General features: G+C 47.7%; 4 protein-coding genes across 6 annotated transcripts; all 4 read right to left on the reverse strand.

Annotated features, from left to right (window-relative positions):
* Window positions 1–358: 358 nt before the first annotated feature.
* On the reverse strand, window positions 359–14,642 carry IL2RB (interleukin 2 receptor subunit beta). The gene is made up of 10 exons (XM_009568390.2): window positions 14,362–14,642; window positions 13,017–13,114; window positions 12,585–12,711; window positions 10,938–11,043; window positions 9,788–9,896; window positions 8,665–8,813; window positions 8,065–8,236; window positions 6,210–6,306; window positions 4,304–4,388; window positions 359–3,211 (listed from the first exon to the last, which is right to left on the reverse strand). The coding sequence occupies exons 2-10, from the start codon at window positions 13,096–13,098 to the stop codon at window positions 2,384–2,386; spliced, it is 1,755 nt and encodes a 584-aa protein (XP_009566685.2). The 5' UTR covers window positions 13,099–13,114; window positions 14,362–14,642; the 3' UTR covers window positions 359–2,383.
* Window positions 14,643–27,597: 12,955 nt separating this feature from the next.
* C1QTNF6 (C1q and TNF related 6) lies at window positions 27,598–36,466 on the reverse strand. 3 transcript variants are annotated; one of them, XM_054056829.1, is made up of 3 exons: window positions 36,343–36,466; window positions 32,206–32,443; window positions 27,598–30,614 (listed from the first exon to the last, which is right to left on the reverse strand). In XM_054056829.1, the coding sequence occupies exons 2-3, from the start codon at window positions 32,435–32,437 to the stop codon at window positions 30,067–30,069; spliced, it is 780 nt and encodes a 259-aa protein (XP_053912804.1). In that variant the 5' UTR covers window positions 32,438–32,443; window positions 36,343–36,466; the 3' UTR covers window positions 27,598–30,066. The 3 variants fall into 3 exon arrangements, with proteins under 3 accessions (XP_053912804.1, XP_009566686.1, XP_053912805.1); XM_009568391.2 differs by lacking the exon at window positions 36,343–36,466 and adding an exon at window positions 33,333–33,467; XM_054056830.1 differs by lacking the exon at window positions 36,343–36,466 and adding an exon at window positions 33,099–33,298.
* Window positions 36,467–43,468: 7,002 nt separating this feature from the next.
* On the reverse strand, window positions 43,469–51,758 carry SSTR3 (somatostatin receptor 3). The gene is made up of 2 exons (XM_009568392.2): window positions 48,702–51,758; window positions 43,469–45,693 (listed from the first exon to the last, which is right to left on the reverse strand). Exon 2 carries the CDS (start codon window positions 45,636–45,638, stop codon window positions 44,433–44,435), a length of 1,206 nt encoding a protein of 401 aa, XP_009566687.2. The 5' UTR covers window positions 45,639–45,693; window positions 48,702–51,758; the 3' UTR covers window positions 43,469–44,432.
* Window positions 51,759–51,998: 240 nt separating this feature from the next.
* On the reverse strand, window positions 51,999–62,614 carry RAC2 (Rac family small GTPase 2). Its single transcript, XM_009568393.2, has 7 exons — window positions 62,441–62,614; window positions 59,361–59,432; window positions 56,890–57,007; window positions 55,448–55,510; window positions 54,582–54,741; window positions 53,192–53,326; window positions 51,999–52,182 (listed from the first exon to the last, which is right to left on the reverse strand). The coding sequence occupies exons 1-6, from the start codon at window positions 62,473–62,475 to the stop codon at window positions 53,196–53,198; spliced, it is 579 nt and encodes a 192-aa protein (XP_009566688.1). The 5' UTR covers window positions 62,476–62,614; the 3' UTR covers window positions 51,999–52,182; window positions 53,192–53,195.
* Between the last annotated feature and the right edge of the window lie 5,036 nt (window positions 62,615–67,650).

A 67,650-nucleotide genomic window follows, 5' to 3' on the forward strand; every position in this document is an offset into this window, starting at 1 on the left:
GCAGTGTGTCACACATTCACACCCAGCATGGCTGCGATTGCAGTGCTAACAGCTCGCCAGTTCAAAAGCTATCAGCATTTTCACAAGGGTGTGGGCTGGGGTAGGAGGGAAATACCAAGCCAGCAGGATAGTCCTCAGAGGCCTGAAGCAGGATCACTTCTAACTCTGCCTTCCATTTTAGGAGGCTGAGACCCTTCTTAGTGAAGGCACTAAGAGGAAGGGCTAAAGGTATACTGGTCCAGGCAAAGCTTTGCCTAGTACCCTATTTAGAAAAGCTATTAATCCTTTCGCCCACCTCTAAGGACAGAAGAACACAGTAGATTCCTTAATAATTCTTTTATTTACAGAGAGGCAACATTTTTAGTTTGTACTTAGCAGCAAGAATAGTTGAGAAGCTTATGAAGACCTACATTGGGACAGGATAACCATCAGTACCATTAGGATCCTTGGGCCATGTAAGATAGCAAATTGACCATCAGTGATAAGGAATTCAGTGTCTTTGAAGTCTATCTGAAAAGATTTTCAAAGTACACCAAACAGCTGGACAAGCCTTGTGCTTCCTTATCTGGGAAGCTGTGGGGTCCTCTTCACCTATTGTCTTCTGGAGACAACAGAGTGGTCCATGTCTTGATGGAGGTGGTGAAGAAACTGATGAGAGGAGAGGTATAACTCTCCCAGCCCTCTCATCTGCAGATAGGCTCCACTCCTTTGAGCGGCTCTTTTGAGGTGAAAGCAAATCCAGCGGGTGACTCCATAGTTGGGACTCTTAATAACATTCAGGCTGCACAATCCAAGGTTGAGTAACAGTGTGGGACCAACAAAGGGGAATCTCAACACTCGTACAGAGGTAGGGAAGAGTTAGTTCTCGATGACACTCATAGGGGTGACAGAAATACCAATAAGTTTGATATCCTTGACACTTTTGATACATAAACTCTTAGAAAAATGATCTTTACAGCAGGTTTGGGGTTTTTTTCCCACTGATGAACAGAAAAAGAAAATGGGCAGATGGTACAGATGAATGCAGGGATGGATGCAACCAAACCAGCTTGGCTTCCTTTGCCTTGCCACTTTTCTTCTGTTTTTTCTCAACCCAGAGAGGAAAAAAATAGTCTTTTTTATCCCCTTTCTCTGTGAGTGGATTGAAGTTTTTTTTCATCAAAGGTGCTGATTTGTGGATTAGTTTTCTGGGCTCATTCACCACATCTTTGCCACTAATTAGGCAGTGGTTTCCCTTAAGCAATGGAAGGAATGGGTACTACTGCTGAGATGATTTCCACTAATACAGGATGTGGGATGAACTATTCTGCAATCAGCTTATCGTAGTCAAATAACTGTATTTTACCAGCAGGGCAGAAAGGCTTTCGATTTCATTAAAAATATTGCAGCAAGAATGGGAAATTGTGTGTGTTCTTTTTACTGCCATCATCAGACCTGAGGGAAAGAAAGGTGGGGAGGAGGGGAATTCCCCACTATTTTTAACCCAATAATGAGTATTTCTTTCACACTGCACTGCTTATACAGTTGACACAGTCGTGTCTCTGAGCTGACCTTAGATAATCAAGTCTTAGGCTGGACCGAGTAACTCAGAATGTAATTTCTGATTAAAACCTGAAGTGGAAACATGACAGAAAAAAATATACCTTTGGTCAGTCAGGAGGACATATCTTCATCCTTTTCCTCATCCACCTCAGCACTGACTGTAGTGCTGCTGTCCCCTGTAAAATCTCGTCCACCTCTTCCAGCATTTCTCCTTTCCATTAGAGGATTTTAGGCTTATATGAGGCAAATGGGCCATGTCCCTGCTCACCCTCATTGCTGTGTGCTATTGTACACTAAGATGCAGAACATGGAAGAGCTGGCACAGCCTCCTATTGGGAGCTGAGATGGAAAAAACAAACTGGTGAGGTTCAGAATAGCACTTGAGCAGTGTGGGAAGGGGTTTCTATTCCATTGGATACAGTAACAGCAGAGAAAAAGGTTCAGTTACAAAGGTGAGTCCTTGTTGGCCTATATTGCCTAAGAACCAGGCTCTTAAGTCTGTGTAGGCACTGAACAGGTTTAATGTGCTTTTATCACTCTCCAAGTACTGCTTTACTGTCCACTAGTCCAGTTGTCCAAGCAAAATGTCCTCTCATTTCACACTTTACCTTGGGAACAAGTGCTACTCTTGTAAGCCATCTATGAATTTACATCTTGTCCATCCTATCCATTTTCTGATCTTGCAACCCTCTAGAGTAATTATGTTCTCCAGCCTCATTAAAGAATAGTCCCATTGGGTTTGATGCTGAAGTCATGTTCATGTCCTGAACAGAAGAACAGTTCATCTAGCTTTCTCTGCAGAGAATGCCTTTCCCACCTGTGCATTTCCTCCAGGCAGATCCTAGACAGAGCGATGGCTGTACTGGCTTTGGAGGTCCTTCAGAGAAAGGTAGGCACCAGTATTTGGAACCTGGTTGGAGAAGGCTGTTCCGCATGGGTCCTCATTCTGGGTTTGCCTTAGAGGTGGAGTCTGAGAGAAAGAAGAGGTAGCATGTGCTGCTGGTGTATAGGGGACAACTGCAGGACCTGTCTTCATGCCCCCTTCTGTTATATCAATAACATCACCGTCATGCAGGTCTGGTGGGTCAGGAAAGTCAGAGTCTAGCTGGCACAGGGCCTCAGCAGGTTGTAAATCTGCTTTGTCTGTCACGTTCTTATCCTGTTTGAGAACTGGTCTTGGTGAGGTGCCTTCACTTGACTGGAGAGCCCCAGAAATAGCTGTGTCCCATTTGGCTTCACCTTCTGTCTCTTCCACAAAGAAGCTGTTTTGGAAGCCCTGGGTCACCCTGTTACATTGAAGGAAGTTGTAGGACAACACGGGCATGTCCTCTGCCACTGTGCAGAGGTCGGGGGAGGGGAGGGTATGGTAAGGCTTGCCATCCTCACTGCCACAGCCCTCCTGGGTGAAAGGCTCATAGGTGAAATAGACCTGACAGGGCTCAATCTCAAAGGAGTTGGGAAGGTCGAAGAAGAAGTAGCCTTGGTTGGTGAAGCAGCTGGATACAGAATGGCCACTGGTTTCTAAAGGTGGCTCGGGCATCAGTGTTCCCTTGGAAAGTAGAAACTGTGATTCCTGGTCATTCTTCTGCATCACCTCAAGCATAGAGATCTCCGGGGTTGTGCTGTTCACACAGTAGGAAGATGTGGAGAATGGGGAGGAGAGCCATTTCTGATGGGGAAGGAACAGAGTATAGAGACTGTTAGCACCCAAAGTATAACACTCAGAGATCAACGAAGGGTTTCTTCTCCTTTGTGCCCACAGCAATCAAGTGACCTTTTCCCTGTCCAAGCAAGAGTTGCCAGAGGTGGTGGGGAGGGCAATTCACATATGTGATGTGTCATTTGTAGGATTTTCAGAAAAAGTATATCTTTCTGTCTCTTTGAAATCAAGAACAGATTTTGCAAGCCTACATTTTGAGAAGGGAGGGAATAGAGGATGGAGGATTAAATTGAGAGGAAGGAAAAAAATTACAAGACCATGAGATGAAGTGAAGGTGAAAACATGAAAAGCAGTACTGAGATGCATCTCATGCAATCTATTCCTGGGTCCTGAGCCAGCTTCTGATACATCTACATGGGCCTATGCAGGTTTCTTGTCCAAAGTGTTCTTTCCAGGCTCCTTGTGCCTAGATTTCCATGCTCACCATAGTGACACTGCAGTACATCATTATCATTAAAAATAAACTGGTTTTGATACCATCCAACTTCATTGCCTTTATGGCCAGTAAAGACAATTTTTCTAGTTCTTTCTCCACTGAGAAACTGTCTTCAGTGCCTGCTGCACCCTCCCACCCTGACAGGTCCCCACTCTTCCCCTGTAGTTTAAGCTTTCTAAGGAGCAGAGGAAAGGTTCACAGCCAGGAGGGGAGGACCACAGCAGGAAATGTGGGGAAAAGCTGGGCAGCCTAGGGCAGGCAGGGACGCTTTGAAATCAGGTGCAAAAGGATTTGAGAGGTCAAGCTCCCTCCCATGGGTCCCTTCTTTTGTCTCAGGCTCCCCTTTAGTAGCGCAGGGTGCTGAGGTTTGTGTGGTTTGCCATTTCTCAGTTCTGTAATTAGAGGTACCTCAGCTGAGAGTCAGGTTTTAGAAGGTGAGAAAAAAAAACCTCGAGTTGAGAACCCTTCAGCTGGTGCTACAGGCACGTGTTGTGTGTGCACATGTAGGTCTGGCAACCAGCTCTCTGTCCTGAGTGTGTGTAGCCAGACCCTCATTTCCCTTCTTTCTCCTTCATAATCCTGTGGCACCATCCCCAGTCCCATACCTGAATGTCACCTCCGTGGACAGAAACAAGTGGGGGAAAGAATTTCTCGGGGTCTGGGATGTGAATCTTCAAGATCTTCTTAAACCTTGAGAGAAGAGAATGAGAAGAAAGAATGAAGCAGGTCATGATCCTGACCAGTCTGGCACTGTGGTGGGCATAAGAGAGAGCATTGCAGCTCATGGGCATTATCCAGGCATGGAGGAGAGGTAAAATAAGAACAAGCCTGAGGGATCTCCTTGCTCTTGTGTGTCTTGAAATGTAGAAGTTCGGGGATGAGAGGTGTAGAGTTGAAGCTGTTAAACCTGGCATTGTACAGTATTCTCTGCTCGTTCTTTTCCCTAGAGAAGCGCAACCTGCAGTTCACTGGTTTCTTCCCTGTCTTGGCTGGTCATCTCAACCTCTCCGCTTGCCTCCTTAGTTCCCCCTGTCCTGATGATAAGCTGCGCGAGTTGCCTTTGTTTCCAAGTTCTAGCTCTTGTGAGTTGCTCACAATTTGCTTTGCTGCCACCACGGTGGCTCAGACGACATGGCCTGAATGGGGCCATAGCTATCGAAGCTGTGCCACAACGTTTGTCTCATTATCAGGACACTGGATGGCATAGCTAGGACACACTGGTCATGCAAGCCATCTGAGCATTCCTCACACCAGCCCAGTGGCCTCTACTTTACTGGATTCAGTGTTATCCTGAGGCACCATGAAGTGATCTAATCTGCTTCTCAGTCCCTCAGACACAATGGCTGATCCTGTCAGCTCTTTGCTGAAGTTTTAGCGAGCGGTGCTCTGAGGAAAAACCCTCCTGACCTCTGGAGGCAATCAGTGTACTCTCTGAAGCATCAGAATTTGCTAATTCTTGCATATAAACTACCTTACACCACTGCAGATGCTATTTTCATTCATGCATGTCTAATCCTTCCTTGGATCTTACCTCAGCATTATCCTCCATCCAGTTCCCCCAAGTTAATTATACTCTGTGGAGAAAGGAGCCTTTTTTATCTCTCTCTATGCTGTATAGTTAACACTTCCTCACCCTTGTGTTATGACTCAAGGTGAAACACAATGACCAGTGACTTTCTCAGCATTCATCTTCCTCCAGTATGCATCTCCTTCTTTTCTCAGAGAGAAGCCAACCCAGCCTCTGCTGCCTCACCCTTGAGAACATTTGTCCCTGCTCTGTGCCATGAAACAAAGCCCCTTCTTTGCCTGTGATGAAAAAAAGCGGAGGCCATTTCTAACCTTGCCATGCTGACATGTCACTCTTCATATTATTGCATAAAGTAAACTTGTGAGACACTTTCAGTCCTGAATAAAAACAGTGCCTAGGTAGAAGCTCTGGCAAAGAGATCTTTAAAGTGTCATGTAGACGTCTACTAGCATGGGATGAGACACTTCAGGACTCACAGACCAGGGAAAGGAAGAATTTTACTCCTTGTTTTGACTACGGACCAAATATCAGCATGTCCTGACAGAGCTCTTGCTGGAGCGTTCAACTAAGTGAGAAGGCAGCAGTACATAGGCTTGCTTTGTCCTTTCTACCGAGGGAGCGCTCAGCCCAGTGGCCAGCTTTTTAAGAGGCCGTTAGTGTGCGTCCCTGCCAGGGAACACCACTCTAACCCATGGGCAGCAGAACTGCTGAAGCAACAGTTTTGAATTCAGCCAGGGCATGTCGCCAGGTCATGTCACCGCGTCACAGGAGCATGGTACAATATGCTGATGGTGGTGAAAACACATCGTCTTTGGTGGTGTTATATCTCCCTAGACAAATGTCACCCTCAGAAGGCTGGGCTATAAACCATAGTATTAAGTCACTCTCTCTCCTGGTAATGCCAAGTGAAAAATAACACCAGTTTTGAGAAGACACACAAGATACAGGAGAGGAACAGAAAGGAAAACTTGATTCTCATTTACCATTTCAGGTTCCGTAAGTTAATAAGGAAGGCAGTCCCAATGATCACAAAGATGCAAGTGCTCACTATGAGAGCTGGCAGGAACGGCTGGGATGTTTCTGCAAGGTGAGAGAGAATGAGGGAGTTGCTGTGAAAATTTAGCCAGGATTCTGCAAGTAGGAACTGCAGCCCTCCCATGTCAGTTCAGGCTGATCAGTGATATAAAATTATAGTTTACAGGTCAGAGGAATGAGTTCTGCTGTGTTGTGTAGGATGCCTTCAAGAGAGATGAATTTCAAACTCTACTTGGCATCACTCAATAGCTAATTTGTGTTGAACTGCTTGAACTCCCCATCCATAACAATACCACAGCTGGGGGACTGCCACAGGTGAGGTGGCACAGTCTACTGGTTGAAGTGTCCATCAGCCTGCCTCTTTCAATGCAAAAGAAAGCAGGGAGTCCTAAAGTCAGCTTAAGTGGGACTGGAGACTTGAAACAGTGGGAGAGGCAAAGTCATGGAGTTCATGGGTCTTTGAGAGGGCAGGAGGACCAAGGATGGAGAAGTTTAGGGGTCAAAGAACTGGCTTGTCTCTTTGAAGAGGTGTGGGAAAGCTTTAGGAAGTTATAAAGGTTACGGCTTTCCACCACATGATGATTTTGGTACTTGGATTGCAGGGTTACCAGAAAGAAACTCAGCTCCTGCATTGCCAGCACTGCCAGTCCTGCTTATGCTTGTCTGGCATTATCTCAAACTTTTCTTTATCTGGCTCTTCCACACAAATCTCCACAGTGCAATTTTGCTTCACCTTGCTATTCTGGTGCCTGACTCTCCTGCCTGCCACCCCCAAGTATCCCTTGGTCTGGGCCTGCAGAGCTCCTCTGGAGTAGTTGTGAGGGAGTAGATTGAAATAAAAGAAGGAGGGACGTTTTTAGGACATTCTTTCTTTGCCTGTCCTTGAGATGCTACTAAGATCACTTTGTCTCCTCTGCCTCTGGTACTCTGGTTATCTTTGGGTCTTGGTTGCTATGACAACTGGTTGCGGCTGTATCCTATTCATTGACATCACACACTGTCAAAATTTGATCACCACAGCAACGCAGTGCCCTTTCTAAACATAGCTCTTCTGTTTATACCAACACAGGGCACAACAGGGAGGGGCTGAGCAGGGGCAGAGTTGGCGTGACATGAGAAGGAATAACCTCCATCTGCTTATTTTTTGGAAAAGAAATGACAGAGACCACAGCCAGTGATTAAATGAAGATATTTGCTCAGGGCACTGTCTTTCAAGGCTGGAGGTGTCCTCCATGATGTCGTTAATGGTAATGATTGATGCAAGTCTCAGCAGACATTTTTGGAAGGGGCTTAAGTGCATATCAGTCTCTTTCACTCTCTGTGAGACTTTGCTTCCTGGGCTCAGCTCTCTTTTGGTTCAAGAGCTGAGTGCTGTGTTTAACTGCATTTCGCTGATCAATGGTTCCAATTAACTGGCCAGTTTTGGAAAGCTGGATTTATGTTCCTGGGTCAGAGGAGCCTGGGAAAATTCCAATCCTGGGCACTGCTTCTGCAGGTGAGACATCTGGCCTTACTCCTCTGGGGAAGCAGTGTCTGATTTAGATCTTATGAATTTTGCCTGGCTTTTGGAAGTCAGAGGGGCTCTTTTGGGGTTAGGGAGTTTTTTCCCTTAAGTCTTTTTGAGCCAGTCTGACCTAACAGATAAGGAGGGACACAAAATTTCTAACATTTCTATTGCTCTTCAAGTAACGCAATCCTCCCTACCCATCTTCCTCCAGCTTCTCATCCTGCTTGGCCCTTCTACCTTGTTTTCCCTGAGTTCCCCCTTTCCCCTCCCAGCCAGGCTGCCTGACATATCCTTACGATTGGCAGGTGTCCTCCACAGTATCGTCTCACTCCAGTCGCTCCACACGCCTTTGTGAGTACTTGAGGCACCTGGTCTTGCACGGACAGCTGCCTCATATTTTAAGTCAGGAGAGAGGCTCTCAAACACCACCCACATCTGGTCCTGCACAATCGTGAAGTTCCTGGCCTCCTGGAAGAAGGACAAAATTAGAGCATTTTCATCACTCTGCCATGGCTTACAATGTCACATACTACCCGTATCTTCCAAGACCTTCAAAGAGGACCTGTCTCAGATCTCTACACCATGTGCACTGCTTGTTCTCCCTGAAGGACAAGTCTTCTTTGCTTTGTTTTTTAAATCCCTTTCAGGTCTGTCCTGGAATTATCTGGATTTCTTTGTGAGAGCACTAAGTAGAATAGGATTCCCATCTTCCTCCATGTGGTCACCAAACACTGGCAGCAGGTGACACAGATAAAAGGATGGCGGGGGTGTCATCTGCTTTTCAGCTGCACAACAGTTTTTGTTTTGAGGGGGAGGCCCAGAAACAAGTCTTAGGTGACATAAAGAATACCAGAATTTATATAATGACAGGTACCAGTGCTCCACTCTGTACTCACCTCCCAGGACTGACTCGTGGTTCGGTACCGCACTTGATATTCGCGCTCCCCATCCAAATAGTGAGAGGAAATATTCAGGCTCCATGTTAAGTTGTAGGTGTTTTCAGTTTTTCTAGCCAGCTGAAGATTTCCTGGAGGCCTCAGCTTTACTGGAATGAGAGAAGGAGCAGGGCTGATACCTTCGCACTGTCTGTCCATAACAGGGCTCCACTGCAAACCTCATTGCAACAGGGTTTGTGTCTTGACTGTGCTCATAGACTCCAGCCAGCCACGGCCACACGAGATGGTTAGTGAATTTCCCCTCTCTGTTCCTCCTTCTTCCCCACTATCACTGAAGGCAAAAGGCTGTTGTCTCTGGACTACGTTAGTCAGCTGCTCCTGTGAGCCTAGGGGACTGCTCCCTGCAGTCAGTGCAATCAATCCCATAAGATCATGCATCATTTCTTGTACAGATCATCCACAAGGCAATTGTATGAACAGGAACGGAGCATGGCTAGGGAGACAGCTGCTTCCCAGCTGCTCTTTCAGAGAGCTGCAGCCACAGGGGACGGAGTTACACAGGCTATCTAGGCTAATTCTTCCCAATCCCTAACTGTAACCATGCCATCTAACATGTCACCTTGCAGCAGCTCTGTTGGACATCTCCTTGAGTCAGATAAACTCACACATCCAGAGGAAAATGACCCAAACAGATGGTTTTCTGCTGGATTAGTGAGTTGAGTCCTTTCAACAAAGACTGATGCATGTGAAAGCTGAGTTAAAGGAAGGTGGAAGCACACATCTAGTAAGAGAAGTAGGGGAGAAGCTGCACCCATTTTTCATATCAGCTGAGCTGTTGTTGCCTGTTTGAAGCCAGAACTCCTAGTACAAAGCATTCCCATTTAACAGTGTCCTAGGACACGTAGGAGAGGACAGGATAGAAAGTGCCTGGCATGACACGGCATGTTAGAGGTGCAAGTGGCAGAAGTCAACGTGGTCTACCTGTGCAAGCAGTAGCAGGGGACAAGGAAAAGACCTAAGTCTAAAATCAGCTATGAGAGTTGAATAGGAGTGGATGGGCAAGAGAAATTAGCTATCATTTTGTGGTAAAACTTCGGACACTGTAGGACAGATAAGTACTCACTATTTGCAAGTGGACTGAAATCTTCTATTTGCACGGGTATTGTCTTTTTGTCTCCAATTTGACAATGGACAGACATCTTCAGGCGATCTGCAGTGGTGAAGCATTGAGTCTGCAAGGAAAATCTACCATTGGTGACACTGAAGCCTCATCAAGGGGCATTCATATCTCTAAGCATTTCCTATGTATAAGAGGTTTAGGAACACTTGGCAACAAATATGGACTATATTTGTGGCTGAAAGGCATAAACATTAACAGTGAATGAGGAACCAAAGATTTATACTTGATGTGGTTGAATTTTTTTTTTGATTCATTGGCAAGAAGGGCACAAAAATATTGTGATATGCTAGTTTGCTGGGATTGCTGAATGTACTGACTGAGCAGGAAAAAAGTACTTTCTCTGAGAAACATCTATTGAGAAAGAATATTTTTACTAAAATATTTTGTGTTAATTGGCAAGATTGAGATGACATTAGTATTAAATATTACTCTTCAAATGCAACGATTCTAAGAAAGCAATAGCAAAATTAGCTTGATTAGAAAGAAAAGGTTTTAGAGTGTATATCAACTCTACAATTTGTCTTCCCACATGATGTGCAAATATAAGAAAGCTTGTCCACTGTTTGAACTGGCTGTGACTTTATTAAAAAAGACTGCTTTAAATAAAGAATAACAGCTACAGGATTTGCATCACCATTAGCTCCAGTTGTGTGTTGGTGTTGCATCTTGCATTTGACAGTTGTTAATAATCTGGAAAATGGTACTGATATCTTCAAGGACAATGAAGTCAAGAGGTGACCTCAGAGCTGGTGGTGATGTCCATCTCTCCTCAGAGGAAGGAATTAGGGCCAAACCCAGGTAACTGAGACATGGGACACTGCATGTGATTGATCTATCCTGCACCTCTTCAGCACATGTCGGGACAGCATGGCCCAACTCACAATGAAGCCAGTCTTCCCAGCAGAGGAAACCACATGGGCAATGCATTATAAACAACATACAGCTTCAAGCTCCACTCCAGAACTGGAGTTAAGGATTGGATTTGGGATTTTTATACTGCTCTTGTGTGTCACACTGTTTATACATCAAAAAATTCACAAAATACACCTTTCCACCTTGTCATTAGTTGCAAAATAGCAGATGAATTACTCACATTACTGTTTTTGCTGAAGGTCTTGATGCATCTCCTCAATCCTGTCATGTGTTCTGCCTTGGGTAATTCACAGTGCTCCTTGAATTTTTCAGGTAAGGGAAATAACCTGGATTTTAAGCAGGAGAACTCCAATGAGCTGGGCAGGCTGTTTTCTATTTAGCCAAATATTATGTAACACTATAGGCCTTTCAAAGCATTTTGCACCCTACCATGTTAGCTGAACAAGTTACAGCAAGGATGTAACCCCACTTTCTCTCCCTACTGCCTCATTCAGATAAATTTTATGTGCTGGAACGTGGAGGCTTAGTGCATCTCAGTTATTTCAGGCCAAACATAACAGGAGGTTTCCAGTTTCCAAGTCTTCACAAACCCCCCTTGCTACCTTCTCTAGTATCTGTTGATCACAGAGGGCGTGCAGAGCCCAGACATACCTGCTGCCCACAATCGTGCCAATCCAGCCCTGGGAGACAGATGCCTGTTTCAGCCCCTCTAGGGCTTACAGGTCTACTCCAAGCCACTGACAGTCCTGTAGCATTTCAGATATGGAGTGAGATGTATCTTCTGAACGAGGTCACACCCCAGTCAGACAGAACCTTGACAGCACTACACCATGACCTCTCTTCTGCTCTGGCAAGTGTGGCTGGGCAGCCGTAGCTGAGCTATAGCACAGGGGGTGACAAACAGGAGAACAGTGGTGGTGTTGCAGCTGAAGGGTTATCAGGCTGAGCTGGCTGCTGCAGCCGTAATGTCAGACCAAGCCTGGGGCTTGCTGATGGTGGGGAGAGGTGCAGTCTTAGAGCCTTGTTCAAGCAATGGCACAATTCCAAATCCAGCCCAAATTCCAGCCCCAGTCTCTGTGATTCATACTCATGGAGCAACATAAAAGTTTTGGCTTTCTAGGTCCGTGAACCTGGCCTCGTTATATATTTGTTATTCTCATCCTCTATGAGACGTCTCTATGACAGTCATGAGCAACCCACCCACTGCCAAAATCACACTGAGCCTCTCCTTATCTCAGAGACCTAGGAAAGCCCTAGGGGAGGCTGATAAGTTTCTTGGATGTATATGTCATATTTGGAGACCACAGAGACTCAACTAGCCCTGAATGTGGTACTGATCATGCAACTATTCCTCTGCTGGAAGACGTGTGGGAGAGGAAAACATCATGAACTGAGTGATACGAAAGGACCAAGGAGATAAGGAGAATAATATTTTCCTTCATTGATTGTCACTCAGGATTCAACATTCCAGTTCATTCCGGCAGTGGGTAAATGGCCCTGTATAACTTTAATTCCACCTTGTCCACCCCCATCTCTATATATTCTCCTTTTCCATTGAAAATACCTTTCAGTCCTTTGAGTCGCTGTAAGGGAAAAGGTATTTTTTTGGGAAAAAGAAGCACAGGTAGGATCACGGAGCCGGAAGATGGGCTGTGCTAGACAGTTTGGAATCGTCAGATCACAAACACTGTTTAAGCAGCGGCGAGCATCTCAGCCCAGTGGTTTAGGGACAGAGTTCTAGACAAAGCCCCTCGGCTCTGTGACTCCACTTCAACTGACATATGGAGGGGAAGCCTACATTTATGTTAAGCACTAAAATTTCCAGGACACTTTTCAATCAAAGCATTGTCTTTCCTCAGTCACCCACCTGTCACAAAGAGCTAAATTTGATAAAATCTCCAGATGGCATGGTGCTTCAACCAGGTCCCTGCTGGGGTTCCAGTCGCAGAAGAGAGTTGCCCGCGAGTCATACCAACAATTTAGGCTGGAGGCACCTGCCAGCAGAGAAGAGAGGGACAGCAGCGTGGTTGAACTAGCAATGGTGTTTGGTATTAACTATCACCCCAGATAATTCTGCCCATCCAAAACTACAGACCAATTCCCCTGCTGGATAACTCTCTCCAAGTAAGAAAGGCAGAGCCACTCTGGAGGTTGACGTTCTCATAAGAGACCTTTAACTACTACAACCTCCTCTGGCTGTATGTTACAACACAAGCACACATCACAGCATGCACACTCCTGCAGCTGAACTCCCTCCCGGCTCACCCACCTGGCACAGGTGAAGGGAATCACTTCTTACCTTGTGCCGAATCTAATGTCCATGAGAGAGGCATGAGGCTGAACAGCCAGATGTGACACAGAAGCAGCAAAGAGGGCTTCATCTGTACTGGTGACACACTGAAAGAGAGAAGACGCCCCCCCTGCTCAGCAATGCAAATTAGCCAGATGTCATCTCACAGGAGGCACCCACTGTTCCAGGGCAGAGCTCAAAGCAAGTGCCAGCCTTCCAGGCTCAGAAGCTCATATTCTTTCCCATCTGGAGTGCGTGCATTTCCCTCTGCACCTCATTGTTTTCCTCCTTGTGTGCTTTGTTCAGCACTGAAACCATTTGCAGTGCAACACAGACAGGCTGTTTGCAGCAGTAATGCCTTCTGGAAACGTGTGTGTGCCTTGTTTCAGGCTGCTTGCTGACTCAGGTAGAGAATACTGCCTTGGTTGTGCATGGCTTGCTGTTTCAAGAGCTTTTTTTTTGGTAAGACTGAAGTAACTAGGTACTTGCTGAGTTAGAGGGGTCTTTGGTTGCAGCTGACAAAAGTTAGTTGCAGAGCTCATGACTTAGGAGCTAGATTTTGAATGGCTCTTTTGGGACACGGGAGGAAATCAGGGAGAAGAAGGAGTTTACCAGGTTCTGGAAAGTCATGGCTTTATCCTATCACAAAATATTACATAGTAACACACAAACCATGCAGCATCCTTGCCAAGTAGACCCTGCACTGCCATGGAAGGAGCCGTGCTTTTAGGTATAGCAGAAAATTTGAGCTTTTCAATAAGGAAATTCTGCAACACTCCTCATCCACTCATGCACCCCGGGGACACTAATCTTACATAGCCTGTACAGCCATGTTCCATATGAGAAATAGAGGGTTTACAGGCTTCTCATCCAAGCCTCTCCCTCTCCTCATCCACCTGGACACCTGTACCTCAAAGTCTGTCTCTGCCCACAGGAGAAAGCATCGCCCTCACCTCTCAGCAGGTCTGGAGCCCAAGCAGGGCTGAGCAAACCAAGACGAGAGTCCTGCTGGTCCCTGCTGGGATTGCCAGGGGTGGGGAAAGAGAGGGTTTATAAAGGGCTGGCATGAGGCATAGCATCAATTCCTATTGTGATAAAAGATTAGGTTCAGAGGAAGAAAAATTTGACAACAACACATGAACAGATAAAGGGGAGAGAAAGAGAGAAAGAAAGCAGTCGACGTGGTTGTGAGATGTGGGGTATGATTTGAGAGGACTGTGGAAAGACAGAGAGATAAACATGTGCTCAGCTCTCCCCAACGGTGAGATTCAGTTTGTCAGACCGAAACTCCTTCCAAGACGCTTTTCAGATCAGCCACCCCCATGTGGGAGAGAGCTGGCATCACCCCTTTTACCTTTCCGCTGCAGGCACCCGATGGTCCAGATGAAGTAAGTCCCCAGGGACCAGGTCACTGGGTTGGATGGAAGCAGGTACTGGCTGTCAACCGTTAGGGGAGCATGGAGTGGGAAAGGGAGAGGGATGGAGGTGGATATCCTAGTTCAATGCATGTCCAGCTGCTAGCCAGTGCTGCTGGAGTGATAGAGATGCCTTCAGCCCAGCAGTTGCACTGCAGAGCTGTTCCTCTCACATGTGCGTGGTCTCTCCGTCTTCTCCCTCTCACCTTTGCACAGGAAGCTGCTGCTTTCTTGCCTTGTCAGACTGAGACGAGGCCCTGAAGTATCGAAAAGGCTAGTGAGGCCAAGAATAAAAAGCCCCAAACCACGTCCTACTTCCTGCTGGTAAAGCAATAGGTGAAGAAACAAGGGTGGAGGAATCAGGTGTTAGCTCGCAGTGCTCAGATATACTGGGACCAGTTTGTAACTATTTCTGGGAAGCAAAAGAGAGAAGAACTTGTCTTCATGGGACACTGGCAAGAGACCCATAGCTTCTTCTTTCAAACACCCAGACAGATCACTCATACCACTCACAGGGTCTTCACACGTGTGCAGGTCAAACTGGGACTAGGAATCTATCTGCAGTAGAAATACTGTGGACCACTTTGTGAAAAACAACCCGAAACATTGACATAAGCAACACCAGAATGAAATCAAGCTCCCCACCAGTGCCCCAGTTTCAGAGGATCCATCCTAGGTCAGAGCAGAAGTGGAACAAGGGCAATGTTGAGTGTGAGCAAGTTTGAGGCACCACCCTCACACTTGCAGATGGTGTGACACCGCAGGAACACCCATCCCGTGGTCTCTCTACCCAGCCATGTACCCTACTTGCTCCACAGAAGGAAGAATCAACCCTCCAACCGAGCCTCGCAGATAGTCCAGATAGGCAACACCACCCTGCAGTACCCGCAGTGCCTGTTTGACATGGCTTGTCCATTCAACAATCCAGAAAGGGATGCAAAAAATATGCCCACGTTCTTCCAAAGCTTCATGTGCCCTCACCTTTGCAGACAGATAACCCCTCACAGGCCCTGCAGGGAACATTTAGTTGTAGAAGACAGACAGAAATCCTCCCCAGCACACACTGCCCTCATCTCTCCATCCAAGACAGATGCGAATCTGCAGCCTAACAGCTGCCCAGTTCAGAGTTAGACATGTGCGTGCTTGTACGTCCCCGCATACCTCTCTTTTTCCATACACAAATATAATTCTCGAAAGTGCTGCACATCATGTTTCCTGTCTGGTTTGGGCTGCATGAAGATGGCCAGTGGTGTGAGGCCAGATTATGAGAATCTCCTTTTACATACAAACACAGTGGTCACTACACTTTGTGCTCCTTGCTCTTTTCTCCTAGAGTAGCTCAAGACCCAAGATCAAGTCTAGTAAGCAGGTTTTGCTGACCTGAAGTTGTCAGAGGCTAGTTTCAAGTTTCCCGGCAGATAATTTTTGAGGCCTATATAAACCTGGAGGTTGGGTCTTTCTTTAGCAACAAAGGTTTCTTGGTTTCATGTAGTGGAAAAAGGAGGGTAGGAGGAGAATGAGTTTTTAGTCACAGACTGTTGAGCCCAGATATTGGATTTCAGAAGATGTCAGACTTTAAAAAGAAAAGGCACAGATGTGAAACGGTGATATGAAGGCATAAGTGGTGCCATTATGAAGCGCTTGCATTAGTGGATCCTCGTGGCCATTTCTGGAGGAGTCATAGAGTCATAGAATCATGGAATAGTTTAGGTTGGAAGGGATTTTGAAAGGTCATCTAGTCCAGCCCTCCTGCAATAAGCAAGGGCATCTGCGAATTGGAAGGTTGCTTAGAGCCCTGTCCAACTTGACCTTGAATGTTTTCAGGGATAGGGCATCTGTCACCACGCTGGGCAACCTGTTCCAGTGTTTCACCACCTTCATTGTAAAAAGATTCCTTCCTTATATGTAGTCTGAATCTACCCTCTTTTAGTTTAAAACCATTACCCCTTGTCCTTTTGCAACAGACCCTACTAAAAGGTCTGCCACCACCTTTCTTACAGGCCCCCATTGAGTACTGAAGGGCCACAACAAGGTCTTCTTGGAGCCTTCTCTTCTCTGGGCTGCACAAGCCCAACTCAGTCTTTCCTCACAGGAGGTGTTGCATTTCTCTGACCATTACTGTGGCGCTTCTCTGGACCCACTCCAACAGGTCCATGTCTTACCTGTGTTGAGGACTCCAGAGCTGGGTGCAGTACTCCAGGTGGGAGTCTCACCAGAAGAGCGCAGAGCAAAGGGGCAGAATCACCTTCCTTGACCTGCTGGCCATGCTTCTTTTGATGCAGCCCAGGATATGGTTAGATTTCTGGGCTGGGCTGTGAGCGCACATTGTTGACTAATGTTCAGCTTTTCATCCACCGGTAACCCCAAGTCTTTCTCCTCAGGGCTGCTCTCAGAACACTGCAGCTCAAATTCCACCCCAGCATTAACCACTCTCAGTCAGCGGTCTGGAATACAATATTTCTTTCCTCACCACACATGACATGGACCAGGGGTCTGAGAGGTGTCACTAGGATGATCTTGCTAGTCATCTGAGGATTTCTTTTATGGCCAACCTTTGTGAGGATAACTGGGGAATCTAACCATCCAGCTTCTGTTGAGCAGAAGCAGAGGAGAGGTTGGGCTGTGTACTTTCCTGCTCTGGTAATCACTGACTGCAGTACTTGCATTTTGGAAGCTTCCTGCAGGATGAAACCGTAATGGCATGTATCATCAGGGCACAGCCTGTCCTTCCCAGGAAATCTTGAAATGAATGCAGCTTCATCTGGCACAGAGGTCCTTGGCTGAAGCAATGAAGTGCTCTGTAACTTCTTGGTATCACCATCTCTGCAGCTGCAATGCAGTATTCATGTTAACCGTCATTTTTCCCGTCTGTTCTTCAGACTGAGAAATTTGCTCCTCTCTTCCAACCAGAGATCACTTTGGGAATGTAGGAGCACAAAGCACCCATTTGTTGTTCAGCTTATCAAGGAAAAAGCCTCCACTGATTCCCTTTTTTAATTATCTATTTATTTATACCCAGTTTTTACATACGTAAGTATCAGATGAGGTTGGTTGTATACTGTGGTATCTGAAATAGTGAAAGAGGAAAACTGAACTTGTAGTTAGTCCCTAGCAAAGATGAGCAGCTGCTACAGTTGAAAACAAGGATTTATTTGGTCAGAGAATTTACTGGAGACTGTTTTTCCTAGATCTGGGTCTCTGCAATAGATTCTTGTGTGGATTTTTTCATATCTGGTGAGGACTGATGTCACATAGAAGAATTTCCCAAGAAGGGTTTTGACAGAGAGCCAGGTACCCTCTGTCCAGCCACCTTTGCTTAACAGTAGTGAGAGATCTACTTCTTTGTCAAGTGTGACTGGAATTGTCTGACTTTTCCAAAACTGTGGAGGGAAAGGGAATAGCGCGATGGATCAGGTAGCAAACAGTCAAACACTGATGCTTGGAGACACAGACCACCTAAGCGTGTTCCATTTCCTTTGGAAACACGGTTTAAAAGGTACTAAAACAACAGCTGTGTGGAGTAAGTATAAAAGGGCTTCCCATGCAGGCATGATACCATGATTGTGTCTAGACTCCATCTGGTACAGATAAATGCACTTGCTGTCAGCATGATTTTCAGACACAATTGCCTAGGATGTTGTCTATGGAGAATTTGGCACTTTTTCTCTTCTTTACACTGATATTTTTAGGAATGGTGTAATTTTTAATGTGAGAAGCCAAACAAAACCACATTGTCAGCAGCACATGTGAAGTTTTCTTGTGATTACCTTCCTGTCCCCATAATGGTGACTGAAACAGGCTAACTCACCAGTCAGCGTTGTTCAGTGTTAAAGAAGCAGGTCAAAGCATGGTATTGGAGGTTTGGTTAAAGGTGTTGTTTGGGCCAGATAGGTGTTTCAGAAGCAATGTGAGCTTTGCAAATCCTCAAGGCTGGGGCAGGTGCTTATATGCAGGCTCATCTTCCCCTCACTCCCCTTGTTTTCATTAGACAGGAGCAATGCTGCTGAAACTTCTCATTTTCAGATGCGTGTCCACTGAGAGTTTCTGCAGAATGGCAGAGGTGAACAGGAGAACAGAGACAGTGAATTGTGAAAGGCAAAAGTATTGCATGCTGTTGAATTATTCCACAATTCAGCAGCTCATTAGCTGCTGTTAGGCTAGGCACATCCATTCCCTTTGTTGGCTGTTAGCTGGGACTGGAGTCCCAAGGCAACTGGGAAGTCTTGCCTGCAGATTACAAACCACCCAGCTCACCAGGGGTGAGCACAGTGGAGAGCTTGGTATATCCACCTTGGTGCGCTATCCCCATGGTGCTCGGGAGTGGAGCAGTGGGAAGGTTGCAGAGCTGGCAGGAGTTGAGGGGATGGTGGCAGAGATGCTCTGATGGCCACCAAAGTTTTCTTCCTGACAGGATACACTGTGAAGATTTCTAGACACTCTGTAGGTTATTTTTGGTACTTTCCAAATAATGTTGTTTTAACTATAACCTTTACATTGAATTTCCTGCCATTCGTATATGCGTGCTTCTCAAAACTATGATGTTGTTCTACATCTGCCGTTATTTTCCCCTTAAATTGTGGTTCTGCTCTGAAAAAAAGTCTGTCAAAATGGCCCCACGGGGAACCACTGTTTAGTGTATCAGTGCGCTCTTTATTGAATTTGTTCATATTACCAGTCTAAGAGAGGCGCTTTTTTTTTGTATCAAAATGGCAACCTTTAGCAGACATCAAAATTCAAGCTGGTTTTTTTTTTCGTTTCTGCTCCATCATCCCTAGGAATATTGCTGCTATAGGATAACTATTACCCTCAGTTTAATTTCCATTACCACGTGTAAATGGAGAGGCATTAAAGCAATGGAGTTCAGATTCTGGGTTTAGGTATCACAATGGGGTAACCATGCCAAGCAGCAAATGTTAAGCCCACCTACACAGCAGATTATATTCCTGCATTTCTTTCCTTCCAGTTTCTGTCCCACAAAAAGTGTCCTGATAGATGAGCCTGATAAAAGCAGAAAACATCAAATATACAGAGAAATACAAAAAAATATTTGAAAATAGGGATTCCCTAGCCCCGCAGGCCGTGGCAGGCCATGGATAAAAGTCGTAGGAAGCTGAGGCATTTGCAGGCACTCTCACTCGTGGCTAGTCTTGGGCCACAGGTGGAAGGGGGTGGAGGAGGCTTTCACTTTCACTCGCTGCCAGTGATGGTCACAGACCTAGAGAAGTGGGGAAACAAGGGTGGGAGGAGAAGCATGCTGCTTTCGAGCAGTTTCACTCTTAGAATAACTGGCTGTGAACACATGCCATAATATGAGTTCATAAATATGAACTCATGAGCACAAGCACGGGACAGTCATGAGATGCTCCCACTCAGGACCTGAGCCTCAGCTCCTTGTTATGTTTACTAGAATTAGACAGCGTCAAGACTTTGGTCTGAAGGGCTGGAAAACATGCAGCAGACTCAAGGCTTAAGAGAGCTCCTAGGTATGGATGCCTGCCCCCTCAACAGGTGCTTGTGGTGCCACAAAGGCTGCTGGGACCCAGAGTCCCTCCTTAGAGACTGTATTGAAGACCTGATCTCTCCCCCTGGCCTTGGAACTCTGTTCCTCAGTACCCTTGAGCTCAGCAACATGAACCTAAGCCAGTACCTATCACAGAATCATAGAACGGGTTGGGTTAGAAGGGACCATCTAACTAGGATCATCCAGTTCCAGCGCCCCTGCCATGGAGAGGGACAACTCCCACTAGACAAGGCTGCTCAAGGCCCCATCCAACCTGGCCTTGAACACTTCCAAGGAGGGGGCATTCTCAACCTATGCCCTTGTCTGAGCTTAAGGACATGGTGTGTGAGGCACAGCAACTGTTTGAGCCAGAGCAGTGTGGCAAGTGGTCTTTGTCAGCCGAATTGTGGTGTCTGTGTATGCAGATGGTCTTAGCCTGGCACACTTCTGATGAAAAACTCACCAGTTTGAACTTGAAGAAAGCCGTGGGACTACTGACATATTTGTACAGCTCTCACATCCTCTCTTTGTCTCCATTTCCACAGCACAGAAAGGGGTGTAAATGATATCCCATCTTCTCCAAGAACTGACATTGCAGACCTGGCACCAGACCCTGCGCGGCACACAGGTTTCCACTGCCCAGGTCTGTAGGAACGATATTGACTTCTAGTACTAAAATATGCCTACATAAGTCCCTGAGGGTTTCCCTGGCATTGAATGATAAAGATGAATTGCCAGAATGCCTGCTCAACAGGTTCACAGATCTGTATTGAAGAGGGAGTGCCTATGCAAGTTATATGATCTACAAGAAGGCAGGGTTGGATTCAGAGACCAGCCTTACACCAAATCTGTGTGCAAGCAAGATAATGAGCTGAACACTGGTTGATTTGCTATTCAGCATCAGCAACTGCTCCTGTCCTTGAAGGAAATTATTACCTTGTTAGCTGGGCAGTTTTGGAAAGATAAAGCCCCACTCTGTGTTGCAGCCTGCCAATGTGTTACACCTCTCTATTTAAAGTTAGAGGGGCTTGTGTGCAAATGCTTGACAAGCCTAATATGAAGCAATGATGGCTTCCAGACCTAATAAATTGAGAAGAATTCATCGATTTATTGTAGATTCAAAATTGCTTGAAGGCAAAACAGGAAGCTTCAAGAAGATTCTTGGGAATAAACCCTCAAGCACTTTGATTAGCAAGGCTTGCTCCCAATTTAATCACATTTCCCTTCCTTCTCTAGCTGAAAAAATCATTACAACAACCACCCCCATTCTGCTCAGAGCTCTTGTTGCTCCTTCTCTGTTTTCTTAATCTCTGAGCCTGAGCAGTTTCTAGAAAGAAAGTTCATTAGACTATTGATTGTGTTTTAAAATATGCTTGATGACATCATGCTTATCCTAAGGCCAACCTCCTGCTCTCCTTTAAGCCTTTCTGGGGGTTGGTGATTTGTGACTATGGCAATTATTATCTTTCATGTCATTAAAATGCCTGAACAGAAATGATTTGTTTGGATGCAGCTGCCAGTCTCCTCACAGCTCTCTACTCTGGAATTGCACTCCTGTTTTTCCCCTGAGATCAATCAGGAGAGCCATTTTTTTTTATGCTGTTCTGTTGTTTCTCAGGTTCAGCCGTGTCCTGTTTGCCTCTCTAACGTCTCTGCTCTTTCTTCCTCAACTTGGGAGGCAGAAGAGATGACAAGAGAGGCAATGGCCACAACCACTGTGCCTGGGTGAAAGGAACAAAAGGGAAGGGTGAAGTCTGAATCCATGACCTGACCCAAGGACTTGAGGGCATTTCACTCCCCCAAATGATGTACCACCCTATGAAACAGGTCAGCTCAGAGAGCTCCTCATCCTGCTTGAGATCCCACATCTGTCAGAATTTCAGCTGTAAGCTTGCTTTTCTGAGGACTTTTCCTTCCAGGGAGCCTTCCTCTGAAGTGAACTGCTTGTAACAGAGCAACTCTGCAGCTGACAAAGTTTTTGGGTATGGTTGCATGCAATTGAAAAAAACATTTTCTGGGGACTGGAGTCGGAAAGGCTATTTGTTACTGGAAACTACTAACTAGGTCCTGGTATACACTGCAAGACCACCACTTGGAGGAAAAACAGGAAGCATAGAAATGACTAATTTCCCTACTGTGGCTTCTGAGGAACCTGAAGATTCTCCTTGAGATGTGCGACACACATCCCTTTATATATGAGGCACTTCAGGTTCGTTGCTATAAACACAGAGGCCAAGCCACATCTGCCCCATTGACTGAACCAGTATTTGCCAAACAGAAGGTAGAGGCCTCAAGAGAAATGAGACTTGGTTCCTTGAGAGAAAGACAGGACTACGGCATCACTTTCCTCCTCTTCTGTTCCCGAGAGCTGCATGCATGCATAGAAGGGGAATGATGTTTTGAATATCATCATTCCCTTTCTCCAGCTCCTCCTGCATAAGAAGCAGGAAAGGGCACAGAGCACTGAAGCAGTTAATAATTTCATTCTCCCTCTCCCTGCAGCTCAAAAGAGCAATTGCAGCCCTTGCAACTGGCATAGGGCTAGGAGAGCTATTTTAGGCAGGGTGCTGTGCCCCACAATTGGGAGCAGGCTGTGGAGAACGTCTGGGGGGTAATGCCCTCTGTCTGCACCTGTGCACACATTCACCCACATAAAAACACACACACAGAGGCACACACGCACACACAGCTGCAGCCAAGTGGGGAAACACAGAGAGGATCAAGCCCTTGGCTCCACTTGAATACTTACCCTGAAAACAAGCCAAGGACAATTCGTGTCCACAGGCACCAGAGTCCTTTCGCTTAGCCACAGTCTACCCAGGTAATACCTTAATTCTTCAAAGGGGAAACTTGCACAGTTGCTTTTATGTTTCAAGGGTGAGGGTGTCAGTACATTTCCCCAGCGCTGACCTTACCTGCACCCTAAGAGGAGGAACTCCCCTTCCACCCCTTACTTCCTACTTTCTCCACCGCATTTGCAGGCAGCAGGTTATTTCATCAGAGATTCTCAGTGTCCAGAGGAAAGCTGGCTGTTTGGAAAGGACTACTCAGGGTTTTTATCTGGCTTTAGTCCTGGAAATCATGGTGGCAGCCTCGTGCTGCACCTCTCCCTCCTTCCCCCATCCCTTGCCTCAACCCCTGGGAGGGGGGAGGAAGAGCGTGGGCGGTGGAAGGAGTTGTGGTCCACAGATGTGTGAATTGTTGCCGAGTAGAAAAAAGCGCACTACGGACAAACAGCAGAACAGCTCAGCTGAGAGCCATGGCTTTGGGCTTGCGTCACTGACCTTTTCTTCTCGCCCATTTCAGTCCCCACCGCTTCCCCTGCACTTTGCCCTCAGAACACTCTGCACAGTGCTTTGCAGTGGTGTGGAGGGCTTGCACAGGAATGCAAAGGAGGGAGAGAATAGGAAAAAAAAGTTCTGCAGCATAAGCGATGCAATGCATGGATCCTCTCTCCATTTCCTCAGAGCTTAGGTTGCCACCCTGCAGGACAAGAGGGTTATAGGCTGAATCAACACGCCACTGCCCCTGCCTGGGCTGGCCTCTGTAATGAAGGCATAGCTGTTCTAATTCCACAGCTGGCAGAACTAGGGATGAGAGAGAAGTAAGCCTATCCTAGGGTCAGGGAAGTGCATCAGACTCGGGCATATCACAAACAAATGGAATTTCAAAAAAGCATTTCAAGTCTTGTGGGACCATGCTTGAAAATCGGTACAACTATAAAAGCCCGCCTAAGTCTTCTAAAGATTCAAACAATGCCACTAGCATTGCACATGGAGAGATGCAGAAGTTGGAGTGAAAAAGGCTTGGGAGTGGCTGCAGGGACAGGGGTTTGTTGCTTGGGAAGTCCTTTCTAGTGATCTTCCCCATTCTACTACTTCAGGGGAAGAACTGAGGACACGTAGTGGGGGAAAAGATATATATGTATGTAGGGGCAAATGGGAGAATGCCGTGAGCCCAGAAAAGCACATGTGGGGCAAACAGGAGAATTCAATGAGCCACAGACACTCCATGGAAGATACTTTGCTCAAATCTTGATTTAGGACATTGTTGTAGTGAACACCTGGAGGGTAGTCAGGACTTCAGAGCAGGGGACTAGAACAGAGAAAATGATGCCTGCAGGATGAATGTCGGTCAGACAGGAGACCTGCTGTCCTCCTTCCTCTGCCTGGGCAAGTTCTTCCCCTGGCTTCTTCGAAGCATTGTAACCGTCCTCAGTAGCAAGGAGGAAGGCTGGACATATCTTCCACCTCAGAAGTACACTACAGTTTGCATTGTCTGGGCTCCCTGGTTGTCAAGGCACCTCAACAGCTTTGAGGCTGATGCAGGTCAGTCTTTCTTCTCAAAGGCATGGATGCAAGCAGGTAAAAACGAATCAAGGAACAATCCAGTCCCCTGCCTTCCACTCACCCAAGGCTGGATTGCCAGCCTTCCCATGTGATGGGGAGCCCCCTACTCATTAGCTTCTTCAACCCAAGAGCTGTGTGTCCTGCTCCCTCACGTTTTAGCCATTGCAGACACTGGGAAAGGTATGAGATTTTGCAATAATTCTGTGGTCATTTGTGAGTTACATGACACAAACTCAAGAGACCAGACCATCCATGGGTTGTGCAACTGTCAGAAGTATTTAATTTAAACCTTCTGCCTGGGCACTCACTGTGGTATAGCTGCGGGGAGAGAGTTCACAGAGAGCTTGTGGGAGAAGCGGGAGGCATATTATGAGGTAAGGGAGTTGTATTTGTAACTAAGAGGCCTGCAGCCTCAGCCCCCTCACCCACCTCCTGATAGAATCTTTAGAGCAAGCTGGCTTGCAAAGGGCAACAGTTTCCGTTGGCAGGAAGGTGAGAGATGTCCATATGGGGCTGGTACCTGCGTGCGTATTTGTGTGTGGGTGTCATAGCAGAGCACACAAAAAGCAGTCTCTGAAGACCAGCATGGCTTGGCAAATGCCTGTTTTCCCACCATCTTCAAAGGAGGTCCATGCCACACAAGGTAGTGGAACAATCCCTGTTGGCAATGCAGCCGTGCCCGATGACCCATGCAGCCATGGACAGGGTCCACATTCAGCCCTTTAGGCCCAATGGCAGTTCCCAGCCAGCAATCGGAAAAGGAAGGTGAGAAAAAGGAGATCTGGGGCAGGCTGAATCCATTGCTGGCATCTGACTGCAATGCACTGGATGGAGGGATGTGGGGGCCCTGCTTGTAGTGCTGGGCGATGCTGGCTAGGGTGTTGCCTCACTCTCTCTCTCTCCCTGGACTCTGGGAGATAAACAAGGATGATGTGAGAGTGAAACATGTTGTCTGGGTGGTTTGGAAGAGGAGCCGTGACAGCAGGCTGGAACGGAGGGGAAACATGCTACAGCATGTACAGTGCAGCAGCAGATTAGTGCACAAATCCCCGACGTGGGGCAGACCTTGCACCATGGCTGGCAGCTGGGAAGAGAATCAAAGGGCTAACAGAGACCTTTCCCATACCTTCCCCACCTGTAACAAAGGTTCAGGGAGATTAAGAGCCAGGTCCTTCTGTCCTGCACCTCTGCTCTCCCTGGTGCTTTGGGTGCAGGCACACTCACCAGTGCCCATCTAAGTGACTCTGGTAGGGTCACAGGTCTCCTTTTATATTCCTTTTCTTGCCCTGCTTCTCTCTTCCTCTTTGCCACAGCTATCACCGGGCAAATGAGCTATTGCAGGGCCTTCAGCTTCTCCTGAGCTGGCCATGACATGTGCTTTCTTTCCCAGAGACAGCATCATATCCCGCCCCTTACCTTTTATCTCCTACTCCCCCTCAGTCCCTGCTTTCATACCTGAAAGACCACAAACCCACAGGAAGCTAGTCTAAAGGTCCAGCCCCTTGGCAAATACCTTAAACAAACTTGAGATGTGGCCGTAGAGCCCTTTGCAGCAGAACTTGGACCTTTGTTTCAGGTGAAGAGAGAAACAGCCTGAAGGGCTGTTGCTGCCCACACCCCAGGGCAGCTTCCGCTAAAAGCTTCTTGCTTGACCTGGGAAAGAGGTACTGGCTGTCACCAACCCCAGGCTCACGTTCCACAGGGCAGCCCTATTGCATGGAAGAGCACCCAGCTCCAGGATGAATCAAGTGAAAGGAGGTCTCATGGCCTTCAGGGCATGGTTGCATCCACTGGCAGGGCAGCAGGGTTGGTCTCACGCAGTCTAGCCCTTGTTCCTTCAGCAGAGTCCCCCTTGTCTGAGCTGAGCCTCACCTGCAGCAGCTCCTGGTTGGGTATCCATGGTGTGATTGGTCGCACTGGCTACAGACCCTGCCTGTCACCATGCATCTTAGCTCCAAGGGATTTGGCTGAAGAGACTCTTCAGATGGCACTTTCCTCTCCAAGTGGACAGGCTGAAGGATTGAACAACAGAAAACTTTTCTACAAGCTCTGGGTACACATTTCCGCTCCTCTCTCACTCCTCACTTTTTGTAAGTGTGACAAAGTCACCTCCAATCTACCAGCATCTCACCTCAAGTGGCCAGGAACATGCACAGGTACAACCCCTGCACTTCCTGAGGACACATTTCTATCTGCTTCCTCAGAAGTAAATAAAAAAATGTGAAGAAGGTTGGGCTTAGACTTTACATTTACTAGGACATATATAGCCCTAGCTCTGGGCTTGACACAGGACCAAAGAGGCCTGTAAGGATGCATATGATTTTTTCCAGTCCTTGCCAAACAAGGCATCTGGTACATGTCAAACCACAGAAGCTATGTGAAGAAGAATAAAACTAAAACCAGAAGGTCCTAACTAGGCATCTCTTCTTGCTTTCTTGACCATTCCTCTACTTCAGCAGAAGTCCCCTCAGTCCAAACCGCTAAGATGCTACACAAAACTCTACTTACCTCTTCAGTTTGCGATGAGACCTCCAAAAGGCTACTCTTTGTCCTTAGGACTCTACCTCTCCGAGATCTTCCATTCAAGCTTTCAAGTCTTCTTTTCTCTTTCATGTCTCCCTGTTTTCCCCAACTTTATGGGCAATCACCACTTGTCTTTCCACCTCTGACCTGAACCTCAAGCCTTTATCAGCACACACAGGTCTTCCCAAAATGTGTGCCTAGCTTAACTCTAGAACTACCACTCACCTTATTGTTAGCAAGTACAAGTGTCTAGTCCGCAGTCTAATGTCTCTCTTACATCTGTACTTCCTGACTTTCACCTCTTGGCACAGAAAAGAGAAACGCCACAGGGATAACAGAAAACACACACTAAGTACTTAATAGAAGGATGTGCAAAAAAAATCACAAGGTAAGGGGGTTGATCCCCTTTATGAGAACTCCAGCATTATCCCAGCCTTCTTCAATATAACTAGTTAAGTATGTGAAGCCTAATTCTACAACCCATTGTATCATCTTGTTGTTTTGGTAATTTCCTTAGAATTCTTCCTTGCATTTTCTTAAAGCTTTCCTAGTAAAGAGGAGAGAATTGCCATAATTAAAAGTGTTCAAGTAGTAAATATTTTTAAGGTAATAGTTATTCATAAAGGAAAAGACAGAAGATTGCTGAGGATTGCCCAGGGAAATTTCAGAGCTGAGTTAGACTTTGTACCTGTCTTTTTCAGGTCAGTGTCTTTTCCATGACACTATTCAGTGATATCCAGAGCTAGAAGGAATGGTTTGACAGGGAAAAGCAGATCTAAGTGCAAAACAACCAGGGAAAAAAGTTTAATATCACTGAAAAAAAATATATATATACAAAAGTTCTCAGGGTTTGGTTTTGTACAATAAAGCACCATTAATTCCACAGTACATTACAACTCAGAATACACCTTCCAGAAAGCACCCAATACTCCTGAAATCTGATTAGCACCAAGGGATTGCCATCTCGTTTAGCACCAAGCAGCTTGTTAAATACACCCTGTGGTCCCCCTGCCCTCCTCTCCAAAGTACATCAGGCACCGTCTGGCTGCTCATGGGTAATACATGAGACCTACCACTGGCATCCAAACACCAAATAGAAAAGGAGAAAGAAGGAAGCTTGTTTCTGGAGACATTCAGTGTTAGAGAGGCTTGCTTCTCTTCAGGGAGACACAAGGCCACTATACACTCTAAATAGACCATATCTGTGTTTGCAGCCTGTTGAGGAAGAGAGAGAGGGATTTGGTCCTGAGCATCACCTCTACCATGCTGTTTCCTCTCTACTGCCTGAAATCCTAACTCTGAGTGATTCCATATGCTTGACCTGCTAAGGGAGGAAAAGAAACCCTCAGCGTCCTTTAGTTCCCACGATCCCATTAACACATCTCCCTGGGAAAAATACAAAACTGCTTTGCCTCAGTGAAACCTTGTTTTGACACCCCTTGCCTCAATGACAGTGATAGGTAGGATCCAGGGCAGAGAGTGCCTGAAACTCATTCCAGTCTATACAGCTTCCTTAGCAAAGCAGGAAGGGTAAGTAAACAGGGCAAGAGAGAAAATGTCCTGCAATTCTCTCAAATTCATTTTAAATATCTAGCCTGGATCCCTGTGCCTTTGTCATCCTGGGCTGAGTGTACCGGACTTAGACTGTATAATGATGCATATCTCCTATGGGAGAGCTCTCGTAGTCCCAGGTGTTAGGCAGAGACTGTGGCTAATTACAAGACTGCAGAAGCTACATAAGTCAGAAGATTTCATTACAAATAATGGGCAGTGGAGAAATACAGTTTCTTCTTCTTGTCCTGTCCTGAGACTCAAGAGACAATTCTTGTCACTGCTGTTTACAGGAGCATCACAACATGTGGAAGAAGGTTTCCCAAAGTGCTGAGTCAGCCTCACCTGCATCCCCCAGGACTGCAACAATCCCAGAAGGATGAGTGAAAGTGTGAGACCAGTGCAAATGGTATTAGAAAATGCTACCACTGGAATTTCTTTCCCCACATGACATCTCCAACCTGACAAGAAGAGTGAGGGTTTGTTTTAGCCCCTTTCTTTTCTCAGTTGCTCTGATGAGATTGCCAGGAAAGGGCACAGAGCATGTGGTAGGGAAGCTTTTAACCCTGGGGCAAGGTGCTGTAGTATCACCTGTATCTCTTTTCCATCACAGAGGCAAAGAGGTGCCAACCTGCCCAGGCTTGGAATTGATTTAACTACAATTGCCTCTACAGCCTCCAGCTCAGGTCCTGAAACAGTGGTCCCCTAAATACCAATGTGGGAGAAAGACCTTCAGGAGGACAATGTAATGGCATGCAAGAGCCAGGGCCTAACTCTTCCTTCACATTAGCAAGCATTAGGGATGTCTGCTGATACCAACGGAAGGGCATGAGTGCACCTCTGATTTGGGTTCACTGTCTGAACTAGATTGCCACAGCTGGGGAACTGAAACCAAGTAGCACCCCAGGGGAGGTTTGGTAGGTTGTCTCTCTTTCTGTCTCTCATTCTGTACTTATGATCCCTAGTGGAAACAGAGCGGTGGGCACCACTGATTGACTGGCAGATGCCTCTGAACAGTCTGGCTGAGTGTCTGGCTCTTCATCTCTTCAAAGGGCACATCTCTTCATCTGGCACAAAGAAGATAATTCCACCAGGTCTAGATTTTACAGCCAGCCTGGACTCTGTGACCCAGAAAGGCATCTAAGGAAAGCCAATGACATACTTCAGAAGGCTAACAGTCCCCTTTTTGGAAAGACAGTATCATCTCTCATCACTCCTACATCTTTCTTGTGCTACATGCTTCCTTGTGCTATCAGACACCAGTCTGCTCTCCAGACTACAGGTGTGAAAGCTGACATTAAGGCCATGTTACGGGCTGCAAAACTGGCATATCTAGTTGGGATAGAGAGGAGCCTGGATGCCCAGGGCAGTGTACAAAGCCCTAAGGATGGACAAATCCTCAGGAGCAGCATTTCAGCTTTCCCCCTGCTCTAGGACCCTAAGTGTCAGACATAGCTTTCTGGCAGATTTAGAAGAAGCCAATAACCTGAGCTGTGGTCATGAGGTGAGGAGGTGAGAGATGGTAGTGTCACTCTAAGTGGACAGATACAGACCTGGCTACAACAGAGTGTGAGGTGGAAGCCCTTGTGGCACATTTCACATACAGTGCCTGAGACTCGCCAGGCCCATTTCCAAGTGATTTGCAGTGGTTGCAGGCAGTAAAGAGAGAGAGAAAGAAAGAAGGAAAAGACCAAAGAGGCTCCAAGGAGGAGGAGAGGCAGTTAGTCAAGGCTTGACTTCACCAAGTACCCACTGAAGGTGATGTACACATCAACATCATCACTGTAAATGGCATTCTCCCTCTCCCGCTTGTAAAGCCTCACCCAGATCTCATCATTTTCCTTAAGCTCCAGCATGAGGCTCTGGCTCTGCATGATGCTGCGGTCACTGGGCTGGGCATACAAGATGACTGCCTCTTCTTCATTGTGCATGATATGCATGTAGGTCTCCTTGAAGTTCCAGGTGTGGACATTAAGGCTGAAATAATAAAGTCCACCTACAGAGCAGTAAAATTTGCCATTGAACATGTCAAAGTGGTTGTAGAGGTTGACAAAGACGGTGTCGAAGATCAGGACTTGGAAGCCTTCACTGCTGTGCAGTGCTTTCCTGCGACCAACGGAGAATGCAGCATACTGATGCTTACAGGGGTCTCCTGCTGCACCCATCTGTCCTTTACTGCCTTTCTGTCCCTGGGCACCCCGTTCGCCTCGTGGTCCTTCTTTGCCCCATTTCCCTGGCATCCCAGGCTCTCCACGGTCTCCTTTCTCTCCTGCAAGAGGAATCAGAGAACATAACTTCTGTGTGATACCAGAGGGAGAGGTGAAAACGGTGGTGAGAAACTCTAATGAGGAGGCAGAGGGTTGCTCAAAGTTGGGGCAATGCCAGAAGAAGGAATGGTCCTGAAGATCACAGTATCATTGTGCTTCTTGGGAAAGGATTCAGCAGAGCTCAGGGTGCAACTAGGGGCTCTTCTGTTATGAACACCATGCTCATGACCTGATATGGTCTTGCTGGAGGTACTAGGATCTGTTCCCAGGAGACTCCAGCCTGAGATGGAGCCCAGCAGTGCAAAGTACCACTAGGGCTCTTGACCTCTTCTTCCTCCACATTCCTTTACCTGCATAACAATCCCCTCCCTCCTACACACTTCTTCCATGACCCTATTATCCATGTATTGTGATTCCTGTTCTTGCTGTAGGCTGGAGGAGAAGTGCAAATGCCTGTAGGAGAATATACCTAGGGAGGGACAATGACGCAGTTGAGAGGGAAAAGATCCAAACTGGATTTGGCAGATGGTGCAGTGCAAGTTAGAGGGCTGGTACTTTGACAATACCAGCATCATTTGGGTATCCTGTAAAATTAATGCTGCAGTTCTACCCTGGTGTTCGTGTGTTGCCTGTCACATTCTTGGGCAGGCATCAGTACAGAGAGGAAGCAACACCAGAATGTACTTTGTATACAGAGAGAAGGTGGTGGTCAGAGCAGACTACAGTACAAGTGACAGCACCCCAGATTTGTGCCTTTCCTCCTGTGTGGTTTTGCAAGATTGCCGGTGCACACGTCTGCAATCTGCAACTATCGGCAGCTCCCTGCCTCTATTTGCCTCCAACACACTTCTGAGCTTTGATGGATTGCAGCTATTTCCATGCTGGGCAGAAATGGGGGAACATCTGCCCAGCTAGTCCAGAGCAACCACAGAGAAGCAATAAGTGGGTGGAGCAGCATCCAGCTGGGAACAGGCTTCTGCCCGCAGCAAAGGCTAAAAGGGGAGCTCTGAAGGGAGGAGCTGATCTAAAATAGGGAGCCTTTCCCCCTTAGCCAAGCCAGCCACAGCAGGGTGGAACGAGCTGGGGGTCACTGCCAGTTAGCCTGGAGTTGCTTGCAAATAGCTGCTACCTCTCCTTGCACTCCTCCCCCACCAAAATGCAGTGACCCATGGAGCCAGAGGTTTCCCGGGTGCTAATGCCTACCCTCCAAGTCTGCTCATTTCGCAGCTGGATAGAGACTGCTCCTTCCATCTGGCACTCCAGGACTCTGGAAGTCTGAGGCAAGAAAGGTGCCCTCCCAGCTTGGCAAGAGGCTCCCATTACTACTCCTGTGCTAGCAAGGAAAAAGAGCTGGTATCAGGTACCATCCTAAGACACTGGGGTCACAGAATGGTATGGAATATGGTAATGCTTCCCTCCCACCGGGCTACTGTTGATCACAGCACAAAACATCCAGACCTTAGGCACACTGTGTGTGGGAACATACCCTTTAGGATGGCATCTGGCAGTCTGTTAGCTTAGCCAGCTTGCCAACAATCCAGCTGTCACCTCTGCTGAAGTGCCACTGGTTCCTGAGCCAAGATGGGCACTTACCCTTCAGTATGGTGATGTTGATATAGGGACGGACCTCTGGCATTGGGTAGGGCAAGTGCTGGTGGCTGGGAGGGAGAGGTTGGGCATCTGTGGAAGAGTCCAGTGGGTCACAACAGCGCTTGCAGGTATCAGGGGCTGGTTCTGTGAGGTTGGGCTCATCAGCGGGTGCCCCAAGCACAAAAAGAGGGAGAAGAAGGAAGGTCAGGAGTGTGCACGAGTAAATTGTGTCCATGGTGACCTGGGAAGATATGAGGAAGAACCAGAATGAGGCATAAAGAAGGGGAGGGTATGAAGGAGGAAACAGAGATCACCACAAAATATCTTTCTGTGGCTGGACCCAGGGTGGGACAAAATTACATTGTCTTGTGGAGGGAATTTACATGCTTGAAATCCGTGGAGGTTCAAGGCTGCAATCTGAGTAGCAACCACATGGCCTAAGAGGGTGCTCCACACCCATCTGCTCAGGCCAATGGAGACTAGGTGCTAACCCTGGAAGAAGGCTTGATCCTCACTAGGCCAAACCACTGGAGCCACCACTGGATTCATTCTCCGGACTGGGGCAGAGGAAGAAGCCCTTGAACAGGGGCTGGGAAGCACAGAGCGGAGCTGCGTACAGGAAGTCCATGTGGCAAACCACAGTCCCTCTAGCAAAAGCATACTCTGGTAGGCTGTTCAGTCTATGGGGAGGGCTGCAAAAAACTTCTCCAGTGCTCCAGTCACTAGATATTAACTCTTTATGGGAGTCTAACAACCCCCCTGTCGCTGATGGAGTCTGATCCACATTCAGCCCCTTGTCCCGTGGGCTGGGCACCTAACCTCAACCCTCTCTAACAAATTCCATCCCTCTCTGTGCCTCAGCCCCCTCGGTTGTATTCTCAGCCAGACCCCAGCACCTTCCCAAATTGATGTCTGGCTCTTCCAAGAGCAGCAGCTAGTGCCAGGTTTTCGCAGACAGATCAGAAGGAGCTGCTCCACTGCAGAGGATGAAGGAAGCAAAGCTTGGAGCAGGCAGGCTGCAGAAAAGTATGCTTACGAAAGACAGACACGCAAACAAGCTGAGAAAGCCCCTCTCCCAGCCTCTGCCTCCCTTCCCTCTGCCTGCAACCCAGTGCAGCGTGGCAGCTCACCCCAGAGGCTGAGGGCTTCCCTCTGTGCTTCCCAGCCCCTGCTCGAGGGTTCCCTTCCGCCTGCAAAGCTGGCCTCCAGGTCCATGGCTTTAAGAAGGCTGGTTCTTGGCACAGGCACTGCTTAATGCTGGCTGGGTGCTGCAAGCTGGGCTTGGACCTGCTCCCTCCCCTCTCCCTCCCTCCCTCCCTTTCCTTCCCTGGCTTTGGGCGCTCTCCTTAGCAAACCGGCTTGGGTTTCGGTGCCTTTTAACTCTTTCCTAGGTAGTGACTTTTCCTTGCATCTGGTGTTTTGTTTTCTCTTTTCTTTTCTTTTTTTTTTTCCTCTACCTTTTCACTTCCAAACAGCCTAGCCCTGGTCAGCAAAATGCAGGCAGCACAGACTACACCCTTTGCAAAGAGTGGGCAGGCAGCAGGGCAGTGTTCCACCCTGAGCACCTCTGGATGGGCAGGGCAAAGCGCATCAGTGCAAGACACAGGCTTTCCTACAGCTAGGGTGGTGCAGGGGTCTTCCCTCACTCCGTTGTATTAGTCCCTTATCCCACGTATTAGTCCTGCTCTTGGCTGGCCATGCTCTCCTCAGCCGTGCCTGTCCCTCTCGTAGTCCCCAGATTTCGTCTTTCATTCCCTCTCACATTCTTTCTTCTGCACGTCACCATGGCCTCTCGCCCCAGGCGTGATATTTCTAGCAGGCTCATCTGGCCTTGCACTCCAGCGCGTGTCATCCCCTGGTCATGTCCTCCAGTCAGGTCCCAGGCCAGTTCACACGGGAGGAGTGTGTCTGGCCTGAAGAAGAAACTCAGTGTGGGGAGCTGCCTGCCAGCAAAGCTGGGGAGCTGGAGCAACCCCGGGCTGTGATCTTTGCCCCTAGCCTGGTGCCGAGCTGACCTGCTGGTGCTGTTGGGGTGAGCACTGCATGGCTGCACCAGAACATGGGAATGAAGGGCATTTTGGAGGAAGAAGAGTCTTGGGGGGGCTGGACAGGAAACTTTTCTTACACTGTAGAATCTGTTGGGAAGATGATGTGGGGGATCCTACCCTACAGCAAAAATGTATTTGGGAACTTATACCCGGGGAAGGTGCACATATGTGCCTTTGGGATATCTTTGGCAGAAGGAAGGATGGGCAATAGCTGTCTTCTGCGGGAGCCAGAACTGCCAAGTCAGCACTGTGCCTCCTGCAGTTTCCAAGAGAAGCTGGAGAAGGCTCCAAGGTTTCTGAGGGGGAAAGGCTTTTGTGCATGTCTACGTGTACTTAGACTCTTTTTTTTTTTTTCTGTTTTCTTTCTCCTATTTGTTTGGTTTGGGAATGGGAGGCCTCACTTCCCAGAGAGTAGCTGGCGTTTGGCAGGATTTCAGCACCACTGGAGAAGTAAGCGGAAAACTCTGGGAAAATATGTGCTGCAAGCTGGGGGGAAGGGAAAAAGGGAGCCTGGAAGGCATGGAGATATTCTGAGGCTGCCTGTCAGCCTGGAGCTCGATGAACATGAAGTGAACACGCCTCCCATCCGGGCCAGGAAGAGGACCAAGGAATTCACTGCTGTGCTGCGAGTTCCTAGCCAGGCTCCAGCAGTGACACGCAATGAGACTCACTCCAAGTATCCCACATCTGCCTGTGCCTCAGCTTCCCCTTTTGGAAAATGAGAGAGAGAAAAGTGAGGGCAACACTTCTTGCTAAAGGAGCCCTGCCAGCTGACAGAAGCTGGTATTTGTGATCAGTTGTGTTGTCTACTCCTGCCCGCTGCTGGTTGGGATTTTGGCAGCTGACAGTACTATTGTTGAAAGCAAATAAATTTTCTGCATGAAAACTCAGAGACTGACAGTGACGGTAGAGATCTTCTCTGTTCCATCAAATCTATTGCAGTGATTCAATCCCTCAGGTTTTCCTGCCTGGCTTATTTCCAAGCATGACATTACTCCCTTTTGCAGCTTTCTGCCTTATGTTTGGCCTTCTCTACCTTTCCAAGGGGAAGAGGTTGCAAGTAAGACCATTGCGTTCACTAGCATCCTGCTTTTCCATCTGTACTCCTGATCTGCTCACAACCAAGCAAACACTCTCCGTGGAGGCCATCATCACCTGGGGCCTTTGCCTTTTTCTCATCTGACTGCAAGAACATCCCACAGTGGGCAGTGAGCAGGACTTTATATTTGATGCCTCGTCTGAATGAATAGGAACCCATGGGAGACCAGCAGAAAAAGCCTTGTACTGGTGGCATTGCCCAGATGGCTGGCAGTTTAGTTTATGCCAGTAAAGACAATTTTTCCAGTGTAATATTGCCCTGCTCCCTGAAGGGTACTGGCCGTACCAGCAACATCTTGCCAGGGCAGCCACATTTGCAGATGGCTTCTGCTTGTAAGCTGAATCTCAAAGACACAGTTTTGAGAATGGTATCCTATGCCAGCCACGCTTTTTAAGTGTAACCCAGGCCTGAGGGCACCTTGGGTGCTCAACAGCCTTCCCTCTCCCTCATCGCACACGCTGCCTTGGAGGCAGCCAGGGAAATTCTGGCCAGATTGGACTGCAACAACCCTTGCTCAAAAGCAGCTGCTTCATCCTCCTTCTACAATTCCTCCCTTCTCCTGCAACACCCCACAGAGTAAAGTAGGGGTATAAAGGCTGTCTCTCTCCCAGTGGCCGCATCCATCCTATTAACCCTCTCTACCACAGGTAGAAAAGGAAGGAAATTCCTTTGATGTTTCCTCCTCTTTCTAATCCCTGTGTGCAGCTCAGCTCACCTGCTGCACATATGGACCCACTGCCCTGCTACACATACTCACATACTTGCATCCACCTACAAGCACCCACAGACACCTTTCAGGGCTTCTCCCTTACCAAAACCTCTGGAGCAAAGATATCACCCACAGCAAGAGGCAGAGAAACAGCTCCTTCTCTTCCCCTTCCTGTCTGCTTCTCCTCCACTGCAACAACCTTCCCTTTGCTCCTTTTACCCACTCCTCTACCCTGACTTTCCAAGAGTATCACAAGCCAGCAGGAGAAGTGGAGCACCTCTTACCTCTGCTCCCTTCTGGAGGGGTCCTGCACTGAGTTATCCGTATCCTCAGCTGCTCCTGGTCAGCAGTGCGAGGAGGGAGGGAGTGCTGGCGGGGCCCAGCTGACTCCAGCCAGATGCTCGCCAAGTGCTCTTATGTAATTACTGTCTTTTCCATCCTGCCTCCAAGGCCTTTGTGAGTGCCTCCCTCCCTGCTCTGGCCCATGTCAGGCTTGGCTCTCCCTTTCTCCCTCCCTACCTCTCTCCTTCCACCCACCCCACACAGCATCACAAATTTGCTCATCTCAACAGCTGATTTCTTCAGGAAGCAAAGTTCAGAGTTTTGGCTACTGCCGTTTCTACCCTTGGAAAGAGACCTCGTACATGTTTCAAGAGCTGGAAAACAATGGGCAGCACTGCTCTGTGTTCACCGGTTCTCCATCATTGTCCAACTGCGGCTGAGTCCCTCCAGCTTTCCCTTCCTGCCTGCAGATGGAGAGGGGGACACCTGACACATGGAAAGGTGGCAGTGTGTTTTTTATGCTTCAGTACTTTATGGTGTCCCCAAGTTACCCTATAACAGCTATGTGCCCTCTGTGACATGGGGATCACTGATCATCTCTGGCTAGGCTGCAGAGGGGTGTTGGCAAGAGAAATATTTTCCAGCCTGTGGACTCCAAGGCTGTACACAAAACTTGTGTAACAGTGAGCCCTTGTTACCCAAGAGTATCAACACAGTATGAAATTACTGGCTTAGAATGTCCTGTATTTCTCTGAGGATGGGCAGGCCTGTTGGATGTCAGCTCTGTGGCTATGTTTCTCTCACAACTTCTGCCCTTGTGGGGACTGGACCAACCAGGAACAATACAGTCCCTGGCTTTGCACAGCCTCCTGCTGAATTTGAGGGCACTTCTGCCAGCAGGAATTTCATCTGTGGACTGCTCAGCAGCCTAGACTCTCTCACATGGAGATCAGGGCATGGCAAAGCTGCTGTGATTTTTTTTGGCGTGCATTGCTGGAACGCCACATGGCTGAGGAGTAGCTGGAAGAATCGTTCACCTGTGCTCATTGCTACAACAAAGCCACTGCTAGACCAGGCATTTTCTGGCACTGACTACGAAAATGTGAGCTTGTCTTCCACTTCCCACTGCCCACACAACTAGTCTGAAACACCTCATGTCTGCCAGACAGAGATGAATGATATATTGGAGGCTGGTTGACAAGCTGTAGCAGTTGGAGACAACTTGCAGCTAACGGTGCATCACTCAGGCTGCCCCTCTCCATGAAGGTAGCTTTTCTAGCTTGAGTGTCCCATCTCTTGCCACTAACTTGTTACCCTGCCTGTAAGACCACTGGGACAAGAAATTGTGTCAGTGTGCACCCCAAAATCTGGCATGTGACTACAAGCGCTAACCCTACTGCAACAAGCAAGACTTCACTGACTTGTGAGCATCTAGCCCCAACAGCTTGGCTGAGCGGGAGATACTAGGTGACATCTTAGTCCGTTTGAACCAGTTCTTAAATATAACCTTCCACCCAGCTTGTCCCTTCTGCTTCTCCACATCTGAATCCCATCCACTCCTATGGAGAGCCAGGAGTTTTTACCCATGTGCTGTCCTCTCCAACACACACACACATACACACATACACACACACATACACTCTTCTAGCCCTGCCCTGAGCAGCTACGAACAGTAGGTCACTGCTAGGGGCATCTCAGCTCTCACAAGGAATGTGGAGAAAGGTGGACAGTGGTCAGGGCAAGAACATTTGTTTCAGAGGTACCCATGAACTTTTTCATCAAAGAAACAAGCACTTTGCAGCAAGAGGGAGGAAGCTGGTGTTTAAAAGCTCACAGAAGATCTTGGATCCATGATGAGTGCTTCCCACTAAGGGAACCACCCTGACACCAGTGGAGTTTGAAACAGAGAGGTTCCACCATTGTTTGATAGCAGTGTTCTGAGTCTGGTCCTAAAACCAGTCAACAGGGCAAGAGTCCTGCCACGTTCTCTGGCCATTTAAACCAGTATGAGCATGTTGATCGCTCTGTCGTTAGGGCACAAGGCATAGGTATTACTTGATACCCATGCGGTAAAGATCTCTGCTGCAACTGTGTGATACATTGCAGTAGCTGCAGTGCCTCTGAGGGTCTAACAGAAGGCTCTGCATGGATCTCCAGGCCCACAGCCTGCATAGAAGCATAGAAATGTAAAGGTTGGAAAAGACCTCTAAAATCAAGTCCAACCACCACCACAACACCACCATGCCTACTAGTGTCCCGAAGCACCACACTTACGTGTTTTTTTAACACCTCCAGGGATGGTGACTCCACCACTTCCCTGGGCAGCCTCTTCCAACACTTCACCACTCTGTTGGTAAAGAGTTTTTTCCTAATATCCTATCTAAACCTCTCCTGGTGCAACTTGAGGCCATTTCCTCTTGTCACACATGATGAATATGTGAGATTTCCAAGAAGATAGTGATGTCAGAGAGGGCTCTGAAAATACCCCTTGTTCTGCAGTCAGCACACAGCGGGGTACACAGGAATGCTTGGACCAGCCATTCGTGCAGCATCCCCACCAGGAACAGCCCTGCCTCAAACGCGAGACACCTCCAGGTGGGAAAAAAGCAGGTGTGAGCTGAGCCGGCTGGGGTGGACCAGCATCCCTGCTCCCCTCCCGGCGGCTGCCGACTGCCCCCTGCAGGACTCGCCACCTCCTCCCCAGGACAATCCGCTTGTCCCACCGACGAGTGGCACCTGTGGCCGAGCACTGGTGGGACTGGCGTGGACTCACGTTCCTCTGTCGTCTCCGCAAACCCCCGCCTGTGGCTTAGAACCTGCTCGGAGTAACGAGCACCGAAGGAAATAGCAATGGGGCACAGTGCGGGCGAGCATGGTTTGTGAGTGTAGGCATTTATATTTCCTTCCCATATGGACCTGTTTGTCGTGCCGCATCGCAAGCGCATGTCGTTGGCTGGCTGCATTGACGTGCTGGGTATGTATGTGCCTGTGCATGATGCGGTAAGTGTGAGATCTGAGTGAGCCAGCTGCGTTGTGCATGGCGTTTGCATATTTTATGCTTGGGAAGGCAAAGAACACCAAGTTTTCATGAGCAAATATTTGCATATTTTCCACTCGTTCAAGCAGATAAAGCATTTCAATTTTCTGTTGAATCCTCAGGAGAGCCAGGAACATCTTTTCAAGGGTGTTTCCCTTTCTTACATCTCCTTGTCTCTTTTATCTACTGTCTGCCCTATTTTAGCGACTGATTAACTGCTTCTTGCCCTCTCCCTATACTGCCTTGCTCTATGTTCCTGTACAATAGCTGAAGCATAATATAACCTGGACAGTTTTGCTATTGCCTAAGCTGAGCTGCTGTGTTTCCCTGCTGATGACAAATACAGCAACTCCCTAACAACAGTTCCAAATGACATTAAGTGTGGGCTGTTTGTAACAGCCTGGAAACACACGCTCACCCATTACCATTCACAGCTCTTCCAGTTTTTCTCTTGAAGATCCACTGCAGAGCAGAAAGCCAACCTGAGTGGGTCTGAAGCTGCCATGCACTACTGTTGGACAGGCAGAAATGTGCTTGGGTATGTATGTATGGTGGGTCTGTGTGTGTGGATGGTCATTTGCAGGGTCAAGTTGTCATCTGCCAGTTTTAGCCTGAGTGGGCTGTGTGCGTTGTGTTCTTGAATTCATGTTTAGGCCAAGAGGTTCAGGCATGTCTACGTATGCATGCCTGTCTAGGTACACATGCACCTGTCTGGATGGCCACATATGGTCTCATGCACACATAGATACACTTGAAGTAATGCACTCACAGATGCAAATATATATATATATATTTATACATATACACACATTCACCTATACCCACACATCACGTTAATGCCCATTTGTATGCAGGTATACACATCACAGATATATGCCTCTCTACATCTTCTCTTCTGCACTCTTGACGTGTGCCTATGAACTCCCTGAGCAGCTGGCAGAATGGGCTCTCCGTGCCTTGTACACCCTGTCTTTGATCAAATGTTTGCTGGGAAGAGGCGTTGCACAACGCTGCTGAAATCATTGCGGCCTTTTCTCGTCTTGCAGCTCTGATCTCTACGTGATGAGAATAAAACCTTTTGTGCAGCACAGGGCTTGATGGAGCCCTTATCTCCATGCCTCTGCACCCAGAATAGAAAAATCCATTTCCACATCTGACTGGAGCAAATCTCCCTGAACGCAGACAGAATTTCACTTAGCCACTGCATATGGTCCCGATGGCCTCTGGGTTGTCTGGAGTCCACCACACCATTGTTAGGAGAGGGGAGAGAGATCACAGGGGTAGTCAGATTAATGCTATTACCACAGAGAAAGCTGGGGATTCACCAGGAGGTAGACAGATCTGAGGACAGCAGCAGGGGTCAGGAGGCAATGAAGTACTGTCTGTCATTCAAAATTTCTGTTCCTATGGAAAACAGCCTTTTAATCAATGCTGCTACTTTGCAGAATTTTATAGTGCTTATTTTCTCCTCATGAATTTCAGACATCTTCAGAATTTTTCCCTCCCCCAGTCTTACATTTGCTTCATCTCCATTTTTTCCCAATTTGTCACTTAAAACCAGGGGGCAGTGTAGTGGGAAGAAGAAAATATAAGACAAAAGAATATGATACTTGTGATCCTTTTCTTTTAAGCTCCTGTTTAAATTAAAGACCTCAATTTTTCTGCAAGTCTCCCTGGAAAACATGTTGTTTTCCCCAGCAGGCTCCCCTGCAGAACTGCTTGTCTAGTGGGCTCAGGCTCCATGTATCAAAATGATGTCTCCTTGGCGGACTTGCTCAGTGCTGTCATTGCAGTGCTTGGGCTTTTCAGAGATGTAGGTATTTTAAGAAGCTAACCAGTTGGTGGAGTTTCTCGAGTGGTGACTTGCAGCAGATGGAGCTGCAAAGATGTGCAAAATGAAGCCTGAGCTAAATTCAGTGGTGAAGGAAAGCATCTCCCTAAAGTGTGTTTGCAACCGCAGGAACTCCCCCATATCCCCAAGGCAGCTGGACAGCCACTCTGCAAAGAAGGAAATCCTTCCTATATCTGCTCCCCCCCAGCCTGATCTGCCTCCTGCAAGGTCCTCATTCACTGTCACATGCCTTCTTCAAGGCCTGGTCACCAGCCACAAACAGCACTATGTGCTACTCTGCTAATACCATTTCTCCTCTGTCCTGCACTGATTGCTCTGCCAGTGTTGCCTAGCATTCACCTTGTCCTGCTCCTCACTCCAAGAGGAGCAACACAGACCCCCACTTAGAGTCCTATTTTTTCATCTAGTTGACTGCTCGGTAGCCACATCTTTTAGTCTTCCTACTGTTTGGTATGTTGAGGCAGGAGTTTTGGCAGTTCATTTTCTTCCTGCTAGGATTTCTTCGCTGTGTTCCATTCAGTGGAGGCTGTGTGAGCTCCCCAAGCCAAAAAAAAAAAAATGTATACTTTTTTAGTCCAGCAGACTGTATACTGCCTGCCCATAAATAGTGTGGTTGCTTTTATTACTGGGGCCCACAGTATGGGCAGCTGGTGCATGGATGGAAGGAGGAGATGTGAACAGGTAGCAGAGGACAGAAACTGGCTACCAAGCACTTTCTTTTCCCAACGAGTTGAGCCAGTGCTCCTGTGCATCTGACTGCCCATGCTCAGAGGTGAAGGCACACTTTGTAAGAGGAGGAAAGCAATAGCTGTATGTTATCGCTGGTAGCTCAGATCCCAGGGCTGAACCTACAGGCACGGATGGCTTGGCACCAGAATCTCAGGCTCAAAGCTGAAACAAGAGGATGGGTGATTCACAGGGACAATTCTTACCTTTGTCGGGGTGGTGACAATTGTACCAGTGGCTGAGAGCACAGCCGAAATGTCTTTTTCTTGGTCATGTTTGTTGTCCCTTTCTGCAGTCCCTTCCTACACTTCCTCTGCTCTCTTGCCTGGTTTCCTCACCTGATACTCTACTATGGTCTTTTCTTGAATTCCTATGTCTTGCACTCCAGTTCCCCTGATGCCTACCAGGCCACACTTCTCGCATCATCTTTGGGTGACCTTGTGTCTTGCTTCCTCTTAAAGAGATTCTTTTCCCATTATCCTCAGCTGCTACAGCTTGTCCTGCTTCCTAGTCCAGGGCTTTTGACTTCTGTCCCAGCACATCTGGCCTCCCATCTTATGTCTTCTCTCAAGTTTTCTGCAAGACACCTTTCCATTAATCAGCTGGTTCTCGTTGCTGACCCTCCATGGACTGCCTCCTCTAATATCTCCTGAACTCAGGAAGGCATGTCTCCTTCTGGTGGATCCCTCCTTCTCATTTGCCAAAATTATTTGTGGAGAAAAGTGCCCACATATAAGCAAGGGGCTCTGGTATGGAAGTTGTCTTGATGACTGTAGCTTAGTAACGGCATTTGTGGAGAAGTTCAAGGTGTGGGGACAGACATTTAGTGGAGTCTGCAGGAACAAAGACAAAGTGGAGGGGGAGACCTTTATCCCACTCACCCCTGTACATGGCTGCTCCTCTAGCCTGCACACTTAGGTGGGCCCACCCACAACTTCCCTCCAACAATTGATACACAGAAGCAAGAACTCACCCACTGCTCACAGCAGCACACACACTTTCACCCTCTTATCCAAGCATTCAGAGGTACACACTCATTTCCATATATACTCGCATGCCCACACAACCGCTACACTTAAACATCTCACAATTATGAAAACACACCACCTCATCTGTGTTTGTATGCGCTTATACACACGCATACACCCTTATGTACATTTGTATGCATTTATACACACCACACTCCCACACGCACATTAGCATTGGTGCCCAACCCGTGCACAACTCCCACCAGCTCCTGGATTTCTGACCCTGTTCAGCCATTCTCATACACATACAGTCCAATGATCAAACTTTTGCATAAAACCAACTTTGTACATATGCAGACACATCACTTCTTCTCTACCCGGAGCCAAATGCTCTACCATTTCTCAAGGAAAAATCAATTCCCAGACTCCTGCAACCATAGCTCTCACACAGTGGTGATTCCCCTACCTCCCTCTGCTCCCTTCCCCTGTCCTGTACTGGTAGAAGACTTGATCTCCTGTACTAGCCAAACATTACTCCACATAGAGGCCAACTGATCTCAAAGATATTGTGTATTCTCAGGGGAGCCAAATTTATAGCAGTCCCCTCCCTTAAACAGACAGAATGGTTCTGCCCACTTGGCCTTTTAAGTCCAAAGGCTTTTTGTTTATTTACAATAAGGCTTAGGGACAGGGAAAGAGAAGGGACATCTCAGCTTCTAAGAAATCTTGTCTCCAACGCATGCCTCATTGTCTTCTTCTTTACCCTTATTACATCTTCTACCAGAGTGCAGAGACACCAGGAATACCCTGAAGAACACAAGGTTCATGAAAGCAATGTCCTATTTGCTCTCCCATGTAAGAGTTTTCAGCCTGCCCAGAGTCCATGAGACTGGAAGGAAAGAAGAGGCTTTGAGCAGTCAAAAGGGATCTCCAGTCACAACCAGCAGGGGCAGAAAAATTATCCCCAAGACTTATTGGAGAGCTAGAGAAGGGTCAGCCATTCGTGCAACTCGCTGGTATGTCTTTGCTGCAGGCATTTTTTCTTTCCTTTTTCTTTTCTTTCAGGGTAAACCACTTCTCATATTTACAAGGAAGATAATCAAGGCACTGAGATGCCTATTTGTTATATATGCCATTTGAGCACTTCCTTGAGGTGCCACAGTCAAATGGCAGCTGATGCCCTTCAGAGCTGGGAGATGTAAGGATGGACCATGCAACTAGGGCTGACCTTGCTCTCTCCATACTGTCAATGCCCACTCAACTCTTCAGCTCTTCTTGGATGTAGTCCTTCCTTTACCTGGTACCACACAAACCTCATGTGTCCCTTCCAAAAGCAAGAACAACGCCTTGCTTTTTCCACAAGTTCATGGAGCCTTCTTCATCTTTAAGCATCTTGGTCTTTAATATTCCCTTGTCTCATTGTCTCCCGTTGCCTTTGAGGTGGAAAAGTACAGAAGGTGAAGGGGATCACATGTCCTAGTGTCTCTTTCCCCTGCACCATCCCTTTCATCATAGATAACTGACATGCAACTTGTTGCTCTTTTCGCATTCCACAGGCTCCTCAGGAAGCTGTTTATGTTCATTCCTTTCTCCTTCCCCACCACTTAGAGGGTGTTCCTGCCTGTCATTACCATTCTCAGTGATCTTGCTGATCTCACCCTCTTCTCCTTCATCATCAGTCTTCTCTGCAGGGCAAGCTGGCACCTCCTGGCTCTGGACTCGGCGAGATGGCCTGAGGATGGCCCTCCGGAAGCCCTGCTTGAAGCGGTAGGAGAGGAAGCCATAGATGATAGGATTGGCACAGCTGTTGGCATATGGCAGCACCACCACAAGGAAGTAGACACCAAAGAGGGATGGCTCCTCTGGCAGTGGGCAGACAACATTGATTATGTTGAGGACATAAAAGGGAAGCCAGCAAAGGATGAAGACAGCCACAACAGCCACCACCATGCGGGTCACTCTGCGCTCTGAGAGCTTGTGCTTGGAGGACAGAGCCCTCACCCGCCTGCCAGAGGAACGAACCTTCACAACAATAAGAAGATAGCAGAGACAAATCACCAGCAGTGGTCCAAAGAAGCCCAGGGTGGCAGTGTAGACGATGAAGCCAGCTCTCCACACCGAGGCAGGCTCTGGCCATTGGATGTGGCATGTGCTCATCCCTAAAGGGACGTCTGAGAAGATAACCACAGGCAGCACCACTATGGAAGACAGCACCCAGACAGTTGCACTCACAGCTTTGGCCACTCGTGCTGTCCGCCATTTGGAGGACTTCCCTGGGTGGACCACAGCGAGGTAGCGATCAACACTCATCACTGTCAGGCAGAAGATGCTGGTGAACTGATTAATGGCATCCACAGCCATCACCAGGCGGCACATGAAAGACCCAAACGGCCAGTAGGACAAGGCATTTTGTGCAGCCAGGAATGGCAGGCCCAGCATGAAGAGCTCATCAGCTAGGGCCAGGTTGAAGATGTAGACGTTGGTCACCGACTCACTCACAGAATGCCGCAGGACCACATAAATGACCAGAGAATTCCCGGCCAGCCCCACCACACAGACAATGAGGTAGACCACAGGGATGAGGACACTGCTGACAATCACACCAGGGGTTTCGGTAGTGGAGCTGTTAGGGGTGGTGAAGCCTGCCCAGCTGCCAGAGGCATTCCCCTCCTCTGACACTGCTGGTGTGGGGAGGCTGAAAGCAGAAGTGTCCATAGCAGAGACAGGGAAGAGGGCAGGGGACAGTGTCCTTGCAGGATCAGTTAGCAATCTGGAGATGAGAGGAGGAGAAAAAAAATATTGATACGGTGCACATAACTGCTGAACAAGCCACAGATAAAATCACTAAATCAATGCTGTGTAGGTGTGGACAGATATGGGAAATCAAGTTGGGTTTGTGGATGCTGGCTGCCACTGGAAGATGTGGGACAATATCAACCCCATCTAAACTTGGGAGGCACATTGAGCATGGAGGGAGAAACAGGGACATGGCTCAACATGCAGCCAATGGATCCTCTCCCCTAGGGAAAGGTCCTCTGGGTAAAGAACCACAGGCTAGGCTCAGGACAGGGAAAGTTCTCATTTTCAGCTAATGGCTCCAATACTAGTAAGTTAGTCACCCAGAGCCCAATTCTCATTTATGAGGGGCAGGTGCCTTACAAACAAAAGAGGGAGGAGTATCCAGCAACAAGTGTCATTCTAATTCTGGCTCTTCCATTCACTGAGTATCTTCCTGCTTGCTGAAGCTCTTTTCGAACTGGCCAGTTTATCATGGAGCTGTTAGCCCCACTGACAGAAATGAAAGGACCCCCACTCTCCATCCAGGCCAAGAAGGTGAGTTCAGCACTTGAGCTGAAGGGTAGCTGGTTTGTCTTATGGTAGTTTGAGAGTAGAGGAAGAACCAGATCATTTTGGGTGTGCCAAGAGGAATCACTCCAGATTTTTCTCTCTTGTCTCTTTCTCTCTTGCTTTTTTTCTCTCTCTCTCTCCTTCTGGACACTGCAACACACTGCTAATGGAAGATGCCTGCCCCAGCTGTTTGCAACACCAAAGCAGTGTCCCAGCCTTCCTAATCTGAGGTTTCCAATTGCCTATCACATCAGAGTTTGGCATGGAAACAGCGCTCGGCTCACTCAGAAACAGCCTTGAACAAACAAGGTCTCCGCTCTCCACCAACTCTCTGCTTCTCTGGGTGAGAAGCTGCAAGGAGAGAAGAGACAGATAAGAGAAAGACATGCTGTTTGTCAGGGTTCTAGATATGTGAATGATAGAGCCCAGCATACACTCTAGACCAGCGTCAATCTGACAAAAATTATGCCAAGGAGATTTGTGATGCTTTCAGGATCACCTGTGCTCTGGCGAAGTTTTCTGGAAGTGTGGACTGGCAGTCACTCTCTTGATGAACCACCTCCTTGGAAGAGAGAATGACTTGGAAGAGAACAGAGACCCTGATGCTCACCTTTACTTATCCCAACAAATATCTTAGGGCTCTGAAGTTCTTTTGTTACTGAAATGAAAATTGTCCCAAATCCCAAAGGAAGGGACTTCCAATATTAACTACTTTCAGGAGGTCAGAAATACTCTAGAGACTTTTCTCCCAGATAGAATTCTCTTTAGCATCACAACTTTGTCTACAAATAATTTGACCTTACAGCTTTTATTCTTCTTTTTTTCTGTAGATGCAATTCCAACTTCTGGAAACCTTAGGGAAGACCTGGGCTTTGGATATATTCCTTGAGTATCAGATAGGCACACCAAACAGACTCCACAGATGTATCAAATCTGATGTTGAAAGAACCTCATCTAACAGGCCCCACAAAACCACAACTGGGCAACTATATCTTAAGGCCATTTCTACAGGCATAAAGATTTCCTGATATGCTTAAATGACCTTTGAAGGACTGGAATTATTTAGACTTCTCTACTTGCAGGTGCCTTGGGCTGTGACAGACCGAAGCCCACCTTTTGAAGTCCTGCAGTACTGGGTTGTCCCACACTTGATAAGTGGCTACAATGAATGGGAAGAGTAGGAATTGGTTTGAAATTCTGTATCTAAGCTCCAGGAAATTTCCTCTGACATTTTTTCCCCCATTCTGTTCCAGTGGTGCAAGTCACTTGTTGGAGGAAAGGGGAGGGCAATGGCTGTTCTGGGAGCAGAGAGCTCTGCAAAGGGTGGCAGAGACCAGAAGAGTATGTTCATAAAAAGATGATCTTCTAAAAGCTGGAGACGTAGTTAGTAATCCTTTTGGGTGTTCCTCCTGCATGCACAGGAATTTCCAAAATAAGTATTTGGAGTTTGATTCCTACAAGTATTAAATATGGATGAGGATACTTGTGCTGGGGCTGAAGAGCATAAGAGTCCAGACCTCAAAGCTGGTTGCTCAGGCTGTGGTTTAGCAATACCATAAACCCAGCTTTAGTGCTCCAAAAGCCCTATAAAAATGTGAAGGCATGCAACATAAAGCACTAGTTCACTATAAACTCATTCTCCTGCTCAGACAGCTACAGTGGAGAAACTTTGTCTTTAAGCAGATATTGTCTGTGCCATTCCAACTTTGTCAAGTACCATCTACGAGCTCAAACACCATATCACATATTCTGTTTAGTTTGACAGAACAACCACTGGATGTCAATGTCTCATCTGGGTTGGGCCCACTCTGGGGGCTGCTTTGGCAGCACCCACACAGGCAGGAATTGATGAAGAACCTTGGCCTCAGACTGAGAGTGTGTTGGCATCTGCTTGGGGTCTATCCCTAGTGATGTCTACTGCACCTGTTGCAAGAAGATTGGGATCCCCTAGCAGGTGCTGCCAGAACATACTCAGCCCATACATCTGGAGAGCAGAGGGAAAACAGGAAGGTAGGAGGAGATGGTAAACAGGTGCCACAGCTTTCTTTAGGAAAACAATAAATATATATATGTACATATTTCTGCATTGAGTGAGACAAGGAGGTGGTTGCTAAAAGCTGTTCCTACACCTCACTACGAAACAGGAATAAAAGCTGGGAAGGACTGCAGAGCCCAGTAACCTGCAACCTTCTTACCACCCTCCCCTCCTGTCTACTTTTCTTCTCACTGTCCTGTTCCAGCTCAGGACTCCCTCCACCTCACCTCGGGGCTGAGGTCCCTGGATGGGACCAGGCTGGGCTGGCAGAGTTGGGGTGTCAGAAGGAAGGGGTCGGCAGGTTTCCTTCTCTGGGACAGCAGAGTTTACTTCTGCATGTACTCGTGCCCACGGAAGACATCTCAGAAGAGCGGGTAGAGCCGCCTGGTACTTACGTGTCGTTGGGATGTACATTTTCCTCTGCTTCACCGGAAGAATCCGTGTCATATTTTTCCCCCTTCCACTTTCTTAAAAGCAATTGAGCCAAGCTGTCCCAAGAGGGAGGAGAGACTCCTGCCAGGCTCTACCGGAGGCGCAAGTCCTTCTCCCTGGACCTGCTCATCATCCGTGACCGGTGCGGGACCGGGGTCCTCCCGGGGATGCGCGGTCCCGCAGCCTCACGCCGGAGGGTCCGTGCCCCGCGATCCCTTTGCCATCTGCGGGAGAAGGGGCTTCTCCGCCGGGCTCGGGCAGGTGGAGCGGAGCCGCGGCCACCCCGGGCACGGATACCGGCAGCCAATGGGCGCCACGCACGGGGACACCGGCAGGAGAAGGAGGGGATGGATGAACGATAGGGCAGGAGGACGGAGAGGAGAGGGGGGAGGCAGCGGGATGGAGAGTGGAAAAGGGGAGAGGGTGGTGCTGGAGAGAGGTGAGGGGAGAGGGACGAGTGCAGGGGGAGGGAGGATGGAGGAATGGGGAGTGCGGGAAAAGGAGATTGAAGGAGATAAGAAGAAAAGGAGAAGGATGCAGAGAGCAGCTGTGTGGTGGGAAAGCCGGCTTGGCAGGAGGGGGTGGTGGGTTCCACTGGGCTCCCCTAGGCAGAGGCAACTGTCTGTGGCAGTGCAAAGTGCCCTGCAGATGCCCACAGCCACACAGGAGAGGGACTCCTTGTTTCAAGGATCCTGCAGACAGGACTAGTGCAGCTCAGAGCTGCAAGGACACGTCAAAGCCTGGCTGGCAAAATGCTTAGAAACCAGGGTGGGTGCTGAGCACACAGACCCTTCTCCCTTCTGTTCTGCCCTACCAGCACCTCCAGATGGACGGAGCTGAGGGCAGATGGGCAAACAGGGGGGCCATCTGTCTCAACTCTCCCCCTCCCCTGGCTCCGTGCACAGCCTCATGTCTTTTGCACCTCATTTATGAAAAAGCTCCAGTTCAACAGCACCAAAGTCTCCTACTTAATTTCTTCTCTGCTGCAAGGCCCTACTGTGGCAAGGCAAGATATCAAGCTTCTTTGTGTTAGTAGTTCTCTCAGGAAGGAAAATAGAATTTCCCCATCCCACTCCTGGCACAAAGTGCTTTACTGTGGTCCTCACCCCTTCCATGCACTTCAGCCAACATTAGTGACTCCTTGTGTTGTGCAGTCACTCAGCTCTTGATATTTAGCACTGCTGTTATGAGTTTCTATGGTCAGTTCCTGCCTTAGCAGAAGTAGGGCTTACCTCTGCAAGCTGAAAACAGCCAGAGTCTAAAACCTGGCCTTCTAAACCTGCTTGAGCAATTTTATTTCCAGCCAGTGCTGCTCAAAGGTGAACAGATGAAGGCAGTACAAGGCTTCGAAGCTTTCAGGATGCCTTAGCCTAGATCATGGCCACAATGCTGTCTGCAGACACACAGGAGATGAAGCCTCACTTGGGAAGGAATGGCATGGGCAGCACCCAGTGGCTATCTTTGTCATGGCAGGGCAGATATCTGCAGCACTGAGCCCCCTAGCTTATGTCTTAGAAGAAACATAGCCATTCAACAGCACAATTTCTACTCAATCCAGCTACACCTCGCAGGACTTCCTGGCAAAAGCACAGTCATAGGGTCATAACTTTCAGGTCTCCAGTTCACTTTCTGAATGCTCAGAGTCCTGCCCCACGCTCTGCCTCAACTCCAAGAGGGTTGTGTAAACTGCTTGAATTTTTTTGGAAGCCTCCAACAGATAGGCAGATACATGAATTTTGTTCCGTGCATATGGTGAGCCTCTCCTCTCTGCATTGCTGCACACGATGGGGGACAGGGCAGACTGAGAAGGTAGAACATAAGGCTTGAAAACCAGAAAGGAAGTAATAATCCACTGGGAATTCATTGGTTTGAGTAATGTACAGGATGTTTAGGGGGGCTATAACCCAGTCTCAAGGAATTATTGTCCCTTGCTCTTCCACGGGTATATGCCCACACCAGACACTTAATTTCTAGTTTTCTAGACAAATTTACATTACCTTTGGATTCGGCTTGGCAATTCATCTGGAAGCCCAGGTGAAACGCAGACATTTGTGGAACTCACTGCCACAGGATGTCCTCCAGGGTTGTTCTGGACATTATCAGCGGATAATGTGTGATGTCACTGAATTAATTGCCTTACTCATATCCTACCATGACCTGAATTTGCAGAAATTTCCCTAGCACAACAGTACCATAGGGGCTTCACTGTGTTTAGTTGTTGCTGACAGTACACATGCACCTCCTCAGTGCAGGAAGCAGCCTTTGAAACTCAGAAGTGGTGCTGCATCAAGAAGTGGTAAGCTGGCTCAACTCCACAGTTTCTCTAAGCCCTCCTAAGACTGCAGGATTTTGCAGTGCCAATCATTGCACCCTGAGCCCTCCTCCCTCCCGCAACCAGTGGCAGCAGCAGCCATCCTGTAACACTTCTTACTCTGAAGTCCCTGCAATGCATCAGGAAGACAGGTGCTCACAGCTGCCAGATCCATAATACCACTGGGACTGCTCTCTTCAGCTTAATTTTAGAGTCTTGGAGGCAATTTATCTGGACTGGTGACTCATTCCTTGCTCTTTTATGTTTTTTTTTTCTTTTGCCCTCCCCCTTACTGTTCTCACTCTGCCTGTGCCTGGCAGCGAGAGAGAGCTGATACTGATATGAGTGCCTGTGACGTGAGCTTAGGAGCGTTAATGCAGAAATGGTTTGGTGCAAGGGCGTCCCCAGCAACCTGCACGGGCAGTCCTCACTGAGAGGAGTCCATAGCCAGGTGTCTCCTCCCAAAGCCTGCATCTCATCCTCTGTGTGATGAGATAGTTGTCTCATCCTCTGTGTGTCTTGGAGAGGAGACAACTATTCCTTTGAACACATGAAGGTTGAGAAGAGGAAGGACAAAAGCCAAGGTGTAATCACCTCACTGCTTTTGGCTGGCACATGATATTTGCACTTTACTGAGGCATGCAGAAGGCTCAGCTGAGGACTTAGCAACTCAATGCATGAGTCATTCCTCATCTCTTCATCCTTTAGTGGCTGAGGGTCCCTGGTACCAAGCTCAGCATGGTGCTGCCTGAGTGGTCACTGCCAAAGGAGGGGCACAGCTGGCAGACGCCTCCACCCCAGCCACCCCGTTGCTCACTGCTTCAGGGCTCTATATCTCTGAGGCGCAACACATCACAGATATGGCAAGAATGTATGGTCTGTTTATTGGGTCTCATTAACTACGATGTAACCTCAGAGGTTGGTGAGGAAGGGAAAGGGCAGCTGGGGGGGGGGGGGGTGAGTGTGGGGAAGTTGTGCAAATGGACAAACCAGTGCTACAGACCCACAACAGTCTTTCAAGCCAGCAGAAGTAAAAAGCACAGTGACTTCCACAAGGTATTGAGCTCCAGGATGCTGGAACCATCACTCTCCTGCGTGCTGGGCAGAGTCTGCCATCAGAATGGGGCTGGGATCTGTAATCGAAAACATGGCAGACCTCATGAAGACAGCTCAGCTATTTTCCTGCTCTCCAACCTCTGTCCTGGTGGTGAAGGGGCAAAGGTCCCAGCCAAAAAGCTCTCACTCCTCTTTCTACTCAGACTCTGGCCAGCTTTGCCTCTTGTCCAGAAGCCCCTCTCCTGCCTTGAGTTGAAGGGGAAGGGCAGGTGGGGACAATAGGAGGAGTAAAGGCATCGTGGGGGGAGAAGCTGGTGTCTGCCAAAGAACAGCAACACAAAAACCCCAATGAGGTAAGCAAGGCCTGGTAAGAGGAAGGCCATTGGGCAACTACCCTGAATAAGGAACAGCTTTTCTTTTTTTTCTTTTTTTTTTTTTTTTTTTCTATAGGCAAAGGCTGTGTCTTCACAGGTCTTGGAGCAGCCTGGGTGTAGTACCCACTGTGGCAGAAGGTGACAAACAGTTGTCTCTGAGGGCAGAGGTGGAAAACCCTGGTCTGCCCTGCACCAGGAAATGGTGGCAAACCTGCCCATGGACAGCAGGGAGGGGAAAGTGGTTTCGGGGTCCAGCTATCACGCCACTCCTAGACATAAGGAGGAAATTCTTCACAATGAGGGTGTGAGACACTGGCACAGGTTGCCCAGGACAGCTGTGTATGTCCCATCCCTAGAGGTGTTCAAGGCCAGGTTGGATTGGGCTTGGAGCAGCCTGATCTAGTGGGAAGTGTCACTGCACGTGGCAGGGGGGTTCGAATTAGATAATCTTTAAGGCCCCTTCCAACTCAAACCATTCTACGATTCTATGATTCTATGATGCTATGATTCTATGATTCTATGATTCTATTATTCCATGTCTTATCCTTTCCCCAAGCAGAGGTGCTGTCTCCCTCTCTGAGCGCGACTCACCACATCAGGCACAGCAGGGCATAAGAACACAGCAGCCCTGACCTTTCAGGCACAGAAAAGGACCTGATTTCAGGCACAGAAAAGGCACGGATATCACTCCTAGGGATCCTTTCAGACTTACTTGCTTAGAGGAGGCTGCATGCTCGTTTCTTTGTCCGAGTGGGCTGTGGACAGAGGACTGCTCGGATGGCCTCATCAAACACCGTCTTGAGGCCACGCTGTGTCAAAGCTGAACATTCGAGGTATTTCACAGAATCTGTCAGGAGGAAAGCAGGTGTTGTAATGGGGAGAAAGGGAACTGGGATAGGCAGCAAGGGTACCCAGGAGTCTGCTATGAAGGGTCCTCAGAAAAGAAACATACAGTAGCAATACTACAGATCACGTCAAGCAGAATGAGATGCATGTGTCTGTATCACCAATACATTTCTCACTCTCGTGACCTCAGAGCCACAGCACCCTCCTCCCTAAGTGCCCATTTTACAGTGTCCTGAGGAACATACACACCACTGAAACAGTCCCTGAGTCTTGTCTTGAGATGAGGTCTCAAGTCTCCTCAGGCCTGGAGTGTCAAGCACCTCTGGTGGCATCTCAAATCACATGACAGCTCCCTTTTGAAACTCTGTACCCCAAAATTCTCAGAACTTGCGCTGAAGCACAAAGCAGCTGGCTCTTGCTTGATTTGAATAAACACAGCTCAGGTGATCAAAGCCTTTAAGCATTGCCAGGACACACTTCACTCACTCAGGCAGCCTTGACTGGGTAAAGCTTGACAGCTGTAGAAGACCAGCATCTGCCTGTTCTCCACCCTTGCAGCCAGAGCACAGCCATCATGTGATGGACATCCTGGATGGATATCCTTTCCTCTGAACTCCTGGTCAAAAACTTCTCCCTCAAGTTATATTTCCTGTCCACTCTATTGCCTTTGTGTGCTGCATCTGAGAAGATAATTTACATGGAACAGGCATTTGTGCTTGTCCCAAAGTAAAGGAGGGAGCTGACACCCCTGAGATGTGTGTTTGGGTAAGACATGTATACTTGGGGTTGCATGTATAAGCCCTGGTAGTCAGAGGAGGGACAGGAAGCTGTAGTTGCAACTCTTCCTGAGAGATGTTAGAAAACTCACTCTTCCGCCTGTTTCAGGATGTGGAGGAGAGGCCTCTGCCCACATAGCAGCTGTGGCTTTCACAGAAAAATATTGGCCCAAATAGAAACATCAGAGTAAAAGGGGAGGGCAATGTGCGAATATGTATTATTTTTGTGTGTAAGTTTAAGATAGTGGCCAGAGAGAGGCAGAAAACAGAGGGTGGTGGGTTGAAGCTTCCTCAAGTAGCAGATCTCCTTCCTGAGCCTCCTGAAGTGCATTTTGTCTGAAGAATATTGATGTATCTCCCTGCATCCCTCAGGGATATCACTGTGAGATACCTCTAAGGAAGCCTCAATAGGCTGAGGGGAATACCTCATCTTATGCCCCTTGCCTTTCATTAGGTCCAAGATGTTGTCCCAACACATACCAATTTCCTTGGCCAAAGCAAGGCCCTGAGGATATGTAATGGGGGCTAGCTTCTTCTCCTTCAGCTTCTCAATGGTGTCCTTGTCATCACGAAGATCCAGCTTTGTGCCCACTAGGATGATGGGCGTGCTAGGGCAGTGGTGCCGCACCTCAGGGAACCACTAGCAAGAGAACAAAATAGCAAGGGTGTGAGAAGAAGTGATATACATGGGTACGCACAGGGAAAATGAAGACACCCCTGAAAAAATGTCAGCAAAATAACTAATACCCTGTCCTTCCTCATATCCCTTCCATGCAGTGTTGGGCACTATTTCCTGGCCTGTACCAGCCCCTGTTTTTGAGTTCACAGCCAAAATCCCTGACATGGAGCTCAGATTCTGTCAAGCAAAAGCACAAACTGCTCTTCATCCTTCATGGCTCCCTGAAACCCAGAGAGTAACCTGAAAATGGTAGGAAGGACATACTATGTTGTTCTCTTTTCCATCCATCCTTCTTCCACCACTTCCCATCCAAAGGCTGTGGACACCTGCTAGTCATACCCTATGGTCTGGTCCTGGCATGTCTGTGCTGTGACAGTCTTGGCTGAAAGATGCCATCAGACCATAAGCTTGCTGTCCCACAGTTCAATATCCCAGCAAGATGGATACTGTCCCTTTAATTGGATTGACCGCCTTCTTTGAGATGACCCAGAAAAGATATCTGAAGGAGGCTGATATTTTAGTTTCTTCTGATTGACACAAAAAAAGATATTACTTCTCTGAATCTAGTTGTCCTATCAGCAGTCTCGACCCACAGTCGCTCTTTTTGCAAGACAGCCACCAGTCTCACCCACCTCATCCCTGATGGATCAGGTTACTTCTGTCTCACCTTAGCACGGACGTTTTCATAAGATGCTGGGCTGACGAGGGAGAAGCAGATCAGGAAGACATCCTGTAGGCATACATCCACAATGCAAGGTTAGGATGAGAGCATAGGGTTGCATGACAGGAGGCAGGGAGGGGAGAGTAAGCTAGATAGGCAGCATTCTCCCTCTTCAGCAGAGGGTCATGATAGGGAAAGCTCTCTCTCACAGTGTAACACAGTCCTGAATGCTGCTAATCACCTCTAGAGGGGAGAAAGATATTTGCTCCCCTGACTCATGGTAACCATAGCCACCATTATCAGAAAAGCCAAATATTTAACTATGAGAATGGGGGGTTTTGTGGTAGGCACACTCATCCTCATGGGAAACGGCTTGACGGCGTCCTGCTCATTTCTCACAGTACAGCAGAGACCAGAATCGTTTTGCTTACTGTTGAGACAGAGCTAGGCTCAGCCCCCAAAGGTGCATATACAGGATGCAAATGAGTCTCAGTTACCTACATAAGCATTTCTCCTGATCATGGTAGAATTCAGACTTCCATTTAAGACCAAACCAAACCAAACCAGCTCTTCAGGGTTATGTGTCTTCCATCCCACTTTACCTAGCTAAAACAAGGGTATCAGTCCCAACCTATCAATTTCTACATACTTGGGATATGTCTCAGGGTGGGTGCAATCATGTTATTGAGAAATATGCCTGCTTGCAGAAGGAGACTAAGCAAGCAACTTACACCAAGTGTCTGAGTTTTAGGTGGCTGAAGCTAGCTGAAACAAATAGCGCGCTCAATTCCTAATCCTTTCAGTGCAATAGCAACCTTCAGACCCGTGTCTGAGGCAACAAGGTTTTTCTGAGCTTGCCAAGTGACTGCTTGGAACAATGTCCTCCAGGGAGAGTGACCTTGAAACCCTGAAATCACTCTGTCAACACGGTGATAAACTGGTGAACACAGCATCTGAGGAAGGGCATCCATTTGTTTTGGTAGAGGCTTGGGCTGAGTTGAAGCATGAGCACATCAAACACATGTGTTCACACACCAGATCTCTTTTAAAAAGGAGAAGCCAGAAGAGTGGGGTTCACAGAAATGTGAAAAGCTCCTGCCTCAGCTCCTAAATTCCCTGAGACTCTTTAGCTTCGCAAGAAGAGTGTTTTTTTTACCAGGGTTGTGTAAGGCCTCTGTCCCACATTTAAAGCAGGGTCTGCTGGATTCGTAAGTATCTTTGAAGATCTCAGTTTTCTTGCTAAGCTATCCCAGTAGTAATTTTTATCTAAAGGCTCCAAAATACCCTTTGATGTCTTTTACTTTTAGGGTTTCAAGGCACTTGCATATCAACAGAGGTATTCCCAGAAAAGTAAAGAGAGATGTGAACGATCCTGTGACTGTGTTACAGCAAATGTTGATTTTGCAGCAGGGTAAGGAGGTGTATTGGAGAAAGGAACAGTGACCCACCGTCTGTGGGTAAGAAAGCGGCCTCAGCCTGTCATAGTCCTCTTGTCCAGCAGTATCCCATAGCCCCAGATTTACAGGCTTGCTGTCAACCATCACGTTGGCAGAATAGTTATCGAACCTGAAATGCAGAGACGTAAGCCATAGCTTAAACAAGAGAGGAAGGAGCCCTTCCAGTAGTGTAAGTGGGTTTCATGAGGTGCACCCAACAGCAAAGGGTAGTGATTCCTTTTCTCAGCATACCTGGGTGATGCTGGCTTCCTAAGAAACTCTGCCTTATGGAATTGCCACTCAGCATCAACCTCCTCCCTATCACCTAGCTGTCCCAGGCAGGTGTCTGGCTGCAGCTCCACCTTCATTTCCTTGTGTGTAGACCCATAAAACCCCTCAGTTTCCCACTTCTTTCTGCAGCATCCTTCCACAGCTGTGTCTTTCTTTTGTGCTCTGAAACTCACCTTTCTTCTTAGAAGTGAAGAAGAAGTACTATATCTCTATAGCTCCCCCAGAGCTCTGCACTTCTATTCTGGTTTGAGCTAAAGTAGAATCATTTCTCTAACTTTTCAGCTAAGCCTCATCTAAGTAACTTCATTTTCTGAAAGTTAACTGCATGTTTTCCAGGCAGTGTTTCTCTTTTAGAAGTGATAACACAAGGCATTGGTGTGCAGAAAGGCTGTTGCCTATACTTATTCCTATAGAAACCAAGGCCATCCTTAAGCTGGTGGAATGCCATTAGTCACAGGGGAGAAAAGGAGTTGAACCTGCAGGAAGGACAGGACAGCACAGGTGACCCAAAACTGACCACCAGAGTATTTCATCCCCTATACATCATATTTGGTATAAAACTGAGGAATCTCAAGGGTCAAGCTCTCTTCTTCAATGGCTGGCATCCGATATGGAATTCATCTGTCTTTTTGCCCTGATCTGGACCTGTATGTTCCTGAATCCAGTTCACAAGACCAGCTCCCTGCCGCTGCTGAGTCCAGACTGAGACCTTTTCCCTGTGCCTGCTCTTCAGCCTCTGTGGTGATGCAGTCATCATCAAGATGAAGGCAATTTCATATCTTTGTACACATTTATTATTATTATTATTATTATTTCATTAAAGCTGTTTTAGTTTTAGTTTCCAACCCACAAATATTTTTCTCTCATTTCCCTTTCCCAGATGGGGGAAGAAAATTTGGATTATAACTGCTTGCATTTGGCTGCCTATCAGGCCATGCTGGGGCTAAACTATGACGACTTCTCAATACTCCTGATGAAACTGAGGCCAATATGCAAGGTATGTCCCCTTACTCTTTGACAACCCAGCATGAAATATTTGACAAGAACATTCAGAACTGTGTGGTTAGGAGCAAATTAAAAAAAAAAAAAAGGATATTAAATCAACGGAGATGTTCTCCCTTCGTCCTAGAAAATGTCCTTTCCTGTTCCTTTGTTATTCGTTTTTCAGACTAAGATGAGGTAAACCAGTGACAGGAAGGAACCGACGCAAAGAGCTTGTGAATGTGCTCACAGCATATGCTGCTGTTGTAAGATAAGCCATGCAGTCCAGGAGCATAAAATGGTCTTCCTTTCACATCTCCATATACAAGCCTTGAACAAGAGGAGAAATGGTGTATAACACAAAATGCACGGTCATTTCACCGCTACATGCTAGGAGGGGATTTTATCCTTCCTCAAACCCATTTCTGAGAAGAGATGGGTTCCTGCTGCCACAGCCATTTTTTGCAAAATCGGTTGCAAATCGGTCTGGAGAAAAAAGTGAGGCTCTGAGGTTTTCCTGTACCTGTCCTTCCCAAGGAATCTGAACTTGAGCTGGGAGTCTGACTGACTGTGCCAGGCTTGTTTTTCCACCTCAGGGAGCATGTAGTCATATTCCATACCTCACTGCTGTGGTATGAGGACACGTGGTGTTCATGTCCAACCATATCCCTTATCCTCTAAGCTTGCTGCTTATTCCAGCAGTCTGCAGGTCTGTCCCAGCCTCACACATCCATCTGGATGGATTGCATAGGTCTTCTACTGTGGCATTGAACTGAATCCTGCACTCTGATCATTAGGGTTATCAGTTCCTGCTCCAATGACAGCGGGTGCTTTGCACGAGGATGGAAGTGGGAACCCCTGTCTGGGCAAGTCTTGTCTTGGGTCTGGCCTAGTTTTTGTAGCCTGATGCCTGTTTATTTTGCCTAGCAGCATCCCATCTACTGCTTGTCAACTTATTAGGCAGATAGACCCTTGGGCTCATTTGTGTCTCCTAAATATTCCACTTATACTAGGGTTTCGTAACGTGTGCTTCTGGTGAAAGGTGGCATCCAAAGTGTAGAGATACCTGCACTGGTTTGGCAGCCCTTCCTTTGCTGGCATGGAGATTGCGACCCTGCCTTTGGAATGCACAACAAGGTGTTTCTGCACCCCTTTGCGTCCTGCCTTCCATGCCTTCCACCAACCCCAGGACCTGCTTATGCATTACTCACACAGTAGGTATGTATTCTCCTGGGAAGGCATTGGTGGTATAGCTGATAAGGAGACAGGTTTTCCCCACAGCTCTGGAAGAGAAAGAATAAAATAATAGGAAGTCATGGTAGTGCAGGCAGTCTTGCTCAGGTGAGGTGGGGATGGGGCAATCCTTACACACCTCTAAGCTAGCCCTGTCAAGAGACCCCTGAAAGCAGAAACGCATTCATAGGAGCAGACAGCACCTAACCACAAGCTAGACAACCAACAGGAAGAAAGACAGGATGTCACCCAGAAATGTTTATTGTCTTTGAGCATGAAAGTTTGTTTTTACAGTCCATAACATTGATCACTCAGCTAAAACACATCCATTCAAAAATGGAGGTGAAAGCCTGTTTTCCAGTATGTGCACCAGGGTTGGTGTATTGATTTGGTGCAGGAGAGCCAGTACAAAACTGCTCAGCTGGCTACAGCCCCTGAACAGAGGCACTCCCACCTGCTCCTGCAGGCACTGTGGCCAGGGGCTGACAGCACCTCTTCTTCACTTAGCCACACCACCTTCCAGTCTTGCTTGTTTGCTGTAAGCTGTAGCATCACCCACAGAGAGAGCCTGAAACAGGCAGCAAGGTGCCTCTCCCTGTGGCTGACAGAGGCAGGTAGTGGTGTTTTAGAGCTAGAAGCTGGTGTTTCCTCTCTCCTCAGCCACCCCCACACTCATGCTGCAGCAGGGTGGAGTGCAAATAAGCCAGGGTAGCAGTGCAGTTCAGACTGGGTGAGAGCATTGGTGTGAGGGAGGTGGGAAATGGGACAGTAAGGCTATCAAGGAGAGGAGACGTCATGGGCAAGGTGAAGGCTGTAATAAGGGAAAGAAGAGGAGAGAAACTGGAAGACAGTAAAGCAGCCAGGACAGCTGTGGAAAGGAATATTCTTCTCCTGTTGGGCTGCTATTTCTTAGGTCTGTGTGGCCTGGGAAAGTCTGGCCACGCTTCACTTATAGCATGTGTGAATGGAGGTGGTGAGAGCAATCTGCACCCACAAGCCTCCAAGCACAGCACAGGATGAGGGAGAGACACTTTTCCTGGGGGAAAGGCTGCAGTCCTGCTACCAGGACTGCCTCAACCATCTCAGCTGTATCTGCAAAGTCTGCTGTTGAAGAGCTGCAGTTCTGCCTTTCCATGTGCCATGATAGGCAGAGCAGGCGTCTTCTTCGTGGTCATTAGGCACCTGCCTTGGTCATTGCACTTTGGGGCGGATTAGAAGGACACTGAGTTCTTCCACACACTCTGGCCTTTGTTTCTTCCTTCTGCCACCTCGCTTCCTTAGATCCTCTTCTCTGAGTCCCTCCTCTTTCCCTGGGTCCCTTGCTTCCTTCTTATCATAGAGATGTTAAGGGAGGGCCATGGATGCTTCCTGAAGCTCTATAGGGAATGGCTTAGCAGGTCTACGGGGCTAGAGGTGTGTGAGAGTCAGTCTTGGAAAGAGAGGCAGTTCTGAATTAGAATGGTTGAACAGAGAGAAGCGCAAAGAGTCAGTGAAGGGGTAAAGGTTACAGCAAAACTATTAAGAGATGAGGTGAGGTTAGTGTCATCTGCAGATTCCTGGGATGGAACCCAGTGTCTGCTAAGATGTTGGCAATGTATGACAAAGAGGGCTTTGGGGCCAGAACAGCTATGGGGGTACGTGAGGGGCTTATCAGAGCAACAGCAGGATGAACTGTGGTCAGTACGGTTGAGCTGAGAGAGGGTGACATGGCTGGGAAGGCTGGGAGGGATGTGAAGGGGGGTGAACCAAGAGCTCAGAGCGATGGGATGACTGGACTACTATTGTGTTGCATGGTGGTGAGAGGGGAGGTGCAGTGTATAGAGAAGCAAAACAATGGGAGAGAAGACATTTAAGAGGAGTTGCAGTCAGAGGAATTGAGCGCAGGATGTGTTGTGGGGTTAGCCACAATATGAGGGGAATGCTGCCTTGAGGGATGATTACAGCGATGGTGCAATTTGTGAAGGGAAAACTAGGGGGGGAGGGGAAGAGTTTTAAAAAGGCAACAGAAAAATACACGGTGGATTTGTTGATCCAGCTCCAGCTTGCAGTCTTCAGGGTAGTTTTCTTAGAGGTAACAATGTTTATTTGGGGCTCTGTCCTTCCTTATCCTTTCTCCCCATCCCCTTGCCCCATCCCCTGAAAATATATCTGACGTGCTGTTATGTTTGCAGACATCTTCTTCCCCAGGGGAGTTTTGAAGGAGGAAGTGACTGTGGGGAGCAGGGCTGCTGCAAATGTCTCTTCATCTGCTACCTGATAGCTGCCCCAGATAACAGCCTGGCCAGATCCAAGCTGGGAGATGAATTAACTTACTCCTTGCCAAGTGTGGACTCTCAGCCTCTCCCTTCCCTACATTTACTCATCCCACAGGGAAGAAGAGGCTCTGTCCATCCCATCCCTCCTGCCCCCAGCAATGCTGACTGCTTCACTTATTGGTGGCTTAGATCAGGCCATTTCCAGGGATCATGGGACATGACCAGCAACACCATCATGCTGTGAAGGCAAAATTGTATTACCTCTCACTTCCAAAGTGGCATACACTTGAGCCTGTCCCAGTAGAAAGAGCTACTCCTCCTTGTGCGCACTGAAAGTCCTTGCCAAATGTTCTGCCCCACACCCTGATACAGAGATGATGTGCTGAGAAAACTGAACACTGGAGGACATCTGGCCAGGACCATAGGGCTATGTCTTCCCTCAGTCAACCTCAGTGAGCAGATGGCTTTCAAAGAGCCATTCACCTGCGGACAGCACTTTCATCTCTTGGGTTTTAAATCTGACTCCTGCCCATAGGTTGAATCTGGAATCAACACCACCACCTCCTGTGTGTGGGATAGCCTGATCAACTTTTCATACCCCTTTTGCAGATGCCCTTCAAAATGACCTCTTTCACATCCCCTTCCATGACCTGGGCGGCAAGAGTGACTGAGAGAGGGAATGCAGTCTGCAAGTGGTCAGAAGCAAAGCTGGGGATCTTTCACCAAGCAGCGACATTCTTTTTTTTGCCCCTTGTCACTGCCTCTCCCTCCCCATATCCACAGCAAACCAGTAGGTTACCTACCCGTCTCCCACCACGACACACTTGATGGCTTGCATGTCTCTGGATCCGTGGCGGAGGATAGCACCCACGGCAAAGGGAAGTCGGGCCAAGGCAAGCAGCAGGGAGATATGGGCCAATGTGGGTATCAGCCCTTGCACTGCAGTGAGTGGCAGGTTGCAAGAAGGGAGGAAGTGGAAGAGGGAACTTTACTCGACAACCAACCCTCTGGTCCCTCCTCCTTTCCCACCACAGCAGCAGCTCTGCGGCCAAGGCCGTTAGCTGAAGGCGGGGCATGCATGACTTCTTGGTTAGGGTGATGACTGGTGTAATTTCCCCCCCTCACCACCCAAGGTGTCACCCACTCCCTTCCCGCTCCATCCCAGTAAACAGCCGGTGCACTGAACTGCCTTCACAGGTAGCTGAACAAGGATTCAAATGGGCATGAGGAAGTGGAAGGGTGGGTTTCCCTCTACCTTCTTTATCATCCAAATTGAAGGAGATGTAAACAGTCAAGGAGATCTCAAGTGGTATTAGCTGAGGGCAGCAGAGGGCAATGAAGATTTCTCAGGGCAATGGAGATTTCTCAGGTCTTCCCAGTGTCCCTGAGCACCTATGACAAAATGTCACAGGGAACAATGTGAAGGCTAAACAAGGAAGTTAAGCAGCCTCTATGAAGCAGCAGCCACCTCATGGCTGCTCTATCCTTCCTCCCCTGTGGTGATAAGGTCCTGCTGCACCTGCTCAGGTTACTAGTAAAAAGAAGCATTGTGGGAATCCGTGTGTTCACCACGAAGTGGAGATAGTGCATCAAAGCATGCAATAAACTGTTTTGTCTCCAATGACAGTATGAGAGCCAAGGCTAGGGAACAGGAGGAGCCCCTGCGAAGCAGCTTCTCCATATCCACTCTCTCCCTTACCTCCATAAAAAAGCACCCAGTGAGAGCTGCTATCAGACCTCTCCTCTATTGTCCTCAGAAGCTAAGAGTTTTGGAGCTAAGTAGTAAGGAGAAGAAAGAAGCAAAAAGAAGAGACAAGGAACAGAAAGATTCCAGGAGGCTCTGTTCCTTCATTTTCTTTCTCAAAATTAGGGCCCGTCTCCTCTTTCTTTCTTCTCCTTCATACAATGCTAAGCCTCAAAAAGTGCGTATGTGTGCGCATCCATGTGTTCTAGCCTGAACTGATAAGTGGATAGGCAGGAGCTGCATTTTATAGAAATGATGTGGTGACACAGAATTAATTAACATTTCCAGACTTTGTCAGGAGGCCAGTTAGACCAAGAACAGTGGAGTTTCAGGTGGGATGTTCCTGAAGGGAGGAACTCTGAGTGAAATTGTTTCTCCAAATGTTGATGTCCTTTGCACTGCTGCAGCCACTGGAGGCTGTTGCCACTGACCTCCTTGGGAAGAGAGTTCTTTCATCCCTCACTCAGCACTGCCCACAACCCAGAAACCTTCAGCTGTGGAATGTTTCCAATTCTTGCCTCTATTTCAGAATCACAAAGTGCTGTACTAGGTGTTCACTTTCTGGGTGGTAGGGAAAGGGGAGGAAGGAAACCCACTGACTCCTCTGCAAATAAAAGCAGGAACAGACCATAGGAATACAGGTCAAAGAAGGGCAGAAGGGAGAGTAACAAAGGCTGTTAGATGGACAGCAGCAGCAGGAACTGAAAAGAGCAGGCATGCGCAGAATTTAGTGGGCCAGGAGGCAAGAACTCATTCAGAAGAGAATGCAGGTATATGTGGCTCTAGAGAATGCTACTGATGGGTGGAGAAAATCCATTACATATCCCGCGGAGACTGGACACATTGAGAGGTCTTTGTGGGGGACATCTGGGTGACAAGTAAGGGGTCCAGGGAGCTCGTGGAGTCCCTAGGGTTTCAGGGATCTCTAGGTTGGGCAGGCAGCCTGAGACAGGCAAGCAGGAAGCCAACCCCTTTCTGGATATTGTTGAAACTACATTTAGAATCAACTTCTCCAAAAGAGTATTTTAATTTTCACTTGATGTTTTCTTTGAAGGTTTCCAATAACTCTTATTGCCTGTGGAGAAGCAGGTGGAGAGATGGGAACTGAAGGAGAAAGAGCTGGGGAGAGCTGTATATATTCAATATATTGAATCTTACCTGGGAGAAGTTAACAGTCACATGAGGATACTGGTGCTAGGAATAGGATTCAGGCTAAGGGAGACTGGATGGGAAACTGGCCAGTGGCACAGTGGGACCTGATGGCAGGGACAAACAAGGACCACTGACCTGCTGAATGCCAGTGGATGCTTTTGTCCTTGTAGTCTGGCATATAGTCTTGTGGAACTGGCAGTGTGGAGGGGAGTGGGGAAGAAGAAAATGGGTTAAAATCAGTCAGAGAGGAGGGACTGTTGTTGAAACTCCATGTCCAGGCAAGCCTCATGTCAAAGACAGTACAGTTCTCTATGGCAAACAAGGAGCAATGGAAGTCCTGGCAAGAAGATATATCTCCATCTTCCTTCTGGGCAAATTATTTTTGGAAGATAATTGTCTGCTACTGCTATGGATAGTCAGTGCTTGTCCAAGTCAGTGGTCTGTAGTATGAATCCACAAGCATCCCTCCTCTGCCAGTGCCTCTGTAGAGGGAAGACAGGAATCTACAAAAAGATTTTTATAGTTTTTTTTTCCATCATACTTAAATTCTTAAAAACGGGATATTACATTCTAATAACACATATTGTAATCAACTCTGAGAACAACTGGCAGCTACAGCATTAAAACCTCTTGGTTGTGCATGCTGCAGGAAAGGGAAGGAAAGTGTAGGAAGTATGCCCATAACCTCTAACTGATCACATACAGATCTGTTGCTGCTTTGATGTCCTCTCACGCCGCCAAGAGGTGCTCTTGACATTCTGCTTGTGCAGTGGGGCGGAGGGAAGGCAGACATCCATCTGGGGTTTCTTGTTCCCTTTGCTGTGTTTGAAGATGATGCTGGTGGGAAAGAATTGCTCAGTGAGACAGTTTTGCTCCAAGAGAGTTCCAGAGCCCTGAGCTTCTACTGACCCGTCTGCCCTGGGTTTACACATCAACCATGTAGAATGGCAGGCAAGGAAGGACATGTGCGGTAGCATTTCCGCTTCCCAAGAATCCAAAGCAGTGAGGAATGTATGACTCCATCTATCCCTCTTTCTATGGGGTTCTGCTACCTCAGGGAGGATGAGAAAAGGGTGAGGGGACTCTTTCAGAAATAATGTTTGCGCTTCACAGCCCGGCACAGGAGGGCACAAGCTGAGCAGGAGGCTTGTCCTTTAGCACTGACAGTAGTGTGAGGACAACATGAGCCTCATTTCTTTGTACACACAGGACATGACCACAGCAGGTATCCTTTCTATCCTGGGCCCTGATAGAATTTATTTTCTGTGAGCTATTGCTCAGGCAATCCTGAGTGGTCATGAGACCTTTCCTGTGTGTGCTGGGTCTCCACCAGAGAACACAATAGTTTGCTTCAGCCTGCTTGGGCTGCAAACTGTCCCTGCTTGCTATATTCCCCTTTTGCATCTTCCCACTTCCCCAATCACACAGCTTCATGCCATCTGTCTCTTGCTTTTAGTTCTCACTTTGCAGCTTCTCTTCTCCAAAACTCCCACCCCTCTCTTGCTGCCCTCCTCTCCGCTCACTGTTGTGGTTTTTCACTGCCTGCCATGCTCGTTTGAAAAGCCTGCCATGAATTCAGAGTTCAGATCATAACTGAAGTGGGGTGATGCACCTCAGGCCGTGATGTTCTGCAGTCCCTGTTAGAGAGGTTGTGGAGATGCTTCATACAGGGTCTGTTTTCTAGCATGGATATACCAAGGGTTTCTCTAGACTAAATCTACCCTGGTAAGCAAAAGCTGAGAAAAAAAATGAGGTTTCCAATCCCACCTCACTAAATACAAAGTATCTGCATTTACAGCACAACTCATAAGCAACTGGACTTGCAAATGGTGCTCTGAGTCTTGGATCTCTCTTATTCTGAGCCCTACTGCTGTCAGGGGCAGGTGGTCCATTCCTGACTCATTGTGTTATGGAGGCTCCTCTACCTTCAGACAGTGACTGCTCTCAGCCTTTCCACTGTTGGGCAAAATAGCAGTCCCACTGCTACCCTCCTAAATAGAGCACTGAAAAAGATTCCCTTCTTCCACCTCTTCTCTGTATAGCTGGATAATCAGTAGACCATGGCAGAGATCTTTGGGCATTAAGTTCTTTGGGGTAGCTGACTCGCACTTGCATTTTCCTGAGTTGAGAAGTTGTTTGCAGACTCTAACTCTTACTAGTTTTTTATGGCTTCGCCTTATCTAATTCTCGGTACTTCTGCAAGTCCCCAGTGATTCTGATATTGGTTTCCATTCTTACAGACATTTTGTTCTTAGCCAGTGACAATCCCCATCTCACTGATACCACTCTGTTACTTAATGGTGGTAAGTACAGATCAATATCTGACTGAGCATCCTTTTCCACGAGGTGCTCAAATGGTTCAACAACATTTCTCACATGCCTGTTGTGGAGGGTAGGTAGCAGAGACTAGAGATAAAGTGTAGATTCTAACTTGAGTGTCAGTTGTTTGACTTCACACTCCTGCCTGCTAGCAGCCTTCATATGTTATCAGATATTAGATATGCTATATTTTGTAAAACTAGATCTAATACCTATCCTTCCGTGGTAAGCTATTGTATCTTCTAGGAAGACTGCATCCGGGGTGTGAAAAGAGCTGTGTAGAGTACTAACAAAATCTGTAGTTACTCTGTCTACAAGACTAATACATCCTGACCTACCAAATTAAAATCTTCTGCTTGACTTCTACCTTTTTCTTTCAAAGACATAAATCTTCAACACTGCTGAACATCTGAGTCCAACAAAAAAATCCCTCTGGCACTTTATTCAAGTTTATCAGACTCTAAGTGACCTTCCTGTAATCTTTATAAGAGTTTTGGGAGGATTTGTTTTGGTTGTTTTTTTTCCTGTGGCCCTTAATAATCACCAACTTTCTACCTTTAAAACAGACTCCAGTTCCTTGAATAGTAAAAGCAGTTAAGAATAGGCTATTTCAGGTACTCAGCACAAGCAGCTTTAGTTATTGCCTGCATGTTTTCATCCTTAGCTACTGCTCTGGCTGTCACAGTCTGTGTTGCTTCTCACACTGGACAATGGTTATTTTATTCCAATTGTTATAAGAAAAATCCTGTTATTGTCTTTGATTCAGTGTTGTTTTACCTTGCATTTATATACTGTCTG

The sequence above is a fragment of the Cuculus canorus genome, chromosome 1 (assembly GCF_017976375.1).
Source record: "Cuculus canorus isolate bCucCan1 chromosome 1, bCucCan1.pri, whole genome shotgun sequence".
Classification (NCBI taxonomy): domain Eukaryota; kingdom Metazoa; phylum Chordata; class Aves; order Cuculiformes; family Cuculidae; genus Cuculus; species Cuculus canorus.

Coding starts and splice junctions, on each gene's coding strand:
- RAC2 (XM_009568393.2), bottom strand. CDS start 62,475: ATGCAAGCCATCAAGTGTGTCGTGGTGGGAGACGG. Junction 59,433..62,440: donor TGTGTCGTGGTGGGAGACGG/GTAGGTAACCTA, acceptor TTTCTCTTCCAG/AGCTGTGGGGAAAACCTGTC. Junction 54,742..55,447: donor ATGAAAACGTCCGTGCTAAG/GTGAGACAGAAG, acceptor TTCTCTTGCTAG/TGGTTCCCTGAGGTGCGGCA.
- C1QTNF6 (XM_054056829.1), bottom strand. CDS start 32,437: ATGGACACAATTTACTCGTGCACACTCCTGACCTTCCTTCTTCTCCCT. Junction 30,615..32,205: donor CAACATCACCATACTGAAGG/GTAAGTGCCCAT, acceptor TTCCTCTTGCAG/GAGAGAAAGGAGACCGTGGA.
- SSTR3 (XM_009568392.2), bottom strand. CDS start 45,638: ATGGACACTTCTGCTTTCAGCCTCCCCACACCAGCAGTGTCAGAGGAG.
- IL2RB (XM_009568390.2), bottom strand. CDS start 13,098: ATGAAGCCCTCTTTGCTGCTTCTGTGTCACATCTGGCTGTTCAGCCTC. Junction 8,814..9,787: donor TTTCAGTCCACTTGCAAATA/GTGAGTACTTAT, acceptor CTCTCATTCCAG/TAAAGCTGAGGCCTCCAGGA. Junction 8,237..8,664: donor CCACGAGTCAGTCCTGGGAG/GTGAGTACAGAG, acceptor TCCTTCTTCCAG/GAGGCCAGGAACTTCACGAT.